General features: G+C 36.9%; 1 pseudogene across 1 annotated transcript; it reads left to right on the top strand.

Moving 5' to 3' along the window:
* Positions 1 to 20,429: 20,429 nt before the first annotated feature.
* Positions 20,430 to 46,487, top strand: Gm20901 (predicted gene, 20901; annotated as a pseudogene). The gene is made up of 8 exons (NR_164192.1): positions 20,430 to 20,463; positions 21,848 to 21,979; positions 27,285 to 27,351; positions 27,951 to 27,985; positions 42,802 to 42,919; positions 43,676 to 43,775; positions 45,807 to 45,903; positions 46,263 to 46,487. The product of NR_164192.1 is annotated as a predicted gene, 20901 (transcript).
* Positions 46,488 to 72,089: the final 25,602 nt, after the last annotated feature.

Genomic DNA, 72,089 nt, shown 5'->3' with positions numbered 1-72,089 from the left:
AGTATAAAATCATTGGCTGCTCTTGCAGAGGGTCTGGAATTCAATTCCCAGTGATTATCCTGTGTGTCACAGCCACATGTAAATCCTGTTCCAGGGGATCTGATGCAAGCTAACTTAGGACCTCCATGTAGTCCAGGAATGTTCACATCCAACAAATACACTCCTTCAGGTAAAAATGTTTATCCAATAAAAATAATGAAAAGTATGCTGTTTACCAATCGCCATGTAGAACTTGATTTCCAAATGAACACACATATTATCAAGAGAAGACTTTAAAGTATGCATGTAGGTCAACCATTGTGATATGTTTGGTACTTATTTTCTCTTTCTTTTCTGTTTTGCATCCCCTAGGACCTCGCATCCCTATGACTTGGAGGAAAGTAATCCAGAGTTCTTCCATAGTCTCTGCTTCAGTTTCTGCCTCTACTTACCAGCTCTGAATCAAGTTCTGTCCTGACTTTCCTAGGTCATGCAATTTACAAGCTGAGACTTGTAAACAGAAGGAAACCATTACCTCCTTTTGTAGTTTTGGGCCCCGATCTTTATCACATTGAAATCAAGACAGGCTTGCATACTTACACTTATGCTATCTGCCTGTGCTTAAACTACTGGTTACAAACAGCTTGTTCAGAACAGTGGAGTGACTGTTGAATGCCAGACAGTTACCTAGCAATTGTTGCCCTATGAATTTGGGTTACATCTCTCATTATACTGAAGATTCAAATTCAATCAAATGGTTTTAGTACAAGGTAGAGAGGCAACTTAATGTTCATAGAAAACCAATTCCACAGTAGATCAATTCTAAAACTAAACTAACCTGTATGTTATCTCAGCACTAATAAGTAGCAGTGGGACAATCAAAGGCATAGGAAGGTGCAGAGGCAGAGGTTCAGATACAGGCTGAGGTAGAGAATGTAGAGGCAGAAAAAGAAAGAGAGGCAGAGTCACAAGGACAGTCATAGGAAGATTCAGAATCAGAGAATGAGTCAGAATTTGTGGTGTGCATGTACCTGGTGTGTGTCTTTGTAATTCTTGGACATTTTAGGAAGTTACATTAATTCAAGTCCTGAGAGGTGGGGTGATTGGTTACGACAAAGCTATCAGATTGCAACAAGTATACCAAGACATGGTTTCTATCTAATTGGCCACGCAGACACAAGGAATACTTATAAAAGGAGAGATTCCAAGATAATGGCTTTCTTCCTACTGATAAGCCTGACTCCCCGAGTCTCAGCATAAACGTTAATTATGATTCATTAGAAAAGAGCACACACAAGACTGCAGAATCTCAGCCAACACTATTGAGAACACTTTTTTTTTTTTTAATCACAAAGCCCTCACACAACATTTTAAAAATCCTTTACTGGATTCTTCTTCTAAGTATACACTATATGTTATATTTAGTGTATCATAAAATACTAAAGAGGAGTATCTACTATGCACACTGAAAGTGTACTTCAAACAGAAAGCATTAGTACTGTTACTCCATAGATGAAACATGTTTATGAAGTAACACTAAGGGAGATTTACACACAATATTTGCATTTCATATGAGGTCCCCAGATGAAACTTAATTGCATCAAAACACATGGCAAAGCATGGAACAGGTATGACTAATATTAAAATAGTAAACAGCTGAATGCAGGAAGTATGGAATACAGAGTTACTAAGTTTGGTGGAATACTATATTTACATACAACATACATTAGTGAAAAACTCCTGCTGCATTAACTTTGCACAAGATTGAGTGTCAAAGCTAGTACTTTTTGTCTGGTGTTTGGTGGTTGGTTATGCAAGTTGCTTGTGGTGTTTTCGTAGCCATAGTTAAAGAAGAAGCACTAGGAAAAATAATTAGACTCAGAGACTTTCTAATTCCTCTCTCTACCCTTATTTCTGTCCTATCTAGTGTTTTGGGTTATAAAAAGAAGAACTTAGAAAATATCAAACACAAGCTATAAAAGTGAATCTTCCTTGCCCTCCACCAGAAATCATCAACTGTGAAGAAATACACTTCATCTTCTTTATCATAAATTTTAAAGGACTCTCTTCAATAGCTTCTTGACTGGACTGTTTCTTTTTACTTGTGTGTGTGTGTGTGTGTGTGTGTGTGTGTGCCTTGCTGTGCATAATTCCTTCCTGTGTTGCTATCCATTCATGTTTGTGGATTTACTCACAACAAAGCAGATACAGTGCATTGGAATATCTTTTGCTTTTTTTGCTTGTTTGTTTGTTTGTTTGTTTGTTTTTGTTTTGTTTTGTTTTGTTTTGTTTTGTTTTCTGGTGGTGGGGAGTGCATCTATGCTTTTTGTTGGGAGCTATTACTGCAACGCTATTGTCCTGATCTCTGAATTGGGTCTCTCCCACCCCACCCCCGATAAGAAAAGAGGGTCAAAAGCAGGCCACAGACACGCTGCTCCGAGAACAACAACAGATTGTTCCAACCCTAAATCAGTGCTGGATGTCCTGACCTCAAGATGTACCCTGATAACACCAGTTTCCTGCTTCCACCAGTAGTCGCCAAAAGAAAAATTTCCACTGCCCCTTCCTTCCTGCTGAGAGGTACTTCCTCTCCCCCCTCCCTACCACGCTGCCCCATCCCTCCTGCTGAGGTGCATTGCTTCTGCCCCATTCCTCCTGCTGAAAGGCACTTCCCTTTTTGCTTGTGCATTTAAACCTTGGTCATGGTAAATACATTGGGGTTCTGATGTAATTCAGAACGTTTCCATATCTTTGTTCGCACAATACCCTCATCTCTCTCTACCCCCCATGAATTTCTTAGGAGAAAGTCCTCTCGAGACCCTCGAATAACTGGACCTGCTGGACGGGTCAGCTTTTGAAGTTACAAATCAAATTCTACCATTGAGTGACAAATCTACCTTAGACATGGTTTTGAATACTTTAACAGAAAGTATTTCTCTCTTTATTACTAAGAAATTATAATCTTGTTTTTCTTGTACTCATGAACTGTTACAGAACTTTTAGTTCCATTTATACCAATTTTATGCAGACACTAAGCAATGTCAACCCATTGCTGACATTTTTTATTGATAATGCAATTTGATCAATACATGAGTTCTTGTTTCTGCCTTGTGTCAGATTGTGTTTTCTTGAAGACTTGTATCTCATGGGCTATAACAAAAACTTGGAATGCTTGTAATGTACAGTTGAGGAAGGTGGTCTGGAGACTCGGAGGGTATTTCTGTGTATAGAATGAATGACAAGTGCCTGGTGTTCTATCAGGGAAATGTTGCTCCTTAGGCTACATGCTCATTGTTTTGTCCTCATACATTTGGGGACAATATTTCTTAGTACCACAGAGCAAACATTACAGGTACTTACTTTTTAAACTGTCAGTAATCACTAAATCTGAAATTTGGGCCTTGGAACATGCTGTTCTCTCAAAGCTAGTCAGAAAATGCTTAGCCATATGAGCCCAATCCTTGCTTTTTATCCTGAGAGTGGAGGAAAACTGGTTTTTCCTGTAAGGGTTTTGCAATTAGAGATTCTGGTGTCAGCAGAGCTTACATGATCCCTATTGAGGTTGATCATTTGTAATAGCAAGGGAAAGGTGGGAGGATCAGTACCCTGATGGCTCAAAATAAGTCTAGAACACACTGCATTCTTCCCCCTTGTGGGTGCCATCCCTGTCACATTTTGAAGAGAAACAGTGCTCCTCCAGGAAGCTGGAGGAAATTGGCCTGTATTCCTTTGGATGCTGTTAGACCCAGCCTCCAGGTCTGGACTGACTATCATTAAGGCCCCTGTCCCTGCCCCTGCTGTTCTCTCAGTTCTCCACAAAACAAGAGACTCTCTTTAGCTTTTGTGCTGAGTGATGTCAGCCCTGCTTCTCATATACTGATTAACTAGGCTATTTGGGCCTTAGAAGAATGTCTTTTTCTCAACTATCTATTTACCAGGTAAACTGTCAGTGAGAATGGTGAGACATATATTCTTGGCAAGGTTACCATAATTAAGGGCAGGGAATATGAAGATAAGGCAGACTTATTAATATATTTCCAAAGTCTAGCTTTAATTGACACTCTAATGACTGGCACAAGAAACATGAGATTGTAGGTTGACTTCAAAGTGTAACATATGAGGTCCATATAGAAAATCAGGAGATGACTGTTGAGAACAGCACAGGGCTTTAAAGAATTTGTTCCACCATTTCTTTCCACTATGTCACCATCTTAGTAAGTACGTTGTGAAGGCAGGAGATGGTGTAAGAGTGTTCTCATCAGCATCTAGGTCCCCATGGATGCTTGTACACTCTGTCACTTCAAGATATCTGTGGCACAGTGGTACCTGATTAACAAAGAAGCCTTTGTAGTGCCACAGAGCAGCAAATAGTGGCCTAGGAGCAGGAAGTAGGAAGGTTGACCATGGCCCTCCTTTCAGGATTTACACTTTAAAGCCGAGACACACTGTAAAAACACACGTGGTTCGGACATTTATCCCATGGAATGTACAGAGAATATCTCGGTCGATTGGTGTGATGGTTTTAGACATGACTGAAAATGCTTTTATGTTAATCTGAGTGTGCTAGTAATCTTATGCCAACTTGTGAAAAACCTAGAGTCACCTACGAAGAGGGAACATCAAATAGGATCTTCCTACGTTAGATGGGTCTATAGGCATGCTTTTTGGATTAAATAAAAGTATATATTAATTTAATTTTTTCATGTAATATGGGTTGAACAAATTCTTTCCCTACTTTATATCCCTACCATTCAACTCAGAGACACTGTGAAACTTATAGAAGTCATGGACCAAATGGATTTAACAGATACATGTGGAACATCTCTCCCTAAAACAAGAACACACATGGTATGCACTCACTGTTATGTGGATATTAGACAAAGAACACAGAATACCCATGATATTATACAGTAAACATCTGCACCGAAGCAGTACCCATACTGTATTCATATCATCACGAATCAGTATGCACAGTTCTCAGTACTGTGCATCTCCTAAAGGAGAATTGCCAACCTCAGATTTAGCAAGGCCTCAACAAGAATTATATCACTGGTAACACCACAATTTGTGGCTTTTAGGCTATATTAGGAGCTGGAGGTCATCCTCCTCATCTCTGTTATTCCTGCAGCCTGAGGAAATTATGGGAGCATGCAGTAACAGCAAGGGTGGAAAACCAGAGACCAGCAAAGGGACTAAGACCGTCTATCAGAATAAAAACCAATCTCTTCTAATATTTGAAATATCTGCCTTTCTAGCCCTTCTAATAAACCTATTTCTCAAATCAGACCTAAAGCCAAAATGCATGGTAGAATGTCTTTAGAATGAAAATAGCAGTTGCCACCTTAAGCCTTTGTTTGCAGGGATGCACTCCCACTGCAGTCTGATTGGAGGATGTTGATTGACCTGCTTGAGAAAAAGAGACCCAGACAATGAGAAAGTAGCAATGCAAAGCTTCTTTAAGGGAAGTCCAGGTACTTTATTCAGTTGCAAATTGCAAAGCTCTGAGAGTAGCAGGAAAACAGCTTTTCTGGGAGGCTGAGTCCCCAACTAAATTCTATGCAAAAGAGGAATTTTAGTTCTCAGAGTGATACTTATAAGAAGATTCAGGATCTGTGTTCAGCTAACAAATTAATCTCTTGGGCAGCCTCTGTACTCCATCTTCTCGTGAAAAAACACAAACCGAGTACCTTCCCCAGATTAGAATCGGATCTGGACCCTTCCAATCCTTAGTTAGTGGGTCCTTTCATTTTATCAATGCATACGAATTAGTAGTAACTGGATGCCAGTGGTGATTTGCTGCAGACTGACCTTTAATATCAGTTTGCCAAAAATTTAGTTCAAATAAAGTAAAGGCAAGATGTGCCTTTGGTGACCTTGGGGGATATAACTGCCACTGTTTTGTCATAAAAGGCCAATTCTTTAAGGTGTGATGAGCACATTGAACTATTCCATTTGCCATGGGCTTATAAGGAATTCAAGTTTTATATTTGATTCCAAATTCCTTACAGAATGAAATAAAATTTTTACTAGAATAGGATGGCCCGTTATCTGTTTTGATATGTTTAGGAAATCTTATTGCATTAAATGCTTGTGGGCAATGATCAATTACCTTTTTAGAAACCTCTCCTTTATGCAGAGAAGCAGAAAAAGGCAAAAAAGAAATCCTGAACAAGTATCTATACAAACATGTTCATATTTTAGTTTTCCAAATTCTGCATAATGGGTTATATCCATTTGCCAAATATGATTAGACATAAGGCCTCTAGAATTGACTTATAAATGTGGCACTGGAGATAATGAAATACATTTAGGACATTGCTTTACAATCATTTCGCTTGTTCCTTAGTGATCTTATGTCTTGTGTGTGTGTGTGTGTGTGTGTGTGTGTGTGTGTGTGTGTGTGTGTATGTTTGTGGGTATGTTATTAAAATAAAAGTTAAAAAAAGCTTTGAAATTTTGTAAGAAGAAAAGCTGAGAAAACTGTGCTGAGAAAGCAATCCAATAAGCAGCCTTTCTCCATGTACCCTTCCTATACTCCTACATGTGTCCTGTCTTGATTTCACTCAGTGATGGAGTGCAATGTAGAAATATAATACAAACTAAGCCTTTTTTTCAAAGGGAAGGGAGGAGATGGTGGGTGGGATGGGGATTTGTTGAATGGAAAATGGGAAGGGAGCTATCATTTAAAATGTAAATAAATCCCAAAATTAATGAAAGAAAATATAAGTCCTGTGCAGAAATCAAAAGTGACAACATGAAACTGCTCACCTACAATCTCCTAAGCTCAAATGTGTAGGTCTTGGGCATGCATGACTTCCATCTGTGCCTGCAGGCCACTGAAATCTGCATCAACTATGTGGAGATCTACCCTGACTTCCTGGCACAGATGCTCCCCAAAATGAAGTGGGAAGTGATTGTGCTGGGAGCAGACACCTCAATCTTGGCTGAGGTACTTAAAGTTCCAACTGAAAGCTATTAACAGGATGAAACGTTTTTGAGGAAGATGTACCCACATGTGGCTTGAGATTGATGTATTGGATGGTACCCTGCAATACTCAGAATCTGGACATCTCTTCCCTATAAGCTGCAGGATCCCCAATATGGTGTTGAATGATGAGGATACAGAGATATAAACTTGCTAGCCACCACACTGTGAGGTGGGAATGGGTGCACAGGTGAAGGAACACCCTCGTGGAAGAAGGGGGACAGGGGATGTGATAGGGGGTTTCTGGAGGAGTGGGAAACTGGGAAAGAATACAACATTTGAAATGTAAGTTAAAATATATGTAATTAAAAAAAAAGACCAACCATATAATTCAAAGTGAGGGGCCCATCGCTGCCACCGAATATGTAGCAAATGATGGCCTAGTTGGACACAGTGAGAAAAGGGGATCCTGGTTCTGAAAGACTCTATACCCCAGTGTAAGGGAATGGCAGAACAGGGAAGCAGGAGTGCTTAGGTTGGTCAGTAGGAGGAGGAGGGGCATGTTAATGGGTTTTTAGAGGGGAAAACATGAAATGGGATAACATTTAAAATGTAAATATAGAAAATATCTAATAAAATAAAATAATAAAATAAACAACCTTGGGAACAATATTTTAATAGCAGAATAAAAAAAATCAGAGAAGCTGGGTGTGGTGTTGCAAGCCTTTATTCCCTTGACTTGGTAGGCAGAGGCAGGCAAATTTATGAGTTCAAGGCCAACCAGGTCTTCAGGATGAGTTCTACAACAGCCAGGCCTACACAGAGAAAACCTGCCTCGAAAAAAATTAAAAAATTAAAGAGAAAGAAAGAAAGAAAGAAAGAAAGAAAGAAAGAGAGAGAGAGAGAGAGAGAGAGAGAGAGAGAGAGAGAGAGAGAGAGAAAGAAAGAAAGAAAGAAAGAAAGAAAGAAAGAAAGAAAGAAAGAAAGAAAGAAAGAAAGAAAGAAAGAAAGAAAGAAAGAGCAAAGCACCAAAGCACTCATGTGCATGCAGAATAGCACTGGTTCCAAAGACAGCCCTGTCCAAATGATACAACAGCACATGTTTTCACAAAATGGATTCTGAACATGTCCTCAGATTGGTCCTTTGACTATACTATCTAGGTTATTCCCCTCATGGTCACAAGAAACAAAAGGAAGCAAGATAATAGTTTGAAGCAGATACCAGACTGATGCCAAGACGAGCCTATGACTCCATCATGTTTTCTGTTTTCAAGCATCCAGAGAGTGGTTCTCAACCTTTCTAATGCTACAGTTCCTTCATATATATTCTTCCTCATGCTTGGTGAGCCCCTACATAAAATTATTTTTTCCTACTTCATAACTGTAATTTCCTACTGTTATAAATCATAACATACATACCTGACATAAAGATAGTCTTAGACAACTCCCATGAAAGTGTCACAAGGACTTACAACTTGTAGGTTGCCATTCACAGTGCCAGGCAATACTAGTAAGACTAGCCAGCTCCTTGATATTTACACTTTCTGCCTTCCAGAACTGTACTACAATAGATGTGGTCTATTTAAGTTGTTTAATCATGTGATCATCTGTAAAACTACTTGGAAACACATACCCAAGTGGATGATGGAGTCTATTTTTCCTGTCTTGGAATCTTGGCAGGGATGAGTCAGCTCTAATGAAATAGATGAGAAAGGTTACTGGATGAATTCCTACTCAAAGTCATTGGAAACAACAGCAAATCTGTTTTGTCCGCATGGAGAATGGATGAGGATTTTTGTTCCATTAAAAAGGTCAATAAATTGACTAATTTGATTCCTGCCTGTATATTTGTGTGTGCTTTGTACTTTTTTCTGCTTTGTGTTGTGTTCTGTGTTCTTGATTATTAACTCTAGGGTCCTTACCATACTTGCAAAATGAAACTTTTCTCAGTTGGAAAAGCTTTCATTTTTGTCCTCTGTATAAAATATAATTCTTAAAAAAATCAGTTTTTGATTCCTTTGTACTAGTATTAAGATCAAAATTTCTGGGAAGAGACTTTTCATTTAAAATACAGCTTTTCATTCAATAGATTCAGATTACTGTCCCCCCAAATCCTTCTACAACCTCTCCACTTCTCGACCCACCCAAATTCACACTTTTTCTTTCTCCTTTATTAAAATACAAACAGGCATCTAAATAATAATGACACTATTAATGATACTAATAACAATAATAATGATTAAGATACAAAAAAAACACAAAAAAAACAAATGAACCAGAACAGAACAAAACAAACATAATAAAAAAGAGGCGAAGAAAAAGCACAAGAAATATACATGTAGACACAGAGACATATATGTTCACAAACACTCAGAAATCCCATAAAAACAAAAAAACTGCAAACCATAATATATAAACAAAGGACCCTTAAGGTATTCTTTAAAGAACCCTGCCAATACCTTATTATATAAAGGACCTCCAAGATTGTTATCCAGTTCGACTTTCATTTGCCAGGCAATGCTGAACTAGAGACTTAGATTTAAGCATGGTTTGCATACCCAGTGATACCCTAGTGGAAATTCGAATGTTTTCCTTTCCAAGCTACAAACTAGAAATAACTTCTGAGATAAAGATAGTGGCATGCATGTCCTTCCCTCTCATTGCGTGGGCTCTTTCTATCTCAGACCTTGCAGGCGCTGTGCATGCAGATACTGCTACAGACACTTTTAGTTCAATGCAACTCATATTAGAAGGCCTTGGGTGAGAGTTTTAACCACTTCGACCTATGGGAGTAATAGGATGATAAGAAATATCAATGGTTCATTTAAACTTTGATTGTTTCATTTTCTATACTCATGCTGGTTTGCAGCATGACCACCTTCATAGTCTCTGTGAGTTTTGACATGATGAATGAACAGGCAATCTTCAGAGGATGTAAAGAATTAAAGCTCAAGGAATGTATGAGGTGGCCCACTAGCCACTCAGGTAAGGTTACTAGCCACTCAAGACCGCGTGCCTGAACTTCATCTCTGAAATAATATACATGGTAGAAGAAGAGGATTGGCTCTTCCACACTGTCCTGCAATCTCTACACATGTGCAGTGGTTTGTGCACAGTTACACACATCTGTACTTAATCAAACACATGTACCCATAATGTAAGTACATTAAAATGTATAAAATCATATAAAAACAAGCAGACCTCCTACTGGAAGTTTCAGGGAGACTGCATTTATAGGATTTGGAGCTTGTTTGTTTCCTACAAACCTTCCATGCAGATGGGAGGTTTTACATCTACTTTCTCACGAGTAAGTCTTCGCTTGAAGCACTTGCCTGGGATTCCTGTAGAGTTGGTTTTTCTCACCACATATGAAGAATCCTCTGTGTATTCTGAGTGCCCTAGATGCTGCTGAATTGAAAAATGCACATGTAACACAGACTTCCCACAATTGCTGAAGGCAGTCCCTCCTTTCTTTCTTTTACTGTAGAAGTATCTTTTCCATTTTCTAAACAACAGACAGTAGTAGTTTCCTTCCTAACACAAATGTCTCTGGTTTAGTTAAATAGATTTATTAGCTTCAAATCAGACAATACAATGAAAGTTCATTTTCAGAAGGGTTAAGTGGAATTGAATTTGTGTTGTGTATTACTAACTGAGAGACCAATTTATAACCACAGAGCACTTTGAGGTGAGTGGAAAAAATTTTTACAATTATAAAATGCATAAAATTCCTTACCAAATTTTTATCAAACTTGCTTTATATGTAAGATCAACCAAAAATTAACAGACAACTACCAAACAGTTAAAGCATACAACATGCCAATAAATTAAAAGAAAATGCTTATTTAGAAGTGGGAAAAGATAAGCTTTTATGGAATCTGCTTAATTGTATAAGGAAGAGAAACATCACTTTTCTTCACATGCTCAGAATTTAAGAGGGGGAAATGATCCATGCGATAATCCAGTTCTATGTACACAAAATTAAGCAAGATCCTCATAATTAATGTGTTAGTACACAATGCCTGACTCAAATTCTATCATAGACGCTAAAGTCCTGTCACTGCAGGCTCATCAGTCTCACTGTATTTGTTATTATTATTATTATTATTATTATTATTATTATTATTATTATTATTATTATTAATTGCTGTTGTTTTTCTTTTTGTTGTAATTAAATAATTTAAATTTAAAATTTATTAAATTTCAGTAGGTGATGTTCAAGAAATGTATAAAACTTTTCATATTGACCAGGGACAAATGACTCTGCACTAAAAAACTAGATCTCATTACCCATATTATTATCTGGTAACAGTGTGCACAAGCAGACCTGAGACCTAACAAAGTTGTCCTTTAGTTCCTCATTTTGCTCACATCAGCATCGGTAAACCATTGCCAAGTTCAGAGGCAAAGAATCTGCATAGTATGTTTCACAGACCAAGTACTCATCGATGACAGAAACTGTGGCTATGTACTGTGTTTATACTTTATTTCTCACGATGAAGGAACAGCTGAAAGCAAGAAACTGATGCTCTAAAGGGCTTACCAAGAAACTTCCCTGGACAATATTGGTATGAATTAGTACAATTTGACTAAAAGAACACTTTGTCCACCAGGCTTGGAAGATGTAAAAAATGTAAAAATATTAAAGAGAAAAATGCAAAGCTGTACTTGTAATATAGTTAACAAAACACCCATGGAAGGAGTTACAGAGACAAAATTTGGAGCTGTGACGAAAAGATGGAGCATCTAGTGATTGCCATATCCAGGGATACATCCCATAATCAGCTTCCAAACGCTGACATCACTGCATACACTAGCAAGATTTTGCTGAAAGGACCCAGATATAGCTGTCTCTTGTGAGACTATGCTGAGGCCTAGCAAACACAGAAGTGGATGCTCACAGTTACCTATTGGAATGGGTCACACAGCCCCCAATGCAGGAGCTAGAGAAAGTGCCCAAGGAGCTAAAGGGAACTGCAACCCTGTAGGTGGAACAACAATATGAACTAACCAGTACCCCAGAGCTCTTGACTCTAGTTGCATATGTATCAAAAGATGGACTAGTGAGCCATCACTGGAAAGAGAGGCCCTTTGGACTTGCAAACTTTATATGCTCCAGTACAGGGAAACACCAGGGCCAAAAAGGGGGAGTGGGTGGGTAGGGGATTGGGGGGATGGGTATGGGCGAATTTTGGGATAGCATTGGAAATGAAACGAGGAAAATACCTAATTAAAAAAAAAAGAGAGATAAAAAAGAGTTTATGGTTAATGAGGGTACATTTTTGTTAAGATTTGTTCACATAGCCTGTCTTCCACTTAGCTCTATTTCCATAGCCAATGGGATGAAATTCTGCCAGGCCTGTCTATCATCAATATGAGTGGATGTGCAACTACAATAGCCAAAACTAGGAGTTATCATGGAAGATCTCTTTTCTGAAGAAAAATTGAGGAAGAGTGGATAGGGGTAGCAAGAGTGGATGAGAAGTCGGGGAGCAGAGAACAGAAGGAATACTAGTTTTGGGATGTTGATTGATTAACTAATTTAAAAAATCAGCTCCAGGACAGATTATTTTCTGGTTTTAGAGAAAACTCATCTCAACAATTATTATTAAGGAGAATTTTATTCTCTGTGATCCTAGAGTGAATTCGTATTGGTGTGTGTGTCTGTGTCGGTGTGTCTCGGTGTGTGAACCTACCATGTTGCTTAAAGTAGCTAGCACAATATAATTTGTCTTTCATGAACTCACAAGCCAGGATTCACTTCTCTGACTACATGGCCATCTTAAGAAGAATCCTCCTGGCCAAGCAGTTGTTATTTAAACATAAACCTGGGATTCAATCTACCCTGCTTCTAATTGGGACCAAAAGTATAAGCCACACGTGTTTCTCTGCCAGACTACTAGTGGATGAGACCCTCGAGTATCCCAGATGCATACCATGTTGGAGAGGGTACATAAGCTCCCATGCACTGACCTTATCAATAAATTAAATGCTCAAACTTTTCTATAGAGAAAACTGCTATACTCATTTAAAATTATGAAATCACAAGTTGTACATCCCTTTAGGCACAGGAGTAGTATGCAATCATTTAAAAATTCCAGTGTGTGTAATAAAAGCCAAAATAATCAAAGTCACTTTACTGCTCTCTTTTACTTCCACAGAGATGGATAACTAGTATGGACAGTGAGATCTGTAAGTGGACTTCAAATGCTTACAAGTTTCTTAGGTTTGTGCTGGCTTTCAGGTCTTCTTGTGTTCCCCAAGCTTCCTTGAAAATAGACAATGTCAAGGGAGAAACTGAGGTGACAACTACCATGCTTACACTGAAGGAAGACACAGTCTTATCATCTTGTTCATAAATTTACCTGAATCTTTGTTTTGGTATTCTATGACAGTCAACATTATAGCCACTGAAACTATGCCATGAATATTAATTCTTTCTGACTTCAAGGGCCCTAATAGCATTTTACATCTCTTCTGAGAAAAGTGAAGAATTAAATCATAGTCCATGGTACCTGAAACCAGAGGATAGTGTCTAAGAAAACATTGCTATGGACACAGATGTCTAACAAAAACATAGGTATGGATACAAATGTTAAACAAATACTCATTTCTTTTATTCCTAATACACAAAAAAATGTGTGGATAACACAGATAATGAAAGACAGTGGGAAACAACGTAGAATTCTATTGTATCTTTTTTTATGATATGAAACATAACTCTCCCAAATTTTCTAGATTTTAAACCTTCTTTACATTCTGTCCCTGCAATATGCTAATTTTCCTTAGCTTGGCAATTCTGTCTGAGTTTTCTGACTAAGTACATTCTGGTGTCTGAGAAGCCTTGATCATCTGTTAAACATTTTCTCACACAGGTTACATGTATAGGGATGGTCAGCAATGTGGGTCAGCTGGTGCTTAATGAGGTGACATTTTTGAAGGAATGGTCTCCCACATTCAATACAGTTAAACAGGATTCTCTCCTGTATAAAATCATTGATGTTCAACTAAATTTGTATTATGATTAAAGGTTTTCTGGCACCAGGAACACAGATGTAGTTTTATTTCTTAGTGAGTCAGATAATATATTTTAAAATCTGAACGATGTTTTTCTGTGTGTGAGGGTGCATGTGTGTGTGTGTGTGTGTGTGTGTGTGTGTGATATGTATTCAGGGTCCAAAGAGACCAGAAGACTTAGAGACACAAGTAGGTTTTTATTCTTGTTTTTTTGTTCTTTTGTTTTGTTTTGTTTTGTTTTGTTTTCTAGACAAAGTTTGTTTGTTTACCCCTGGCTTTCCAAAAACTCACTCTGTAGACCAAGGTGGCCTCAAACTCAGAAATTCGCCTGCCTATGCCCCCACCCCCCAAATGCTGGGATTGAAGACCTGTTCCCACACTGCCTGACATTAGACAGTTTTTTTGTTAAACTATATTTGATGCTATAAACAGAACGGGAAGTTTAACATGTACTGTTTAAGAATTGAGCCATCTCTTTCTTCACAATGCAAAGAATAACAAGAATGAATAAAGTAGAAAAATATTGTATAATAGATATGAGGGCTTATCTATAATTGTTTAAGAGTTAAATAATAACAACAAAAAGTCAAACAGCTCAGTCTGGACATATGTATACAAATTGCCAAGTAACTTTTAACAAAACACACAAGCAATTCAATGAAGAAAGGCTATAAATGTCAATAAATGATGGGGAGCCAATTGGACAATGTGATGAGTGTTCTTGGGTTTGAACTTTACTGCATCAAGAATTAATTAAAATCCAACTGACTGGGCAAGACCTTAAAGGATTTTTTTCTTAATAATTTGAAATGGCAAGATCCATTTTGAATCTGAATCTTTCAAGTGGGAAAAGTCACTTTAAACCTGGCACACACTTATATAAATGTTCTGCAACCTATATGAAAGACATGGAAGAAGAAAGTTTGTTTTCTTTGCCTGTTTGCCCTCATTGGGAAGCCCATTCCTTCACTGTCAATACAGGCCATTTTCAGTATTCCATAATACACTGGAGACTACCTGAGACAATCCACCTCATTGACTGAATAACTATGAGGTTCTTAGAATATCAGTTGGTAGACAGCTATTGTTGGATCACACCCTGTAATTCACTTTAAAGTATATTTAAACTACATTTAAAGTATATTATATAACAAAATATTATAAATGATAAAATATATTACATATAAAATAAATTATATATAATACATACACCATAGTTTTATAAAATTATGCATATATATAATTTGTGCTGTATGTTTTGTTTCACCCGAGAGCAGTGACACATAATAGGTAAAAGAGTCAGCCTCACACTCAATCTCAACTTCGTACTGTATGTAAAATAATTCAGAAGGGCATGTAAGAACAAAAAAGATTTAGGAAAATTGGAGTATATGTATGATTAAGAGAGTTAAGAGTTCTAGATTTCATGGAAGAAATATTCATTCTAAGAGAAATAATTGATCCTCACTAAAATTAAGAACTTTCACGCTGAGCTGGATGGTGGTGGTGTGTGTTTTAAACCCAGAACTTGGGAGACAAAGGCAGGTGAGTTTGTGGTAAACATGCTGTACAGATTGATCTTGAGGAGAGCCAGGGTTATGCAGAGAAATTGTATGTTAAAAAACAAAGAAAACAAACAACCCCAAAACAAAAAATAACATAGAAAATATTTTTTTTTCTGTAGCAGTTCCTGATTCAACAGTGAAGAAGCAATCTAAATCAATTATAACCCAAAAGGCAATATCTCCCAGAGTATATTTTTCACTGTTACAGTCCAGGTTACACAATGTATACACAAAGGAAAGGAGTTATAGTTAACCAGATAAACTAGTCAGGTGGTTAGCTTGTAGATGGCCAGCATTACAACACTGTAAAGTGTCTTCTTCCATGGGTTAGCATAGCCCATTCTTCCTTAGATAAATACATTTGTATATCGTCAAATATTAACATTCCTGAAGAAGAGAAAGGACTTGAATTTAATACTGAGGCAGAAGCAGTTGTTGTACCTGTCTGTGAATCATGGCAGGCTGCATACTGAGGAAATTATCAGTAACAAATTTAGGTGGAGAAACTGGGATAACCAGAGGTAGGCAAGTGGACCAGATAATTGGTTGTAAAATATCCAGTTTCCACTCTGATCCTGACAAGTCTAGTAGCCTGGAGATCAGTAAGGTTGAATGTACCAGAGAACACTAGTGGTCTTAGCAGCAGGAAAAATCAAAAATGAGACTGCCTGAATTCAAAAGGGAAATGTTAAAATAAAATAAAACAATAACAAAAAGCAATCTGACTTTCTCCAGCCCCTCTATGGTCCAGTAGCCTCCATGGCTATTTAACACCAACAAACCACTAGTAAACACTAGTGTTGGGCAGATTTGTGTGTTGCTATAAAGCTGCCTTGATCATTTGCTTTCTTGGGTGTTATCCTTCATGAAGTTATTTCTCTCTTTTCCTTCTCTGTAAAATATATAAGACTAAACTTAAAAGCATTTTCTGAAGTGATACATGAGTCCCACCCTCTCTATATAAGATCTGTTTACCATGAGTCAGCCAAAATAAACTCTGCCTGACATTCTTAGGTTGGATTCTGAAAGAGGTGGTTTCTGTTGTCACTGGGGTGTCACTTATTTCCCCATTCACTAGCAGCACCTAGAACATGGCACTAGGGTACAAAGGCCAGTGGAAGTCCTCCTCTCTCAACTCATGGATGTATTTTCATAAAAAAGATATTAATCCCAGCATCTATTCCACCTCTAGAGAACATGAATGCCAGCCTAGGCTCCTATACCTAACAAAACTCTCAATCACCATAGACGGAGAAAACAATATATACAAAGACAAAGCCAATTTTACACATAATCTTTCCTTAAATCCAGCTCTACAAAGAATAATAGGTGGAAAACAACAACACAAGGAGTGAAACTACACCATAGAAGAAACAAGAAAGTAATCTTACAACAAATCCACAAAAACATGCTTCCACCTCTAAGAATAAAACTAATAGAAAGTAACAATCACTTTACCTTAATATCTATTAATATGAAAATTAATATTACCATCATAACCTAATTGAATGAAATTCAAAAATATGAGGAATTAGAAATTGTCCGTTTTTCATTATGTTGTTCCTAATTTGGTAAATAGGATTAATAAGTCCAATATTGTATAATCCATATATTCTTTCTTCTTTTTTGTTCATAACACTGTATTGCTGTGTGCCACATAATGGTCTTGAAAACATGCTTCCCCTATCTCAGCCTCTGTATTAGTAGGATTGTTTATTTGATATTTTTACACTATACTATGGTTTTCAGAACAGCTTAAATTTTTCAAAACACTTTATAAACCAAAATAAATGTAGACAATTAATTTGGGAGGTGGCTTATAAGAGAACAGCAAAGAGTGAGACTAAACGCTTTGCTTGATATTTATTATTATTGTATAAATTCTGAAGAGGACTTTATAAGTTACTATTATTCTAAGATGAATGCTTTTGAAAAAACATCACATCCAATGAAACTGAATTCTATCATCAACTAACTTCTGTGACACTCTCCAAGCAGAACAATTCTTCATTGAAACAGTTGATCAATGACTTCATGGATAGACCATCTTAATAAACACCCATTCCTTAAGTGAATGTACCCTGTTACCTGTGGCCTGAGAATGACAACAATTACTCAAATCAAATAGCTTTGAACATAGCAGGAAATTAGTATCCAAAAATCATGCCTACAGTTCATTCCTTGCCACAGCAGATATGTCAACTCTACCCTTAGTACTATGAAGGTAAAATACTTTGGTGATGTGAGGGACATTCAAGTACAGCCTTATTACAATGAAATCCAGTGTCCATAAATTGTTCTTCTTTTTTTCTTTTTTTTTTTTTGTATCACAGTAAGCCAAGATTTTTTTTTTAATTTTACAATTATTATATACTTTCTTCGTATACATTCCAAAAGTCCCCTCCTGCCTCCCCCCTTACCTCTCCTTGATCCCCAACATACCTACTCCCACCTCCAGGCCCTAGCAGTACCCTGAGCTGAGGCATATAACCTTCACAAAACCATAGGCCTCTTCCCCCACAGATGGCCTACCAGGCCATCTCCTGCTACACATTCAACTAGAGACATGAGCTCTGGAGGTACTGGTTAGTTAATATTGTTGTTCTTATTTAGGGTTTCAAACCATCTCAGTTCCTTGGGTACTTTCTCTAGCTCGTCCATTGGGAGTCCTGTGTTCCATCCAATAGATGATTGTGAGCATCCACTTCTGTATTTGCCATTCACTGGACTATCCTCACACAAGACAACTTCAGGGTCCTGTTAGCATAATCTGTAAGTCAAGAATTTTAAGATCTCCTAAAAACACAACAAACAAACAAACAAACAAACAACAAACAAACCAAAAGACTATTTATGTTCACCAAAAAAACTAATAGTGATATATTATTTTAATATATCATACAGTTAATATATTTGGATTTATTTAAAATTTATGAGAAAAAAGTATTTTCAGTATTGCTGCAGACAAATATATAAATAAGACTAATCATTGATTGTTGTTTCTATCAAACAACATTTTTAATATTCATTTTTATTGTTACAATATTTTAGAAATATTAAGGAACATGATAAAAAATGGAAGGTTTGATAGGTTTTGAGTGGGCATCAGCTGGAGGAGTTGGGGTACAAAATAAAAAGAAGAATGTGATGTAAGTCTGTTTACTCAAAATATGTTTTTAGATGTTAACAAATTCAGATAAATTGAAATTATGTATATTTTCTTATCATAATGCAATAAAAATTAAATCAAAACATATTTCTAGAACTGGTGGGATTGCTCAGCAATTATGAGAACGGGCTATTATTTTACAGTTCCTGAGTTCAATTCCCAGCAACAACATGGTGGCTTACTACCATATATAAAGTGATCTGATGTCCCCTTCTTGCATGAAGGTGATCCCATAAGAAGAGGACTCATACATTTTAAAAATGATAGACTTAAACACATTAAAATGTTTCTATTATTATTATTATTATTATTATTATTATTATTATTATTATTATTATTATGAAAGTGTCTAACTACTTCCTTTCATTTCTTTCCACCAAACCAGCCTTGGAAATCTAATGCACAAGTAGGAAAACACTGCAAGTAAATGGGCAGAATGCTCTTGGATTCATGAAATACACACTAGACTAGTTGAAAAAATGGAAAAACTAGCTGTTAAGGGCAACTTTTGGTTGGGCAGTGGTGGTTCATGCCTTCAATCACAGCACTTGGGAGGCAGAGGACAAGGATTTTTGAGTTCAAAATCAGCCTGGTGTAAGTTCCAGGACAGACAGTGCTACACTGAGAAACCCTGTCTTGAAATTTAGTAATAATAATAATAATAATAATAATAATAATAATAATAATAATAGTAATAATAGCACCTATTCTATGCGGAGGACCAGGCACAAAGCACCCACATTGTGGCTCATAACATATGCACAATCACAGTTTCAGAGAAACAGTGCTCTCTTGCGGCCTCTGTAGGCAACAGAGGCATAAGTGAGAGAGAGGGGCTGCTCAGCCTAGCACATAAGTGAGAGAGGGGACCTGGGCAGCCTAGCATATAAGTGAGAGAGAGACCCTGCCCAGCCTAGCACATAAGTGAAAAAGAGGGCCTGCAAGGACTAACATCTAAGTGAGAGAGAGGTCCTGGGAAGCCTAGCACATAAGAGAGAGAAGGGCCCTGGGCAGTGTAGCACATAAGAGAGAGAGAGAGAACATGTGAAGCCTAGCACCTAAGAGAGAGAGAGAGAGAGAGAGAGAGAGAGAGAGAGAGAGAGAGAGAGAGAGAGAGAGAGAGAGAGAGAGGACCTGCCCAGCCTAACGCCTAAGTGAGAGAGAGGGCCTGAGCGGCCAAGCACATAGGTGAGAGAGAGAGGGCCTGCACTGCCTAGCACACTCTTCTATCAAGCTGAGGACTAGGAAAGTAGAGAGAGGAGAGTACCAGAGGTTGTAGGAAATCTGCATGTTCCCTTCTGAACTCTTAGGGCAGCATAGACTCTTCTGGTGTGCATGTGTACATGCAGAAGTCCACATTATTAAATGTTTATGCACATAAATAAATAAAAAACCAAAAATGCTTACAAGAGCCTCTACAGCTGAAATTAAGTAGAGCCATTTGCTGTATTTCATATGTTACATATTTGTTCTGGATTTTCAAGTTTGTAAGCACTTGTCAACCAACAAACTGGAAATCATTTGTCTTAAAGTCAGTAGATTACTCCCACCTTCTAAAATCTCCCTTCAAAGTACTTGGTATTCCGTGAACGCATGCGCAGGGTGTATTCAGCCAATCAGAACAGTTCTTTGGTGAGACCTATTTGCTCCAGCTGGCATCACAAAGGATCCTCTGAGGCTTCTGTCCGGGTGTGGCCCCTGACAACGGGTTTTTTTTTTTTTTTTTTTTTTTTTTTTTTTTTGCCATTGAGGAGCTAAGCACACACAGAAGGGTGCGGTTGGGAAGGTGTTCTCCTCTTAGATGAGCTGTAAGTGATAGTCTGCCCTGATCAGGGTTGTTGGACAGTTAATCGAGGTGTGACAGGGTGGGGAATCTCAGGCCCAGGAGGCCACTATGTGAGGAAAAGCCTCCTGATCGCCATTTTCTGTGGAATCTGAGGGTGAATAGAAGGTGGAGGACCGTATTCATGGAAGAGGATCGAACAGGTCAGGGCCATAGAGAATTGGGAACCCTTGGAAGAGAAAAGCTTGGGGCCTGGGGATAGGATCAGAGAACCAGCCACAGGACTGTGGGTCAGGGAACAGGGAGCCATTGGTGAGATGCCTTGGCGATTGTCCTGTGTGATGTTCAGGATCCCTTAGAAACACACTGAGGATTCCTCCCTCCTCATTGTCTTCTCTATGGTGTGTTCCTTTGGTATAGACTGTATGAACATTGCAGACAGTAGAATGGCATAGGAAGATGAATGAAAAGAAGAAGAGGAGATATTGTAAGAGATTCATAAGTCATTGGGGATGGATTCTGACCACAGATCGTTCTGTCTCAGTCTCCCATGTATTGGGATTAAAGACTTGCACCACCAAGTTCAGCTTTTTCTCTCAGTTTAGTTTCTGTAGGATGGGATCTATCTTTGTAGTTTCAGCTGGCCCGGCTTGGCCTGGCCTTGAACTTAGAATCTTCAGATGTTTGAAATCCTCGGCTTCCCCAAATCCCTAATTTCTCCAATATAAGGTCTTTCTGTGTGGGTGGTGGTGGTAGTTCATGTTTTTTTGTAGACTTAGTGGTGGATCTTTTTGATATGAATATACAGTTACCATGTTCTTTATCTTTCTGGATAGAACTGTGAGTTTACGTTACACTGAGATAAACTGGTAAACAGAATTGCTGATGTTTTGTTTAAAAATATTCTGTGGGAGATAGGACCAAAATTCAGATGCCTCAAAGGTTAAAGGATGTTGCTCATCATTTTTTTGGGAGGAGGGGAGGACTCATATGTTGAAGGTTGGCCAGTTTTTGTCTCTTTTTAAACTGAGAAATGGCAGATTGATAACTTAGGTTCTAAAGGAGGTTTTTAAAGAAGTGAGTTAAAGAAGTTTTTAAAACAAGTTGTGAGGGAGAGGGACATGATAAATGGGATACACGGAGGAAATGGTACGGGTAAGTGTATATATATATATGCATCACCATATTGAATATGTACACAGAACTCTCTGATAAAGGCAATTGATTAAAAATATACATGTTAAGTAAAAAAGAAATGATCTTTCATTGAGCTAAAATAATTATTTGATGTTTTGTTATTTTTAATTATTTAAATGATAATTTTTAATCAGGTAACTAAGTTCTTTTTTTTTCCTTTTTATTTTTATTGTTTTTTTTATTGTTTTTTTTCTTTTTTATTAACTAAGAAGACTACTGAGTTCTTATGAGAAGAATGGCTCTTAAGAAATTGAAGGTGATACCAAAGGAAGGTTACTTATTACTTTTGGACTTTGATGATGAGGATGATGACATAAAAGTTTCAGAGGAGGCTCTTTCGGAAGGTATAGCATTTCCAGTATTAATTGTGTCCTGCAGTTCATTAGACTTTACCTAGTCACCTGAAATGGAAGAAGTCTTTGTTAAGAGCTTACATATACTTCATTTCTAATTTTACCTATATCTCTCTATTCCTATATACAAGGTTTTGCAGCACATAAACCTACTCTTGGAACTATATCAGCATATGTTGAGAGAGAAGAACTTTCTTGATTTCACCTCAAGAAAAGACGTGAACATTGTTTGTATAATATGTTTGCCAAACATGAATTTATTTCATAAAACCTGCAAATAAATTATTTCCTTTCTTTTTCTATTATATATTTTCCTTATTTACATTTCAAATATTATCCCCGTTTCTAGTTTCCACTCCAAAAAATCTCCTGTCCTCTCCCCTCTCCCCCATCTCCCCAACACACCATCTACCAATTCCTAACCCAGGTATTTCCCCATACTGGGGCATAGGATCTTTACAGGAACAAGTGTCTCTCCTCCCATTGATGCCTGACTAGTCCATCCTCTGCTACATATGAAGCTGGAGTCATATGTCCCATTATTTGTTTTCATTGATTGGTGGTTTAATCCCATGGAATTGTGGGGTGCTTGTTAGTTCATGTTGTTTTTTCTTCTAGGGGCCTGCAAACTTCTTAAGCTCCTTAGGTATTTTCTCCAGCTCCATAATTGGGGACCCTGTGCTAAGTCCAAAGGATGTCTGTGAACATCCACTTTTTTATTTGTCAGGCATTAGCAGATCCTCTCAGGAGACAACTATATCATTCTCCTGCACCCAAGCCCTTGTTGGCATCTTCAGTAGTGTCTGGATTTGGTGGTTGTATATGGGATGGATCCCCAAGTGAGGCAGTCTCTGTATTCTTTTATTCTCAGCTCCAATCTTTGTCTCTGTAACTCCCTCCATGATTATTTGGTTCCCCATTCTAAGAAGGAATGGCATATCCACACTTTGGTCTTCTTTCTTCAGTTTCATGGGTTTTGCACATTTTACCTTGGTTATTCTGAGCTTCAGGGATAATATCCACTCATCAATGTGTGAATATCATGTGTGTTTTTTGTGATTGGGTGAACTCTCTTAGGAAGATATCATCCAGATCCATCCATTTGTATAAAAATTTCATGAATTCATTGTTTTTAATAGCTGTGTAGTAATTCATTAAGTAAATGTACCATATTTTCTATATACATTCCTCTAAAGAGAGTCATCTGTGTTCATTTCAGCTTCTTGTTATTATACATAAGGCTGCTATGGACAAAGTGAAGCATGTTTCCTTATTACAAGTTTGAACTTCTAGGTATAACCTTATCAATTTTATGAGGTCCCATTTGTCCATTTTTAATCTTATAGCACAAGACATTGGTGGTATTTTTTTTAAGAATATTCCCCCTTTGCCCATGTATTCCAGGCTATTCCCCACTTTCTCCTCTATAAGTTTCAGTGTCTCTGGTTTTATGTGCAGTCCCTTGATCGACTTAGACTTGAGCATTGCACAGGGGATGAGAATAGATCAATTTACATTCTACTACATGCTAACTGCCAATTGAACCAACACCATTTGTTGAAAATGCTGTCTCCTTTCCACTAGATGGTTTTAGCTCCTTTGTCAAAGATCAAGTGACTATAGGTTTATTTCTCTGACTTCAGTTCTATTTCATTTATCTACCTGTCTACCACTATACCTGTACCATGTAGTGTTTATCACAATTGCTTTGTAGTGCAGCTTGAGTTCAGGCATGGTGATTCCACAAGAGGTTCTTTTATTGTTGGGAATAGTTGTTCCTATACCAGGTTTTTTGTTGTTGTTGTTGTTGGTTTGTTTTTTGTTTGTTTGTTTGTTTGTTTGTTTTTATCAAATTCCAGGAGAATTTGTAAATTGCCCTTTCTAACTCAGTAAAGAATTGAGTTGGAATTTTGATGGGGATTGTATTGAATCTATAAACTACTTTTGGCAGAACAGCCATTTTTACTATATTAATCCTTCCAATCCATGAGCATGGGAGTTCATTCCATGTTCTGAGATCTTGTTTCATTTCTTTCTTCAGAGACATGAAGTTTTTATCATATATATCTTTCACTTTCTAAGTTAGAGTCACACCAAGCTATTTTATATTATTTGTGAGTATTGTGAAGGGTGATTTTTCCCTAATTTCTTTCTCATCCTCTTTTTCCTTTGAGTAGAGAAAGGTCACTGATATGTTTGAGTTAATTTTATATTCACCTACTGCACTGAAGTCATATATATGGTTACGATTTCTCTGGTACATTTTTGGGTCACTGATACATGCTATCATATATTCTGGAAATAGTGATATTTTGACTTTTTCCTTTCCAATTTGTATTCATTTGTTTTCCTTTTGTTGTCTAATTGCTCTGGTTAGGACTTCAACTACTATATTCAATAGGTATGAAGAAAGTGGGCAGCCTTGTCTAGTCCCTGATTTTAATGGGATTGTTTCATTTAGTTTAATGTTTCCTACTCGTTTGCTGTCTATTGTTTTTTTTTTTTATGTTTAGATATGGGCCTTGAATTCCTGACCTTTCCTGGACTTTTATTATGAATGGGTGTTGTGTTTTGTCAAATGTTTTCTCAGCATCTAATGAGGTGATCATGTTGTTTTCGTCTTTGAGTTTGTTTCTATAGTGGATTAAGTTGACAGATTTCCATATATTAAACCATCCCTGCATTACAGGGATGAAGCCTACTTGACCATGATGGATGATCGTTTTGATGTATTCTTTTATTTGATTTGCAGTGATTTTATTGAGTATTTTTGCTTCGAAATTCATAAGGGAAAATGGTCTGAAGTTTCCTTTCTTCATTGAGTTTTTGTATGGTTTGAATATAATTGTAATCTGGCTTCATAGAACAAATTCAATAGTGTTCCTTCTCTTTTGATTTTGCATAATAGTTTGAAGAGTTTTGGTATTAGGTCTCCATGTGTAAGACCCCGAAGATGGACCTCCTCTCAAGTCCAGTAAAGTCCCGGGATGAGCTGGCCAGCACCCCAATGACTTGAGAGAAATCCACACCTGATGCAAACTGCAAGAGGTTTTATTATCAGCTAGCTAAGGACAAACTCCTTCCACTGTGCAGGGCAGGGGCGTATGACTCTGAGATGTTACAGAAGAAGGTTTTTATTAGCTAGCTGAGGAATTGGGATGAGTTGGGAGGAGAGTTTGGAGGAGTTGGGAAGAGTTGGGAGGAGTGTTCTTCTCTGCCCGGATGTCCTTGGCAAAACTCCAATTTTCGAATCTCTAGCTGTAAGGCTCAGAAACCAAAAGGCTTTTTGGTGGCTGTAGATAACATAGAGTCTCTTTCTGGCTGTATTTTTATAAATCAGGGAAAACAATCTTGGAGAATATCCAGGTGCTTTACCTTCCAGGGAGAAACGCTCTAAGTTGTAGTCTCACATTTAACACTCCTTCTAGTACATAGTTCTGATCTTATAAGTTAGAAAATTAAACCTCTGGCCCAGCTGCCAAACAAAGCCAACATGAGGTCACAGCTTTAGGATATGTAAGATTGAGAACCTCAGAAGCCCCTTGAATGAGACAAAAGAGCCTCTTGCCAGTGGGAGGAGGGAGGGAGGGAGGTTCCTGTGCAGTGCCCACTGTGCGTGAGCAGTGCCAGGCCAGTGGGCCATGGCAGGCTGGATGCCAGAACTGGGCACATGCTGGAGGTGTGGCAGCAGGGCTTGTGGGAATCATCAGGGAGAGTCCTTTTGATCTGAGTTCAAGTTTGCCAGAATGGTGGCACCAGACCAGGACAGGTACTCCTGTTTGAAATTTATGTGGCACCAAGATGGTTTCTGGTTCGTATGTTTTTTGTTTTTGTGTTTTTGTTTTAGTTTTTTATTGTGTTTCAACATTTCCAAGGCATCTTTTCTGACCAGTTGTAGGTCCTTCAAGTGAGCTAGTGGGAGTTCTGAAAAAGAAACATGAGGGTCAAACATTCCCCCTGCTTCTGTTAAAGGGGGGGGGTCCCCAGTTGAGGAGTTCGAATGGTGTAAGTTTAAATTTCCCTGTGGTGTTCCATACTCAGAACAAGGTGAAGGGAAAAAGAGCTGCATAATCTTTTCTGCAGGTCTCTAAAACCAATTTAGTCAAGGTTTCTTTTAATGCTCTATTCATGTGTGTTTTTGAGCTTTACTAAAGTTTCTTTTATGAGTGTGGATGACATTGCATTTGGCGTATAAATGTTCAGAATTGGGAATTCATCTTGGCAAATTTTAACATTGATGAATATGAAGTGTCCCTCCTCTTTTTTTTTGATAACTTTGGGTTGAAAGTCGAATTTATTTGATATTAGAATGGCAACTCCAACTTGTTTCTTTGGAACATTTCCTTGGATAATTGTTTTCCAGCCTTTTACTCTAAGGTAATATCTGTATTTGTCCCTGAGATTTGTTTCTAGTATGCTTGGTCTTGCTTACACATCCTGTCCGTTATTCTATGTCTTTTTATTGGTGAATTGTGTCCGCTGATATTATGAGATATTAAGGAAAAGTAGTTGTTGCTTCCTGTTATTTTTGTTGTTAGAGTTGGAATGTGATTCATGTAGCTTTCTTCTTTTAGGTTTGCTTCAAGATCAATTTCTTGGTTTTTCTAGAGTGTAATTTCCCTCCTTATATTGGAGTTTTCCCATTATTACCCACTTGATGGGCTGGATTTGTTCGAGCATATTGTGTAGATATCGTTTTGTTTTCTCAATCTATTGTAAAATTTTTTGATGCGTCTAGTAGCCTTGTCTGGCATTTCTTTTCCCTTAGGGTCTGTATGACATCTGCCCTGGATATTATGGCTTTCATAATCTCTGGGGATAAGTTAGGTATAGTTTTGATAGGATTTCCTTTATAAGTCACTTGACCATTTTCCCTTAGTGCTTTTAATATTCTTCTTTTTCTTTTCTTTTTTTTTTATTATGCATTTGGAGTTTTGATTTCTATATGATGGAAGAAATTTCTCTTGTGGTCCAAACTATTTGGAGTTTTGTAGGCTACTTGTATATTCATAGGCAACTCTTTCTTTAGGTTAGGGAAGTTTTCTTCTATAATTTTGTTGAATATATTCACTGTCCCTAAATTTGAAAAACTTACTTGTCATTGATACCTATTATCCTTAAGTTTTGTCATCTCCTTGTGTCCTGGATTTTCTCGGTGTAAATATTTCCTTTCTAAAATCTCTTCCAAAAATTTACATGGAGAGTTTTTCCAGAGAAATTCAAATCGATAGTACTTTATTAACTATTACTTATATAGAATCCTTTCAAATGTTTCTGTTTTCTATTGTTAATACAGTAAAGAGCCCAGCGTTTGATAAAAATGAGAATATATCGCCTCAAGCAGAAGCAGATGAAGATATGGGGTAACATTTTCAATATTTTTTGCCAGCTCAATAGATTACTTCATAAGTAGTGTTTGTATTCCCTTCACTGGAGAAGTAGATTCAGGAAGATAGCAATACAAATCAGACACTGCTATATGTTGAGTTCAAGCCCAGCTTGAGGGCCTTCAGACCTTGTGATAACAAACACATAGCAACTAGTACAATATGACCACCTGCCTGAGATCTTCCAAGATATACACACAAAGAAAAGGAGAAAAATCATGAAAATAAGAGGGGGACCATCTGGCAAGAAGAAGGGTCTCAGCAAGAGTGGGAGACTAATGAATAAACTACTGTGGGTGTAAATGTATGAATTGGTAAAAGTAAAGGATACAAGATCACTTTGATACTCCACCATGTAATATATATATATATATATATATATATATATATATATATATATGTATATGTATATATATATATATATATATATATGACATTTGTTCTTAACCAAACATTATATATTTATTATAAATAATTAAAAGAAAGTTCTTTTTAAAGTTTTGTGTGGGTAAGAAAAATGTCCTACCAGTCCACTATATTTCTTGCATTAATTTTTTATTTTCCTTTCTTCACAGAGATGAAGTAGACAGTATGTTGGATAAATCTGAAGGTATGTGTTTTTGGAGGTATTTGCCTGTTTTTTAAAGAGGTCAGAAGAGGGCATCAGATTTCTAGACTGTATAGCAAAAGGGGACAATTTTAGGGTTCACAGTAATTGTAGTTTCCTTTAAAACACATATGAGATAACTTCTCAGCAAACATTCAGAATGCAAGATTAGCTGAAGATGTAGCTCAGTGGTAAATCACCATTTAAAAGTGATGAGTTTCATCTTCAGTGGCAAAAATAAACAAACAAAAACAAACAAAGAAACAAAACAAAACAATAACAATAAAAACCCCAAACAAACCAACAAATGCACCAAATTAACAAAAATCCTACCAAACAAGCAAAACACAGTTATAAGTCTTGCAAATGAAATGTTAGGTTGTCCAGTTTGCCAAATTAACTGCAAATTGTAAAATGAGCAAGAAAGCGAGTTTGCTCTTGTAAGGAAACAAGCAAAACCAGCAATAAGCATTTTAGGAGCCTAAACTTAGGCATGATTAGAGAAGAAAAAAAAATATACAGTGGCTACCACAAGAGAACAAACCTCTCAGAGGGGCTAGAGAGATGGCTGTTTTGGTAATGTGCTTTCCTTGAAAGTATATAAATTAAGGAGGGGGTCTTAAATCGGCTTTAAAAATGCAGGCTGCAACCCAGTGAAAAGTAGGTGGAGACAGCTTGCTGCTAGCCAGGCTAGTGGCATTGGTGAGCTGCACAATCAGAGAGAACCTGTCTCAAGTTTTAAGTTTGGGCAGTCAGAGGTGGTTCATGCCTTAATCCCAGCAGTTGGTAACCAGGGTGAGGTCCAGGACTACAACCCTGCCTTGAAAAAAAAAAAAAAAAAAAAAAAGGAAGTTGGAATGTGATTGAGAATGAAGCAAATGTCTATTTGTCGCCTTCTTATGCATACTTATACTGAAATGTATATGCATCAGATTTTTACAATACTCTTTATCTGATTTACACAATCCATTAAAATGATGGTTTTTGTCTTTTTGTTTTTTCTCTATGAGGAAATTGTCAATATTAAGAAAGTGTTATAATTTTGTAATCTCCACTGTATAGTACAAATAAACATGTTTCAAGAAAAATGATCAGCACACCTTAAAAGACACAAAGGACAGGGATGGAAAGATGGCTTAGAAATTAAGAGCACTTGTTTTTGGACAGAACCTAGTTTTAGTTCCTAGGACCCACACAATGGCTCAAACCCATTTTTAATTCTATATCCATGGGTTTTGGAATTCTCTTCTAGTTTCTATGTGCACCACACATGCATGTTTATAAATACAAACATGCAAAAACAAATTACTTAAATAAATAAAACAATTGAAAATTACAAACAACAGCACCTTCATCTGAAACAAAGTAGGAGAGTCTTGTTTGGGGTCCGTTTTATTTTAGCTTTCAAGTTAGTATTGTAAACTTGGAAAATGGAAAGCCTCTGGGTAGTAGTGGCAGCTAAAATACTACCTCCTTTTTGCTCTTCAATGACAGACGACTGATTGAGCCTTTCTCACCCTTAGTACACATGTGCAAACACTGCCAATCAGCAAGGGCCTTGGCTGAGATTGTTTTCCGCTATCCAAACCCTGTTACCCAGTATGCTTTGTGGTAGTCATCAAGCCGAGTTCTTGTGGAAGCAAGGTTCTTGAGGAAGCATGGTAGGGAGAAGTCTCAGTAGAGGTAGTCAATTGTCTGTTGAAAGATGATTAATCCTGTTTGAGCTGGGGGCCTGTGTGGGGAAGAAGGTGGAGGGGTGGAGGTGTTACTTTAGGAGTAAGGAGAGGAGGTGACCCTCACTGGACTCAGGAAGGTACTTCTTCCAGGCTCACAATCAACTTTTCCCACTTAGGTCTCTGCTGAGAAAAACAGAGAACTTCGCTAAGGGCAGGGGTTTGAACAGAATTATTTTCTAACAGAAAGCAGGAAGGCCAGGGAATTGGAGACCCTGGAAGTCTTCTTGGGGCTTGGGGAGGTGAGGAGTGAGTAAATTGGAAGTCAGTTAGTGGAGCCAACAGACTAAAACCTTCTTTTAGCTGCTGCTGCCTGCCAGGAATTCATTAAAAACGAACTGAAAACCAGTCTTCATTTACCTCTACCTGTTGTTAAAATGGCAGATTCCCGAAATTTCTATGTATAGGCTCCAATTGCCTCAAAATACAGAGGCTCCTCTCAGCCTCAGAAGTGCTGGGACTTCAGACATAATTCAGGCCAGGTTGTTGTTATTTATTTGTTGTTTTGTTTTAGGACAGTAAGCTCTAACTCTATATCTCAGGATTGTCTGAAACCTCACCTGCAACTTTGACTGGCCTTGAAACTGAAGTCCCCAGCCTTACAAATGTACCTGGGCCTGAGGAAATATGTGTTCTTTATTTTTTATATTTAAAATTTGTTTGTTTGTTTGTTTGTTTGTTTTTTATTCCATTTTTCCTTGTTGAAGATTGAAACCAGAGCTTCTTGCTGTAGCAGTAACATATTTGTCCAGCCAGAAAAACTTTATATTTTAGATCTGCTTTAGATTTGTATTATGATGAAAAAAATTGAGGAGCTTGGTTATGATAAAAGCAACCATGATTTCATTTGGAGATTGAGATGCAAACACATTTACTCTAATTTATCAAAACCCTAGCAACAATGGGACCAAAATTTAGATCATCGTGTGATTGCATATAAACCCACTTGAAGTCACAGTTAAAGCCATCATATTAGGTGTGTGTGTGTGTGTGTGTGTGTGTGTGTGTGTTTATTTACATTTCAAATATTAGTCATTTCCTGGTTTCACCCCAGAAATTCCCTTTACCATTCCACCCTCCCTCTGCTTCTATGAGCATGTTCCCCCACCCACCAACACCCATGTCCCTGCTCTAGTATTTGCCTACACTGGGACACCAAACTTCACATGACCAAGGACCTCTCCTCTCATTGATGTTTGACAAGGACATCCTCTGCTATGTATTTAGCTGGAGCCATGGGTCCCCCTCTTTGTTTGCTGGCTTCGTCCCTGAGTGCTCTGGGGTGGGGGGCGGTCTGCTTGGTTCATATTATTGTTCTTCCTGTAAGGTTACAAACCCCTTCAGCTCCTTCAGTCCTTCCTCTAACTCCTCCACTGTGGACCCCATAATCAGTCTGATTGTTCTCTGTGAGCATGAGCCTCTGTTTTTGCCAACCTCTGGCAGAGCCCCTAAGGACACAGCCATATTAGGCTCCTTTCAGCAATCATTTGTTGGTATCCACAATAGTGACAGGGTCTGGTGTTTATATACGGGATGGATCCACAGGTGGGGCAGATTCTGAATGGTCTTTCCTTCAGTCTCTGCCCTGCACTTTGTCTCCATATTTCCTCCCAGTAGTATTTTGTTCCCCATTCTGAGAAGGACGGAAACATGCACACTTTTTTCTTCCTTCTTAAGGTTTATGTGGTCTGTGAATTACATTTTGGGTATTCTGAACTTTTAGGATAATATCCACTTATCAGTGAGTGCATACCATATTTTTTCCTTTGGGATTGTGTTACCTCATACAGGATGATATACTTTAGACCTATCTGTTTGCGTGTGAACTTCCTGAAGTCATTTTTTCTTTATGGTCACTATACATTTTTATCACTATTTCTCTATAATACAGCTTGAGGTCAGGGATGATTCCCCCTGAAGTTCTTTTATTGTTGTGAATAGTTTTACAATATCCTGGATTTTCGTTATTCCAAATGATTTTGCATATTGCTCTTTCTATCTTTATAAAAAATTAAGTTTGAATATTGATGGAGAGGGCATGGAATCAGAGCTTACTTTTGGCAAGATAGACATTCTTATTAAATTATTTGGGACACCAATCTATGGCCATGGGAGATCTTTCCATCTTCTGAGAATTTCAATTTCTTTCTTCAGAGACATGAAGTTCTTGTCCTACAGAACTTTGACTTGCTTTTTTCGTGTCACACCAAGGTATGAGACTATTATGAAGAGTGTTGCTTCCATAACTTCCTTTTCAGCCTGTTTATCCTTTGAGTAGAGGAAAGCTACTGATCTATTTGAGTTAATTGTATATCCAATCACTTTGCTAAAGTTGTTTCTCAGGCTTAAGGGTACTTTAGTGGATTTTTTTGGGGTCACTAAATATACTATCTTATTACCTATTAAAAGTGATATTTTCATTTGTTCTTTTCCAATTTTTAACTTTTTGACCTCTTTTTGTTGTCTATTTAATCTGGCTAGAACTTCTAGTACTATAGTGAATAGGTAGGGAGAGAGTGGGAAGCCTTGCCATATATTAGTGGGATTGCATCAAGTTTCTCTCCATTTATTTTGATGTTGGATCCTGGTTTGCAACTATGTTTAGTTATGGGCCTTGCTTTCTGAATCTATCCAAGACTTTCATCATGAAGGTGTGTTGATTTTTTTTTAAATGATTCCTCAGTGTCTAATGAGATAATACTGTGTTTTTTTCCTTGAGATTCTTTACATATTGGATTACATTGATGGATTCCCATATATTGAACCATTCCTGTATCCCTGGGATGAAGCCGCTTGATCATGTAGGATGATCATTTTGATGTGTTCTTGGATTGTGTTTAACAGGATGTTATTGAGTATTTTTGCATCAATATTTATAAGTTAAATTGGTCTGAAGTATCCTGTCTTCATTGGGATTTTGTATGGTTTGGGTATAAGAGTAAATGTGGCTTCATAGAATAAATTAAGTAGTGTTCATTTTCTTTTGTTTTTGCATAATAGATTGAAGATTGTTGGTATTGGTGTTTCATTGAAAGTCTGATAGAAATCTGTACTAAACCCATCAGATACGGGGCTTTTTTTTTTTTTTTTGGAGGGGGGAGCTCTTAATGACTGCTTCTATTTCTTTGGGGGTTATGGGAGAGTTTACAGGGTTTATCTCAACCTGATTGAAATTTAGTACCTGACATCTGTCTAGATAATTGTCCAATTCATCCAGATTTTCCACTTTTGCTAAGTTACAGGCTTGTATAGTAGGATCTGATGATTTTTTTGGATTTACTAAGTATCTGTTGTTATGTCTCCCTTTTCATTACTGGTTTTGTTAATGTTGATACTTTCCCTGTGCCCTGTAATTAGTCTGGCTAATGTTTTATCTATCTTCTTGACTTTCTCAAAAGTCCAGCTCCTAGTTTGTTTGATTTTATGTTATAGTTCCTTTGTTTCCACTTGTTTGATTTCAGCCCTGAGTGTGATTATTTCCTGCCTTCAACTCCTCTTGGGTGAATTTCCTTCCTGTTATTCAAGGGGTTTTAGGTGTTCTGTCAACCTACTACTGTATCTTCTCTCCAGTTTCTATTTAGAGGCATTCAAAGCTATGAGATTCCCTTTAACACTGCTTTAGTTGTGTTCCACAACTTTCAGTATGTAGTAACTTCATTTTTTTTAAACTCTAAAAAGTCTTATATTTATTTTTTTTTATTTCTTCTCTACCTGATTTATCACTGACTGGATTTTTGTTCACCTTCTACGTGTACATGGGTTTTCAATTATTTATATTATTATTTCAGATCAGCCTTAGTCCTTGGAGATTAGATAGGATGTATGAGATTATTTGGATATTTTTATATCTGTTGAGGCATGTTTTGTGACTGATTATATTGTTAATTTTGGAGAAGGCGTCATGAGGTGCTGAGCAGAATGGACAATTTTTGTTCTAGAATAAAATGTTCTATAGATATCAACTAATGTATTTGTTTCATAACTTCTGTTAGTTTAACTGTGTCTTTTTTTAATTTTTCTTTCCAGGATCTTTCCATTGATGAGGGAGGGTTGTTGAAGTCTTCTGCTATTATTGTGTGTGGTGCAATGTGCATTTTGAGCTGTACTAAAGTTTCTTATATGAATATGGATGCCATTGCATTTGGACTATAAATGTTTAGAATTGAAAATTCATCTGGGTAAATTTTAACTTTGATGAATATGAAGTGTCACTCCTTGTCTTTTTTGATAACATTGGGTTGAAAGTCAAATTTATTTGATATTAGAATGGCTACTCCAAATTTGTTTCTTTGGAACATTTGCTTAGAAAATTGTTTTCCAGCCTTTTACTGTGAGGTAATGTCTGTCTTTGTTCCTGAGGTTCGTTTCTGGTATGCTGGGTCTTGCTTACACATCCAGGCGGCTAGTCTATTTCTTTCTAATTGGTGAATAGAATATGGCGATATTAAGAGATACTAAGACAAAGTCTTTGTTTCTTCCTGTTATTTTTGTTGGAACTTTGTTCATGTAGCTATCTTCTTTTAGGTTTACTTCAAGATTAATATCTTGTTTTTGCTAGCATGTGATTTCCCTCCTTATATTGGAGTTTTCCCTTTATTATCCCTTGAAGGGTTTGATTTGTTCAAAGATATTGTGTAAATATTGTTTTTTCACGGAATACCTTGTTTTCTCAATCTATGGTAAAATAGTTTTGCTGCATATTATAGCTTTGGCTCTTATTTCTGCTCTCTTAGTGTCTGTATGATATCTACCGTGGATCTTATGGCTTTCATAGTCTCTGGGGAGAAGTTAGGTGTAATTCTGATAGGAATTCCTGTATATGTTACTTGACCATTTTACCTTACTGCTTTTAATATTCTTTCTTTGTTTTGTGCATTTGGTGCTTTGATTAATATATGATGGCAGGGATTTTTGTTTTTGTTGTTGTTTTTCTGGTCCAAACTATTTGGAGTTCTGCATGCTTCTTGTATGTTCATGGACATCTCTTTCATTAGGTTAGGAAAGGTTTCTTTTATAGTTTTATTGAAGATATTCACTGACCCTATAATTTGGAAATCTTACTTCTCATCTATACCTGTTATCCTTATGTTTTTTCTTCTTCTTGTGTACTAGATTTCCTGGATGTACTTAATTTTACTTAGTTTTTAAAATCTGTTTCAAAAACTCAAAACGGGCAGTTTTTCCAAAGAAATTCAAATTGATAGTACTTTATTAACTATTACTAATATGGCATACTTTCAAATGTTTACATTTTCTATTGTCAATACAGTAAATAACCCAGCAATTGGTAAAGATGGATATATATCGCCTCAAGTAAAAGGAGATGAAGACATGGGGTAATATTTTCAATTCTTTTTCTTTTTTTCTTTTTTTTTTTTTTGACAGTTCAATAGAGTACTTCAAAAGTAGTGTTTGTGTTACCTTCACTGGAAAAGTAGATTCAGGAAGATCAGCATTTCAAGGTCAGATGCTGCTATATGTTAAGTTCAAGCCCAGCTTGGGATCCTTTAGACTTTGTGATCACAAACACATAGGAACTCATACAATAGGACCACCTGCATGTGATATTTGACACACTCAAAGAAAAGGAGAAACATCATAAAAATAAGTAGGGGACTATCTGGGAAAAAAAAGGGTCTCGGCAAGTGTGGGAGAGTTATGAATAAACTCCTTGTGGGGTGTAAACGTATGAATTGTTAAAAGTAAATAATCCAAGTTCAAGTTGGTAGTCCACCACATATTTTATATGCATATGACATTTGTTCCAAACCAAACATTATATATTTATTATAAAAAATTAAAGAAGGTTCTGTGTAAAGTTTTGTGTGTGGTAAAAAAAATGGCCTACCAGTCTACTATATTTCTTGCTTTAATTTTTTATTGTTCTAACTTCATAGACATGAAGTAGGCAGTATGTTGGATAAATCTGGAGGTATGTGTTTTAAAAATATTTCCCTGTTTCTTGAAGAGGCCAAACGAGGGAAACAGATCTCTATAGAACCTATAGCATAGGGGGATAATTGTAGGCTTCACAGAAATTATAGTTTTCTTTAAAAAATACACACAGATAACTTCTCATCCAACATTCAAAACTAAAGATTAACTAAAGATGTAGCTCAGTGGTAAAGCACCATTAAAAGTTATAAATTTCATCTTCAGTGGTGAAAACAAAAACAAAAACAAAAAACCAGCAAAAAAAAAAAAAAAAAAAACAAACCCAGCAAATTAACAAAAAAAAAAAAAAAAAAAGCACCAAAGAAACAAAACACAGCAATAAGCCTAGTAAATGAAATGTCAGTTCGTCCAGTGTGCCAAATTAACTGCAAATTGTAAAGTGAGCAAGAAAACCAATTTGCTGTTGTAAGGAAACAAGCAAAACCACCACTAAGCATTTTAGGAGCCTAAACTTAGGCATGATTAGAGAAATAGAAAAAGAAACCAAACAAACAAAAAACAAACAAACAAAAAATTGCAGTGTCTATAGCAACAGAACAAACCTTGAAGAGAGGCTAGAGAGATGGCTGTTTTAGTAAAATGTTTTCCTTGAAAATAAAAGTGGGGGCCTAGAATCCACTTCTAAAATGCAGGCTGCCAACCAGTGCTGAGTAGGTGGAGACAGCTTGTTGGCTAGCCGAGGTAGTGGCATTGGTTAGCTGCATATTCAGAGAGAACCTATCTCAAGTTTTAAGTTGGGTCAGTCAGTGGTGGCACATGCCTTAATCCCAGACGTTGGGAGGCAGAGGCAGGGAGATTTTTGATTTTGACGCCACCCTGGTATACAGGGTGAGTTCCAGGTTAACCAGAGCTTTTCAGATAAACCCTGACTTGAAAAAAAAAAAAAAGAGAAAATGAAAAAGAAATTTGGAATATAATTGAGAATAAAACAGATGTCTATATCTGGCCTCCTTATGCACCCATATACTGAAATGTATACACTCCATTTTTATCCTGAAACTTTTTATGATTTACACAATCCATTAAAATTATGTTTTTTTTTGTTGCTGTTTTGTTTGTTTGTTTGTTTGTTTTTCTGTTTCTGGAAATAGACAACATTAACAGAGTCATTTTTTATACTATCCATTATATAGTAAAATTAAACATCTATCGTTAGAAATGATCCAGCACACCTTAAAACACACACAGGATAGGAATGGAAAGATGGCTTAGAAATTAAGAACACTTGTTGCTTTTGTACAGAACCAAGGTTTAGTTCCTAGAACCCAGATAATTCTCAAAATCATTTTTAATTTTAGATCCAGGGATTTTGGCATCCTATTCTAGTTTCTAGGGGAACTAGTCATACATGTTATATAAATACAAACATGCAAAAACACTTTAGTTTAAAAAAAAACAAAAAAAAAAAACAAACAAAACAAAAAAAAAAACAATTTAGAGTTACACAGAACAGCCCCTTCATCTGAAACAAAGTAGGAGAGTCGTCTTTGGAGTTCATTTTATTTTAACTTTCAAGTTAGTATTGCAAACTTAGAAAATGGAAAGCCTCTGGGTAGTAGAGGAAGTTAAAATACTACCCGCTTTTTGAAGCTTTAATCACAGATGATTGAAAGAGCCTCTCTTACCCTTAGTACTCATGTGCAAACACAGCCAATCAGCAATGGGCTTGGCTGAGATTGTTTTCCCGCTGTTCAAACCCTGTTACCCAGTATGGTGGCTACAAAGAGTTCTTGAGGAAGCAAAATTCTTGAAGAATCATGGTAGGATGAAGTCTCAGTGGAGGTAGTCATTTGTCTGTTGGTTAATCCTGGTTCAGCTAGGGGTCTGGGTGGGGATGAAGGTGGAGTTTTGGAGGTGTTTCTTCAGGAGTAATGAGATTAGGTGACCCTCACTGGACTCAGGAAGTTGCTACTTCCAGGTTCACAATCGACCTTTCCCTCTTAGGCCTCTGCTGAGAAAAACTGAGAACTTCACTGTAAGTGCAAGAGTTTGAACAGACTAGCTCCTAGCAGAAATCAGGAAGGCCAAGGAAATGGAGACCCTGAAAGTATTCTTGGGGCCTGGGGATGTGAGGTGTGAGTAAACTGGACTTCACTTAGTGGATGAAACAGACAAGAACCTCTTCTGTGCAACTGCTTCCCACCAGGAATTTATTAAAATGAAACTGAAAACCAGTCTACATTTTAACGTGTTGTGAAAATGCCACATTGCCGAAATTTCTATATATAGGTTCCAAACTGCCTCAAATACTAGAGGCTTCTCTCTGCCTCAGAAGTGCTGGGAATTCAGACATAATTCAGACCAGGCTGTCTTTATTTATTTGTTGTTTTAGTTTAGGAAAGTAAGCTCTAGCTCTATATCTCAGGATTGTCTGAAACCTCAATTGCAGCCTGGACTGGCCTTGTACCTGAAGTCCTCAGCCTCAGAAATGTAATGGGGCCCGAGGAATCATGCCTTCTTTATTTTTTATATCTAAATTTTGGGGGTTTTTATTTTTCATTCCTGAAGATTGAAACCAGAGCTTCTTGCTGTAGCAGTAAAATATTTGTCCAGCCAGGAAGAATTTTATATTTAAGATTTGTCCTAGATTTGTATTGTGATGAAAAAGGTTGAGGAGCTTGGTTGTGATAAGAGCAACTATGATTTTATTTGGAGATTGAGATGCAGACACATTTACTCTAATTTATCAAAAAACTAGCAGGAATGGGAAAAATTTAGATCATCCTGTGATTAGATGTAAACCCACTTGAAGTCACAGTTAAAGCCATCAGAGTGTGTGTGTGTATGTGTGTGTGTGTGTGTGTGTGTGTGTGTGTGTGTATTTATTTACATTTCAAATATCAGCCATTTCCTGGTTTAACCCCAGGAAATCCCTATTCCATTTGACACTTGCTTTGTTTCTATGAGCCTGTTCCCTCACCCACATACTCCACCTCCCTACCCTGGCATTTGCCTACACTGGGGCATGGAGCTTTCACATGACAAAGGACCTCTCCTCCCACTGATGTCTGACAATACCATCCTCTGCTCTATATGCAGCTAGAGTCATGGGTGCCCCTCTTTGTTTGGTGGCTTAGTCCCTGAGTGCTCTGGACTGTCTGCCCGGTTCATATTGTTGTTCTTCCTGTAAGGTTGCAAACCCCTTCAGCTTCTTCAGTTCTTCCTCTAACTGCTCCCCTGGGGACCCCATGATCAGTCTGATTGTTGGCTGTGAGCATCAGCCTCTGTTCTTGCCAAGCCCTGGCAGAGCCTCTCAGGAGACAGTCAAATTAGGCTCCTATCAGCAAGCACTTGTTGGTATCCACAATAGTGACTGTGCCTGGTTTCAGTATATGGGATGGATCCAAAGGTTGGACAGAATCTGGATGGTCATTCCTTAAGTCTCTGCCCTGATCTCCACATTTCCTATCAGGAATATTATGTTCCCCATTCTAAGAAGGACTGAAACACCTACACTTTTGTCTTCCTTCTTCTTGAGCTTCATGTGGTCTGTGAATTACATTTTGGGTATTCTGAGCTTTTAGGATAATATCCACTTGTCAGTGAGTGCATACCATGTTTTTTTTTTCCTTTGAGATCACACAGGATGATATATTTAAATCTCTCCATTTCATGAAGGCATTGTCTCTGTACCATTACCGTACATTTTTTTAATCACTATTTCTGCATAATACAGCTTAAGTTCAGGGATGATTCCCCCTGAAGTTCTTTTATTGTTGAGAATAGTTTTGGGATATTCTGGAGTTTTGATATTCCGAATGGTTTTGCATATTGCTCTTTCTGTCTCTACGAATAATTGAGTTTAAATTTTGATGGAGAGTGCATGGAATCTGTAGATTGCTTTTGGGAAGACAGCCATTTTTACTAACTTAATCTATGACCATGGGAGACCTTTCCATCTTCTGAGATTTTTCAGTTTCTTTCTTCAGAGACTTGAAGTTCTTGTCATAGAAATCTTTCACCTGCTTGGTTTGAGTCACATCAAGGAACTATAATTTGTGACTTTTGAAAGGTGTTGTTTCCATAATTGCCTTTCAGCCTGTTTATCTTTTGAGTAGAAGAAAGGTACTGTTTTGTTTGAGTTAATTGTATATCTAGCCACTTTGCTGAAGTTGTTTTTCAGGTTTATGGGTTCTCTGATGGAATTTTTGTGGTCACTTAAGTATACTATTTTATTATCTGCTAATAGTGATATTTTGATTTATTCCTTTCCAATTTTTATTCCTTTGACCAATTTTTGTTTTCTAGTTGCTCTGTCTAGAACTTGTAGTACTATAGTGAATTGGTAGGGAAAGAGTAAGAAGCCTTGTCTAGTCCTGTCTTGTCTTATTTTAGTGGGATTGCATCAAGTTTCTCTCCATTTAATTTGATGTTGGCTTCTGGTTTGCTTCTATATTTAGGTATGTGCTTAAAATTCTTAATCTATCCAAGACTATTATCATGAAGGTTTGTTGATTTTTTTTTCAAATAATTTCTCTTCATCTAATGAGAACTGTGTGTGAATTTGCTTCAATATATGTGTGCGTGTTTCTTTGTGTGTGTCTGTGTGTGTGTGACAGATACATATATATGTATCTGATGAATCCGATTGTTTCATAACTTCTCATTAGTTTCACAGTGTCTCTTTTTCATTTCTTTTTTCCAGGACCTCTCCATTGCTCAGAGTGGGGTGTTGAAGTTTCTCACTATTATTATATGGGGTACAATATGTACTTTGAGTTCTAGTAAAATTTCTTTATGAATTTGGTTGCCCTTGTATTTGGAGCATAGATATTCCGAATTGTGAGTTCATCTTTGATGAATTATCCTTTGATAAGCATGAAGTAACATTACTTACCTTAAAAAACAAAAAAAAAGTACTTTGTGAACCTCCTCTTTTCACAGTAGGCCCTCTTGACTACTGAGGCGTTTTTGTAACAGCTTTGAAGGAATTTTAAAAGGAAAAAAAAAATAGATGTAAACAATTTCACAGTTCCATGTACTCATAGCTAAGTGATATGTATACAAAATTCTATACATGAAACATATTTTCATTGATCCAGTGCTAATTTTATATTAAGTCAGTTTCTTTTCTAGGAGTCTTCTGTGCTTCCTTCTTTATATGGCACAATGCAAAACTGAATTCTTTAATGTAACCCTTATAACTTATTTTTAAATTTTATGTTATGGTTATTGTTTTTTTTTTTCTTTCACGTGTGTATGTGCACAACTAGTGTGTCTTGTACCTGAGGAAGCCAGATGAAGGCATTGAATCCCCTGAAACTGAAGTTATAGGTAGTGAGCCACCTTGTGGGTTTTGGTACTCCAATCTCAGAAATCTGGAAGGGAACCAGTGCTCTTAACTGCTGAATCATCTCTCCAATCCCTTCATTGTTTTTTTTTTCTTTTTATGAAATGAATTATCTAACTGTAAGTGGAAGACAACTTACTAAACAATGAGAGAATGATACTCAGATTCTAAAGTATCTGTTTTAAATTATATGTAACTGAATGCTAAGTGAGCTTTCTCAGAAGACAGTAACTTGTCTTTGAGATATGGTGTCATTATGTAGTTCAGGCTGGCCTGCATTTTCCTATTTAACCTATGCAGTCTTTACACTGGAAATCTCCTGCTTAAGCTTCCAATACTAGGATCATACACAAAAAAAAATCTTACATGGCTTACTAAACAATGCTCCTAATACCTATTTTTGGACTTATTTATGTGTATTAGTGTTTTGCTTACAGTTATATATGTGCACCACATGTGTACCTGTTGTTCAGATATCAGTTGATTATTTCAGATACCTGGAACTGGAGTCAGATAGTTGTGAGCCACCATATGAGTGCTAGACACCAAACCTATGTCCTTTGCAAAGAACAGGAAGTACTCTTAACTGCTGAGCCATATCTCTACCCCCATGAAACAATATTATATTTTTAAAAAATAATATTTTGCTTCTTTCAAGTTACCCATTTTACCAAATTATTTTTTTTCAACTGAAGGATTTGCTCTATTTAGAGGAGGCAGAATAATCATTTAATAATCTGATTTTGTCTAGTACTATGTATGGTGAGAATATTAAACATGTATACCGAAATATAGCTTCATCCTAGTTACTGAAAGCTAACTGTGCATGCTAGAAAGGTACTGAACATTTTCTGAAGCATTACAATTTTCATGAACTGCAGCAGTTACTGATCAAAAGTTCCTACCATAATTTTCTTCAATTGTTTTTTTAAAGGATATGTTCTGAAATATAATTACCAATTCACTTTAGAAATAATTTTATTTTGATTAAAAAAAAAACTTGGAGATCATTGTTTTAAACATAGATTTTAACATTTTTATCTATTTTTATTTATATAGGTATTTTGCCTATAAGTATGTCTGTGAGTCATATACATATGTACCTGGTGCATGCAGAATTTAGAACAGGGCATCACATCCCCTGGAACTGGAGTTGGAGATATTTGTGCACATTATGTAGGTGCTAGGAATCAAATGCAGGTTTGATTCTGACAGGGTCTCATTTGTAGCTCTGACTGTCCTGGAACTCAGTATGTTGACCAGGTTAACCTGGAACACACAAATATCTCTCTGCCTTTTCCTCCAGAATACTAGGATTAACATGGGAACCAATATGCCCGGCTGCCCTCTTATTTTAATTGAATATTTTAAACAATGGGTCTAACAGTTCCACAGTCAAGTTTGTTCTTTCAGTTGCATCATCTTTTTTTAGATTTGGAAAAGAATTAGCCTTTATTAAAAGTGTTTCCCTATGAAGAATTAAGTATACTTTTGATCCTTTGTTTTGTGCATTTGTTCTTTTGAAAACTGTTCTTGAAGCTCAAAATTATTTTCCTTACAGAAATTAAAATTCAGATAAGATTAGATATTTCTTATCCAAAATACATGGACTGTTTTTTTCTATGTTGTGGAACATTTCTGTAGACTTTACAGGTTGAACATCCTTCATCTGAACATACCAAACCCTAAGTATTCTAAAGTATGAAGCATGTTTGTGATATCTATCATTTAATTTTAAGTTTCCATAGCATTATTGAATGAAATTTATCTATATCTATTTTTACTTGAATACATGGAATCATCTATTTTTTCTTCAAAATGACCCTTTATTTTTAATATAGATGACATTTATAAGACGCTTCACATAAAGAGAAAATGGATGGAAACTTATGTCAAAGAATCTTTCAAAGGCAGCAACCAGAAATTAGAAAGATTTTGCAAAACGAACGAACGAGAGAGGTAGAGTTGTTATATTTGTAGGGTCAAATGTGTATCATTTTAAAAATTATATGTGGCTGAAGTTTAAAAAAAATTATATCATGTCTGATTCTTTAGTAAAAATGTTTGGCTTTGATTTTGTCTAAACAGTTAACCCTATAACATCATGCCTTCAAGCAAACTAAATCTAATTCATAGAAATCTATGAAAATTTTATTTTCTGCTTTAAGTCAATGTTAATGAGATTTAAATTTTAATTTACATTCATTGTGGAAATACAGAAGTCTTGCACATAGTCTTAGGAATGTAATTTATGGATTATTATGTTTAACAATATTCAAAAGGAACAACTACAATTACATATGCAGACAATTTGTATATTTTAGTTGACATGTTTTGCACTGTCTTTACTAAGGCAATGTATGAAAAATAAATTAGAACTTATATTTGGTAGAAAATAATGAAAAAAAAACACATTGAAATATAATTAAATTTTGTACATGTATATATATGTGTGTGTGTATGTGTGTGTGTGTGTGTGTGTGTGTGTTAGGTGTGTGTTGTGTGTGTTTATATTTCTTTAATTTTGAAAAGCTAAAACGTAAATGAAAACCTCTCTGATAATATGTTAGGGGAAAAATCTATAATGATTTCCCATTAGATATTTTATACTGCTATTTTTCTTTTTATAGTATGAAATGTTCAATTGAATTTGTTTTGAGTGTTCTTTTTCATATTGGTATGAAATGTGCCTGCTTTTGTTACTGTGCTTTACAGGAAGAACATCAACAACAAATTTTGTGAGCAGTATATAACTACATTTCAGAAGTCTGATATGGATGTACAGAAATTCAATGAAGAAAAAGAAAAATCAGTGGTTGGTACCATAAAAAAACTTAATATTTAACCTAGTATTACTAAGTAGGAATGGAACAACTAGCCTTGAGTTCAGCATATGAAACTAAATTAAGTTCCATTATCTATCTATCCTTGCTTCTGTTCTAGTCTTACTGAGATATAAACTATTGATTGCATACTCTATCAATGAAAACGACTAGGCATTTTATGGTATACCAGATCATAAATTTTCAAGAGGCAGACATTTGCAGAAAGATCAAGAGATGATTACCAGTGACTACAAAAAAAAAAAAAAAAAAAAAAAACACAATATATCAGAGTTCAAAGAAGAGAGAAAGCTTATTTATTGGTTTCACCTGGACTCTGTTGTTTATATTAAAAAACCAACTCAATTTGGTAAATCAGTTCTTACAGTCCTAAATTTAGTAAAGATTTAGTAACAACAGAGGATGGAAACAAACAATCTCAACAGCCCTGGAAGAATTTTCCTGTGGAAGAATATCATATCAGCAAACAATTTTAGATCATGCCTCCATTACTCTACCAATCACTGTAGTCATCATATGGTTTCCAAGTAAGATCTGAGACAACGATAATCATATTAACTATTTTATTTTATTTACTGGTTAATAGTTTGGAAAGTATTCAATTTGAAAGGAACAGCAAATTCATTCTTGCCTCAGAAGGCATTGAGGAACCTGCCATTATGAGTCAGTTCTGGAAAGAGATAGGAACTAAAGATAAATAATAAATACTCCAATTGAAGACAGTTTTTAAACATTGGACTCTGGATGACATTTCAAGGGAAAGTGATCATCCCTGTAAATAAGGAGTCTAAAGACAGAACAGCAGGGTACTTCAAGATTTGTAATTCTGCATATGGCAGCTGGTGAGAGGGAGCCAGTAAAGGAAGAGAACCACTGGTAGAAAGAAAACTACCATGAGTGAAGGAAAGTTTTAAAGAAGAAAAGATCCCTAAATGTGTCATATGCTGCATGTGGGCCCAATAAGATTGATTTACAGGGCTGGAAGATGGTTTAGTTGGTAATCTTTCTCCCGTGTAGGCATGGAGACCCCAGCTTATATTCCCTGCATTGGGATGAATGCCCACACCACCACCAACAACAACAAAATAAACAACAACAAACTAGCAAAACTAAAAACAAACCACCACCACCACAACAAAAAAAAGTTGGTGTGGTTGTGAGCATTTTAAAACAACCAATCTCAGATTTAGTTCAGAGAAAAGAAGATCTCCAGATCTTTGTAGCCACCAGGTGTAGCATAAATGATGAGCTCTAGGTTTAGTGAGATTCTGTCTCTGAAACAGTACTGTGAAATCAAAGATGACACCCAATATTAACCCTTTGTCTCCAAATGTATGCAGGTGCACTTTTTTTAAAGATAAGCATTGCAAATTAGAGGTAATTTTACTTAATTATGATGATTTGAGTGCAAATGTGAGGTAAAAAATTGATCACAGTGAATAAAGGGCAAAACAGGATTGTAGTAGCCCAAGGTGAAAAGGTGTAAAGGGCTTGTCTTAATTTTTTTTTAAATGCAAATTATCATGGTTGTGTGCAACCCTAAAGAATACAATGAGAACTTTATGTTACTACTTCTATATGTTGCTTGAGATTGGAACCTAGAGAAAACCAATCTAAGCTTCCAAGACTAGGATTTTACCGAGTTCATGTATACATGGTGCATGCCTATAAACATAAGAACTTGAGAGGCTAAGGCCAGTCTGTGCATTATGAAAAACTCTTTCACATTAAAAAAAATTCCTACCCCACAATTGGTAGCATAATTTTATTTCATGTTATTGTAAAAATATACATATATTTAGTCAAAATAGTTGTTAAAATTTTAAATCAGTTGGAAAACTATTCCTTTTAACTTTCATATAGAATTATTTTTGCTCACATAAATGTTTTAGTATTAGATATACATTTAGTGTTTTATTGTTAGACTACCATGCATGTTGCATGGCAGTAACAACAAAAATAAACAGAATTGTTATACTAATGTTTTCCTTTTACATTTGTAGAATAGTTGTCAAAAAGAACAACAAGCATTGAAACTGTCCAAATGTAGTCAGAACCAGACCCTGGAAGCAGTTAAAGATGCATGAGAAGTCCATGGAGGTATGTTGCACATGGTCCATAAAATGACCTTAGGAATCTAAATATGTTTTAATAATCATAAAGTTTTAACTACTTATTATTTTGAATTATTTCTGACTGAAATGACTGCTATTATCCATAAAATCCTAATGGCTTTGTATGAATTATTAAAGATATGAAATGATAAAATGGGAATTTGACCTCAGATGTACCTCATACTTTAATAACACTATAATTATCCTGCTTTATTAAACATAACCCTAACACTAACCCTAATCCTAATCCTGACCTTAACCTTTACCCTATACATCATCTGCACAGAATCTTTCATATTTGTATCCTTGGGAATTTATTTAATAAGAGGTACTTTTCTGTTTTAGGTTTTGATGAACTTGGGGACCAAGAACTAAGATATGCTTTTTGGTGTAGATGGTGAACTGAGAAAAAAAAATGTCTATGTTTAAAAGAGCCATCATGGAGAATAATCTGAAGTACTCTTCTACTTTCCCATCTTCAGAAAAATGAAGCATGAAAAAATTTCACTTGCTGGTTATATATATATATATAAAACAAATAAAAAAATCTCTAACTTTTTTGTTTCCTATGAAACAGAGTTTTAAAGCTTCTTTAATCCTTGTTATTCTGATGATTCTGAGAAGGAAGTTAATCCCAGTGATGTGATTACAAAGTTAACTAGCAGTTATACCTTTAGAGTCAAAATAGAACTTCTTTATTTTTAAATATCTTTAATCATTTTCTTGTTTAAGTGTAAGTGCATCTTTATATTAACTTCCAAAGGAAATCTAAATGAATATGTGAATGGTATATAGTCCCGTGGACTGAAATTCCACACACTAATATAGTTGAATTATTTAAAATTTATTCTTATACTTTTTTTAAAGTCGAGATTTTATTCTTCTCCTAGTTCCCCCTCTTACTGTTCCACACCCCATATCTCCTGCCTATATGCCCCCATGCTCCCAGGGCCCCAAGCCCACAATCCCCATCTCCAAGAGTATGTCCCCACCATCCTGTCCCCTCTCCACCAGACCTCCCTGCTCCCTGGGGCCTGAAGTCCCTTGAGGATTAGATGGACCTCATCTGACTGAGTCCAGACCTGGCAGTCCTTTTCTGTATATGTGTTGGTGGCTTTATATCATCTGGTGTATGAAGCCTGGTTGCTGGCTCAGTGTCTGAGACATCCTGGGAGGTCCAGGTTATTTGAGATTGTTGGTCCTCCTACCGGGTAGACCTCTTCCTCAGCTTCTTCCAGCTTTTCCCCAATTCATCCACAGGGGTTCCCAGCTTCTGTCTATTGGTTGCATATAAATTTGAGCATCTGACTCTTTCACCTGCTGGCTTGGTCTTTCAGAGAGCAGTCATGATAAGCCCATTTTTTGTGAGCACAGAATAGCATCAGTAATAGTGTCAGGCCTTGATGCCTCTCCTTGAGCTTTATCACAATTTGGTCTTGTCACTGGATCTCCTTTTCTTTAGGCTTTTCTCCATGTTTTTTCCTTGCAGTTCTTTCAGACAGGAACAATTCTGGGTTAGAGCTTTTTACTGTGGGATGGTAACTCAATCTTTCCACTTGATGTCCTGTCCCTCCACTGGAGGAGGACTCTACAAGTTCCCTCTCCCCACTGTAGGGCATTTCTTCTAAGGTCCCTCCCTTTGAGTCCTTAGGGTCTCTCACCTCCCAGGTCTCTGATATAACCGAGGGTTTTCTCACCTCCTACCTCAAAAAGTTGCCTGTTTCCATTCTTTTTGCTTTTCCTCAGCACTTCAGTTATGTTCCCCACACACATAATACCTGATCATGTTCACCTTCTTGTCCCATTTCCCACCCAGGCTCTTTCCTCCCCATCACTGTAGTGATTTTTTTAACCTTCTTAACATTTAAAATTGTTTTCATTCATACAGATAATTGAAATTTATTTATTTTTTGATTCATTATCTTATTAGTTTCCAAAGGTAAGAGATACAAATAAAGAAGGTACATTGGGTTGATTTTATTTCACTTCATTTCATTTTTGAAATAGGCACATAGTATGTTGTGTATTGTCCAAGAAGTTCTAGAATGTGTAGGTTCCAGGTGATCTCAGCATTCCATGTAGGTATTATTACAGGTATGTGACAACATACCTGGCTTATATTGTTCTTAAGAAAGTAGTCCCACAAAAATTTCCTATAAACACTTTAAAATTAACATTGCTCTCAGAGATGAAAATATTTCCTGTTAACTTACAAAATTCATAGAAAGTATATTTCTTTCTTGAAAGAAACTAAACTGCTAACTTCAAGGCAGGATAAAAGGACTGATTAGCCCCCTCTCTCTGTTCTAGGCCCAACCTCTCTGTTCCCATTGTTCTTGTTTCTATAGCTCTGTCTCTCTCTTTGTTTTCAGCTAGCCCTCTATCTGTTCTTTGCCCCACATTTTTCTGACCTAATGGTTTTGTTTCTGCCTCTATGCCTCTATACCTCCCCCATTTCCTCACTCCTCTACCCTCTCCCAATCATTCCCTTTATACCAGGTCTGTTCCGTGGTGTAATTTCTGAAGGTCACAACATGCATGGGTCCAGCAAATGTATTCCCTTGCCATGTCATATTTCATAACACTAACACATTAAAAGCAACTGACAAAATCTATAAATATTAGTTTGAGACATGGATTTTTGTATTCCCAAAAAGGAATCAAAACAACATTTCATTTGGCTTGGCCTTCAGATAAATTCAGATAACCTAACCTTACCTAATCACTAAGAATGCTAAATTATGCACTTGTTTTTCTCCTTGCAACAATGTATGTCCATCAGTGCCCTTTGACACAAATAAATCCACAAACTTGCTCCATTGACAAGAGCATTGCTCATATAATCCTGTGATAACAAAAGCAGGTGCAGCAGGAGCAGCATCTGCCCTAGGTCCTCTCAGGAGCTCTTTCTTTTATTCACTCTCAAGAATCACTAGAATTTCAAACAAAAACTATCTGCAGCTGGGGACAGACATGAGATTAAAACAAAACAAAATAAAAAAAACTACACATATAACATTGCTGGGTTTTTATAGGAAGCAAAATTCTCATACATTTTTTCCTATAAGGAGGATGGAGGATCCTACAACTCAGAAGCAAATAAAACTTCCAAGTTTTAGGAAGCTCAGAAAGGGCTAGGTTTGCTGAGGCCCTCCCAAAGGCAAGAAAAGAGGAACACAATTGCTGGGGTGATGTTTCGCCTACCTCTTCCTGGTAAAGAGAATTCAACACAGTTGAATTCTTTTCAACAGCTTAAGAGCAGGAATGCCTCAATGCTACAGGAACCCCAGGAACCCAGGGAGGACTGCTTAAATACACCCCAGCACTGGGGAGGGCTATGCGTCCTGCTAGGGTTGGTCAGTCTGCAGACATGTTAATTTGCATGCACCCACTCAGGAGGGGTTGGTGCCAGATTTGGTCTAGCACCTGCTCAGTGGTGTTGTTTACTGCGATGGTGTACCGGAGACCAGCACCATTTTAGGACTATTTCAGTATTTGTTTAAAGATTCAGACAGACCAAGGATATCTACCTTTTCAATAAACTTCTTTATCACCTGTGAATACAGCCGCAAACCTAGTTACATTTTTTGGTTGGGAGATTATTAAGGTTTGCTTTTATAATCAGAAGATGCTAGAGTCACTTGTTAAGTGGAAAAAAGACCCAGAGGATTATTAGAACATTCAGAACATTGTGATGTATTCATCATTGCCTATGCTGAGATAGAAAGTTTCAGAGGTCCCTGGGCAGATTACAAAGGTTCTGGATTCCCTTGGCCAAATGGGAAAGTCTCTGCATCTCCTTGGTACAATGTTATTGTCTACCAAGTTTTGGAGGTCATGGTGGCAAAGTTCCTAGAGCTGATGAAGTAGACTGAGAAGATGTTACATCTGCTCTCACTGCAAGAACGCATCTAGGACACTCGGATCTTTCTGTAGTAAAGCTGTAATACATCTCGAGATATAGATGAACAGCTTCAGGACAGGAGACTTAGAAAGCAGAAAACTCCTCCCTTATATTGGCTGCGAAGTATGGTTAGAAGTAAGGTTGGGGATGTGCACCATGGGATTGGCTGCCCACTATCAGCCTGATGACGCCATGGGAGAGGCAGGGCTCAGGTAATGGAAAGATATTCTGACACCCGCGCGCACTCACCATGAGCAATGGTGACAATGGTGTTGTCAGCACCATATTGTAATGGCGACCATGAGGGCGGCTTTTCACAGTGGTAGAAGTAATTACAGGGTTTATCTGATCCTGATTTGAATTTGGTACCTGATATCTGTCTAGATAAGTGTCAATTTTATCCAGAATTTTCAGTTTTGTTGAGTACAGCCTTGTATAGTAGGATCTGATGATATTTCAAATTTACTAAATTCCTGTTGTTATTTCTCCCTTTTGATTTCTGGTTTTACTAAATTGGATACTGTTCTTGTGTTCTGTATTCATTCTGTCTAATGGTTTGTCTATCTTGTTGATTGTCTCAAAGAACAAGCTCCCAGTTTGTTTGATTATTTTTGTATTGTTCCTTTGTTTCCACTTGGTTGATTTTAGCACTGAATTTGATTACTTCCTGATTTCAACTGCTTTTGGGTGAATTTGCTTCCTTTTGTTTTATAGTGTTAAAGTGTGATATCAACCTACTCCTATATCCTCTCTCCAGTTTCTTTTTTAGAGTCATTCAGAGAGAGCTATGAGAGTCCATCTTAGGGCTATTTTCATTGTGTCCCATAACTTGCAGTATGTTGTAGCTACATTTTCATTAAACTCTAAAAAGTCTTTAATTTAGTTCTAGATTACTTCCTTGACTGTTTTGTCACTGACTAGATTTTTATACACATTCCACGTGTATGTGGGTTTTCAATTATTCATATTATTGTTGAAGATCAGCCTTAGTCTGTGGTGATCTGTTAGGAAGCATGACATTATTTCAATAATTTTATATCTGTTGAGGCATGTTTTGTGACTGAGTGTTTGGTCAATTTTGGAGAAGGCATTGTGAGGTGATGAGAAGAAGGGACATTCGTTTGTTTTAGGATAAAATGTTCTATAGATATGAACTAAATGTATTTGTTTCATAAATTCTGTGAGTTTCACCATGTATCTTTTTAGTTTTAGTTTCCAGGATCTGTCCATTAATGAAGGAGGGGTGTTGAAGTCTTCCAATATTATTGTGTGTGGTACAATGTGTGTTTTGAGTTTACTAAAGTTTCTTTTATCAATGTGGATGTCATTGCATTTGGAGTATAAATGTTTAGATTTGGGAGTCCATTTTGGTAAATATTAACTTTAATGAATATGAAGTTTCCTTCCTTGACTTTTTTTTATAACTTTGGGTTGAAAGTCAATTTTATTTGATATTAGAATGGCTGCTCCACCTTATTTCTTCGGATAATTTGCTTGGAAAGTTCTTTTCCAGCCTTTTAGTCTGAGGTAATGTCTGACTTTGTCCTTGGTGTTTGTTTCTGGTGTGCTGAATATTGCTAACACATCCATTTTGTTATTCTATGCCTTTTTACTGGTGAACTGAGTCCACTGATATTAAGAGATACTAAGGAAAAATTCTTGTTGCTTCCTGTTATTTTTGTTATTAGAGTTGGAATTTTGTTCATGTAGCTATCTTCTTTTAGGTTTCCTTCAAGTTTAATTTCTTGCTTTTTCTTGAGTGTAATTTCCCTCGTTATATTGGAATTGTCTCTTTATTATCGTTTGAAGTGCTGGATGCATTGGAAGATATTTTGTAAATATGGTTTTGTCACAGAATACCTTGTTGTCTCAAGCTATGTTAAAAGAGTTTTGCTTCATATAGTAGTCTTGGCTGGCATTTCTGCTCTCTTACATTCTGTATGACATCTGCCCTAGATTTTCTGGCTTTCTTAGTCTAAGGGAAAAGTTATGTGTAATCCTGATAGATCTTGCTTTATATATTACTTGACCATTTTCCCTTACTGCTTTTAATATTCTTTCTTTGTTTTGTGCATTTGGTGTTTTGACTATTATATGATGGCAAGATTTTTTTTTTTCTGGTTCAAATAATTTGGCGTTCTGTAGGCTTCTTGTATATTCATAAGCATATCTTTATTTAAGTTAGGGAGGTTTTTTTTTCTATAATATTGGTAAAGATATTCAATGGCCCTATAATTTGGAAAACTTACTTCTCATCTATACCTATACCGAATATCATGTATGTAATTACGTCATTTCTCAAAGCTGTTTAAAAAATTCACATGGGCAGTATTTCCTGAGAAATTCAAATCATTAAAACTTTATTCCCTTTTACTAATATAGCATATTATGTTTCCATTTTCTGTTGTCCATATAGTACAGAGCCCAGCATTTGACAAAGATGAGAATATATCACCTCAGGTAGAAACAGATGAAGATACAGTACAATATTTTCAATTTTTTCCCATTTCAATAGAGTACTTCAAAAGTGGTGTTTGTGATCTCTTGACTGGAGAAGTCGATTCAGGAAAAAGAGCAATTCAGGGTCAGATGCTCTTATATGTGTAGTTGAAGACCAGATTGTGGTCCTTTAGACTTTGTGATCACAAAAAAATAGCAACGAATACAATACAACCACCTTCATGAGATGTTTCCATATATACACACAAAGAAAAGGAGAACCATTATAAAAATAAGAGAGGGACCATTTGGGAAGAAGAAGGATCTCAGCAAGGGTAGTACAGTTATGAAGAAGTGCTGTGGGGTGTAAATGTATAAATTGTTTAAAGTAAATATTACAAGTTTTTTGGAATACTACCATGTATTTTATATGGATTTAACATTTGGTTCAAACCAAATATTATATATTTATTATAAATAATTGAAATAATTTTCTGTGTAAAGTTTTGTGTGTTGTAGAAAAAATATCCTACTGGGAGATTCTAACTTAAAGTATATCTCCCAGTAAGGTAAAGCCCCTAGTCATTCCCCAAGCTTGTTTTCCCTGATCTATTTAAATACAGCTAGGAAGAAGCTCTTTGTTCTCTATAGCCAGCAATAAAGCATTTTTTTTTATACTTTACAACCAGAGATGCCTGCCTTCCTTTGCCAAGGACAAGGAGATAAAAATTCAGAAAGAAGTCACTCCCCAGTTCTGAGGAAGTTCCAGGGATACCTGGAGATCTCCTATCAGGGTGCCAAGTGAGAGTGTGCTCACTCGGCTGTCTGTTTCTGTTACTGGGTGCCAAGTGAGTGTGTGCTCTCTCAGCCATCTTATTGGGGCCTGTTCTTGGTTATTGTAATCTTTTTGTGTGTATATATTGGTTTTTCCCCTGTATGTAACTCTGATTATGGGACCGACTATTAGCATGCCCCTTGGACTGACCCTAGTGCACAGTACTGAAATTAAGACTAAGACTCACATTTTCTCGGTGGATGTCTGAAATAGATTTTAGAGAACTTTGTGCTCTACGGAATGGCCAGCTTTGATGTTAGTTGGCCACTAGAGGGCACCCTTGGTTTGGTTCTGTTTTCAGCTCTTAAAGTTGTTTTACAGAGGGGACCAGGGTCTCAGCCAGATTGAGTGCCCTACATTCTCATCTAGAAAAAAATAGCACAGGATCCCCCCTCTCCTATCGTGTTTAAAGCCTTGGGTTCAAAAGAATAGTCCAGGCTCCCCAGTCCTGGCCCTCTGCCATCCAGAGAGGGAAAATAAAAAGTTAAATCTGGCACCGGTTAAACTGCAGCCATCGGTTTCTCCCAAGATCTATCCAGAGTTAGAAGAACCTCCAAAATGGCACTGCACCCCACCCGCATATTCCCAACTGGTCCCCCCAAGAACTCTCAACAGGGTGCCACTAGATATTTGGGGAGGGACCAGTTGCTAAAGCCCAAGACCAGCGAGCTCAAAGCCCAGAGGGACCAGACTCAACCATCGCACTGCCTTTGTGTACTTATGACCCTCATCCAGCGGACCCCAGACAACTGCAGCCCCTTCAGTAATGGCCTTTTTCCTCCTCTGATCTCTATAACTGGAAGGCAAATCACAATCCCCTTCGTTGAAAACCCCTCTAGCCTTGCTAATCTAAAGGAATCTCTCATATTCTCTCTTCAGCCTATTTGGGATGACTGTCAGCAGCTTTTACAGGTTCTTTCACCACAGAGGAGAAGGAGAGGATTCTGAGAGGAAAGAAAGAGCATACTGGGGGCCAATTGACTACTAATAAAACTTCTGAATGAAATAGATGCAGCCTTCCCTCTGACATGTCCTGATAGGACTGACCATATGGAGCAATTGACAATTTTCTGCTGGGCTCTGATAATAGGACTGAAAGGGGCTGGCAGGTGCCCCACCAATTTGACCAAGGTAAGAGAGATCCTACAAGAGAAAAAGGAGCCCCCAGCAGTGTTTTTAGAGTACCTCTTAAAGGTATAGAAGTGTTACACTACCTTTGACCCTACTTCAGTGTGCCAGCAGGTGACAGGTGTCATGGCTTCTATAGGGCAGTCCTCTTCTGAAATTAGGAAAAGGTTACTGGGTCTAGAGAGTCTGAAAACATTATCTTTACAACATCTGTTTAAGGAGGCAGAGAAAGTGTACCATAAGAGAGAGACTGACAAGCCAGCACAAGGGCACATTGGGCTCGGAGTCTGCAGACACCCCTAAGGTCCCCACAAGACCCTCAATAGGATCATAAGACCTCTGTTGAATGTAACACAACCTCTGCTCCAATCCAATCTCACAGGATCTGAGACTGCATTAATTAGGGAAGCAGAAAAACTGGCCTGACAATGGTCTCAAGTCCCTCTGATCTGTGCCAGCACCTGGGCAACATATTGGGCAGAGTCTGAGGACAGCCCCAAGGTCCTCACAAAAACATCCATGAGATCTTAAGACCTTTGGTGAGTGGAAAACAACTTCCGCTCCAATCCTATCATGCAGGACTTGTGACTGCATTCATTAGGGAAGCAGAGAAACCGGTATGATCAGGGTCACAAGTCCCTTACAGTCCATGACAGCATCGGGCACCTTGTGGGCAGAGTCTGTGGACACCCCAAAGGTCCCCACAGGACTCTCCATGGGAACTTAGTACCTCTAGTGAGTGGATCACAACATCTCCCAGGAGGAAGGTTCGAACACCAGATATCTGGGTCCCTTCTCTGCAAGTGGAGATCTTGCCTGCATAGAGTACTCTGAACACTGAAACTCAGGAGAAAACTAGTCTCCCAGGTCTACTGATAGAGGATTACATAATCATCTGAGGAACAAGATATAACCAGAGACAATTATAACAACTAACTCCAGAGATTACCAGATGATGAAAGGCAAACATAAGAATCTTACTAACAGAAACCAAGACCACTCACCATCATAAGAATTACAGCACTCCCACCTCATCCAGTCCTGGAAACGCAAAAACACCCGAAAAGGTAGTCCCATATTTAAAAGCATATCTCAGGTTGAAGGTAGAGGACATCAAGTAGGACTTTAAAAACTCACTTAAAGAAATACAGGAGAACACTGCTAAATAGGTAGAACCTTAAGAGGAAGCACAAAAAAAAAAAAAACTTAAAGAATTGAAGGAAAACACGACCAAACAGGTGATGGAATTGAGTAAAACCATCCAAGACCTAAAAAGTGAAGTAGACACAATAAAGAAAACCCAAAGTAAGGCAACACTGGAGATAGAATACCTAGGCAAGAAATCTGGAAGCATAGATGCGAGCATCAGCACCAGAATACAAGACATGGAAGAGAGAATGACAGATGCAGAAGATTCCATAGAGAATATTGGAACAACAATCAAATAAAATACAAAATGCAAAAGATGTTATCTCAAATATCCAGGAAATCCAGGACACAATGTGAAGTCCAAACCTACTGGTAATAGGAGTAGATGAGAATGAAGATTTTCAAGTTAAAGGGCCAGCACATATCTTCAAAAAAATTATAGAAGAAAACTTGTCAAACCTAAAGAAACACATGCCCATGAATATAAAAAAAGCCTACAGAATTCCATATAGACTGGACCAGAAAAGAAATTCCTCCTGACACATAATAATCAGAAGAAGAAATGCACTAAATAGAGATATACTGTTAAAAGTAGTAAGGGAAAAAGGTCAGGTAACATATAAAGGCAGGCCTATCAGAATTACACCAGACTTTTCACCAGAGACTATGAAAGACAGAATATCCTGGACAGATGTTATACAGATACTAAGAGAACACAAATGCCAGCCCAGGCTATTAAACCCAGCCAAACTCTCAATTACCACAGATGGAGAAACCAAAGTATTTCACGATAAAAAACAAATTCACACATTAACTTTCCATGAATCCAGCCTTTAAAAGAATAATAACAGAAAAAAAAAAAAACCAATACAACGACAGGAACAACGCCCTAGAAAAAGCAAGAAAGTAATCCCTCAACAAACCAAAAAGAAGACAGCCACAAGAACAGAATGCAAACTCTAACAACAAAAATAATCGAAGCAACAATTACATTTCCTTAATATCTCTTCATATCAATGGATTCAGTTCCCCAATAAAAAGATATAGACTGGCTATAAAAACAGGACCCAATAGTCTGCTGCTTACAGGAAACCCATCTCAGGGAAAAAGACAGACACTGTCTCAGAGTGAAAGGCTAGAAAATAATTTTACAAGCAAATGGTCTGAAGAAATCAGCTGGAGTAACCATTCAAATATCGATTAAAATTGATTTCCAACCTAAAGTTATCAAAAAAGACAAAGAAGGACACATACTCATCAAAGTTAAAATCTTCCAAGAGGAACTCTAAATTCTGAATATCTATGCTCCAAATGAAAAGGCAGTCCCATTCATTAAAGAAAGCTCAAAGCACACATTGCAGCTCACACAATAATAGTGGGAGACTTAAAAAACCACTTTTATCAATGGACATACCTTGGAAACAGAAACTAAACAGGGACACAGTGAAACTAAAAGAAGTTATTAAACAAATGGACTTAATAGATATCTACAGAACGTTTTATCCTGAAACAAAAGGATATAACTTTTTCTCAGCACATCATGGTACCTTCTCCAAAATTGACCATATAATTGATCATAAAACAGACCTCAACTGATAAAAAATATTGCAATTGTCCAAACATCCTATCAGACCACCAAAGACTAAGGATGATTGATCTTCAATAACAACATAAATAATGGAAAGCCAACGTTTACGTTGATAATGAACAATAGTCTTATCAGTGATACCTTGGTCAAGGAGGAATAAAGAAGGAAATTAAAGACATATTAGAGTTTAATGAAAATAAAGCCACAACATTCCCTAACTTATGAGACTCAATGAAATCATTACTAAGAGGGAAACTCACAGATTTGAGTGCCTCAAAAAGAAACCAGAGAGAGCACATACAAGCAGCTTGAAAACACATAAAAAATCTCCAGAATTAAGGAAGCAAATTCACTCAAGAGGAGAAGATGTAAGGAAATAATAAAACTCAGTGGTGAAATTAACCAAGTGGAAACAAGAACTACTTAAAGAATCAACCAAAGAGGAGCTGGTTCTTTGAGAAAATCAACAAGATAGATAAACCCTTAGCTAGCATCCCTTAAGGCACAGAGACAGCATCCTAATTAACAAAATCAGAATTGAAAAGAGAGACATAAAAACAGATCCTGAAGAAATCCAAAACACCATCAGATCCTTCTACCACTGGCTATACTCAACAGAACAGGATAACATGGACAAAATGGACAAATTTCTAGACAGATACCAGGTAACAAAGTTAAAACAGGATCAAGTTAACGATATATACAGTCCCATATACCCTAAAGAAATAGAAGGAGGAATTAATAGTCTCCCAATCAAAAAAAAAAAAAGCCCAGGAACAGATGGGTTTAATGCAGAGTTCTGTCAGACCTTCAAAGAATATTTAATTCCAGTTCTGCATGAACAATTCCACAAAATAGCAGTAGAAGATGCACTACCCAACTCATTCTATGAAACCACATTACTCTGATACCTAAACCACAGAAAGATCCAACAAAGATAAAGAACTTCAGAACAATGGCCCTTATGAATATCGAAACAAAAATACTCAGTAAAATTATCCCTAATCATATCCAAGAACACATTAAAAATTTCATTCATCCTTACCAAGTAGGTTTTATACCAGGGATACAGGGATGGTTTAATATATGGCAATCCATCAACATAATCCATTATATAAACAACCTCAAAGACAAAACCACATGATCATCTCATTAGATGCAAATAAATCATTTAAATATATCCAAAACCCGTTCATGATAAAAGTCTTGTAAGGATCAGGAATACAAGGTCCATACATAAACAGGATAAAAGCAATTTACAGTAAACCAGTACCCAACATCAAATGAAATGGTATGAAGCTGGAAGCAATCCCACTAAAATCAGTGACTAGACAAGGCTGCCCACTTTCTCCCTACCTATTCACCATTGTTCTTGAAGTCCTAGGCAGAGCAATTTGACAACGAAAGGAGTCCAAGGGGATACAAATTGGAAAAGAAGAAATCAAAATATCACTTTTTTGCAGATGATATGATAGTATATATAAATGAACCTAAACATTCCACCACAGAACTCCTAAACTTGAAAAACAACGTCAGTGAAATAGCTGGATATAAAATTAATCAAACATATCAATGACCTTTCTCTTCACAAAGAATAAACAGGCTGAAAATGAAATAAGAGAAGCATCACCCTTCTCAATAGTCACAAATAATATAAAATACTTTGGAGTGACTTTAACTAAGGAAGGGAAAGATCTCTATGATAAGAACTTCAAGTCTCTAAAGAAAGAAATTAGAGAATATCTCAGAAGATGGAAAGATCGTCCATTATCAGGGATTGGCAGTATCAACATTGTAAAAATGGCCATCTTGCGAAAAGAAATCTACAGATTCAATAAAATCTCCATTAAAATTCCAACTCAATTCTTCAATGAATTAGAAAGGGCAATCTGCAAATACATTGGGAATAAACAAAACCTAGGATAGCAAAAACTCTTCTCATGGATAAAAGAACCTCTGGTGCAATCACCATACCTGACCCAAACCTATACTACAAAGCAATTGTGATAAAAACTGCATGGTACTGATATAGTGACAGACAAGTAGACCAATGAAATATGATTGAAAACCCAGAAATGATCCAACACACCTATTGTCAATTGATCATCTACACGGGAGCTAAAACCATCTAGTGGAAAAAAGACTGCATTTTCAACAAATGGTGCTGGTACAATTGGTGATTATCATGTAGAAGAATGTGAATCAATCCATTCCTATCTCCTTGTACTAAGGTCAAATGTAAGTGGATCAAGGAGCTCCACATAAAATCATACTGAAACTTGTAGAGGAGAAAATGAGGAAAAGCCTCAAAGATATGGGAACAGGGGAAAAATTCCTGAATAAAAGACAAATGGCTTGTATTGTAAGATTTAGAATTGACAACTGGGACCTCATAAACCTGCAAATCTTTTGTAAGGCAAAAGACACCTTCAATAAGACAAAAAGGTCACCAACAGATTGTGAAAGGATCTTTCACTATCCTAAATTAGATAGGGGAGTAATATCAAATATATATAAAGAACTCAGAAGGTGGACTCCAGAAAATCAAATAACTCCATTTAAAAATGGGGCTCAGAGCTAAAGAAAGAATTCTCACCTGAGGAATACCAAATGGCTAAGAAGCACCTGAAACAATGTTCACCATCCTTAATCAGCAGTGAAATGTAAATCAAAACAACCCTGAGATTCCATCTCACACCAGACAGAATGGCTAAGATCAAATATTCAGATGACAGCAGATGCTGGCAAGGATGTGGAGAAAGCAGAAAACTCCTCCATTGTTGTTGGAATTGCAAGTTTTAAATCAACTCTGGAAATCAGAAAATTGGAAATTGTACTACCATAGGCTCACACAATACCTGTCCTGGGCATATATCCAGAAGCTGTTCCAACTAGTAAGACACATGCTCCACTATGTTCAGAGCAGCCTTATTTATAGTAGCCAGAAGCTGGAAAGAATCCAGATGCCTGTCAACAGAAAATGTTTACAAAATTGTGGTACATTTACACAATGGAGTACTACTACTAATAGTACAGCTATTGAAAAGAATGAGTTTATGAAATTTATAGGCAAATGGTTGGACCTGGAGAGCATCATCCTGAGTGAGGTAACTCAATCACAAAAGAATGCTAATGATATGTACTCACTAATAAGTGGATATTAGCCCTGAAACCTAGAATAACCCCAAGGTATAAGACACATTTTGCCAAATACATGAAACTCAAGAAGAACGAAAACCAAAGTGTGGACACTTGCCCCTTCTTAGAATTGGAAACAAAACACCCATGGAAGTAGTTACAGAGACAAAGTTTGGAGCATAGACAAAAGGATGGACCTTCTAGAGATTGCCATATGCAGGGATCCATCCACTAATCAGTCTCCAAACACTGACACCACTCCATACACTTGCAAGGTTTTGCTGAGTGGACCCTGATAGAGCTGTCTCTTGTGAGATTATGCAGAGGCCTAGCAAACAAAGAAGTGGATGCTCACATTAAGCTATTGGATGGATCACAGGGCCCCCAATGGAGGAGCTAGAGAAAATATCCAAGCAGCTAAAGGGATCTGCAATCCTCTAGGTAAAAAAACATTATGAACTAACCAGTACCCCAAAGCTCTTGACTGTAGCTGCATATGTATCAAAAGATTGCCTAGTAGGCCATCCCTGGAAAGAGAGCCCGATTGGGCATGCACACTAATTATGCCCCAGTACAGGGGAACGCCAGTGTCAAAAAGTGGTAGAGAGTGGGTAAGGGAGTGGGGGAGGGGGAGGGTATGCGAGACTTTTGGGATAGTGTTGGAAATTTAGATGAAAAAAATACCTAATAAAATATATTAAAAAGAGATTGAGACTGAAAGAGAAAAAAAGACAAATAAAAAAGAGAGAGGCTGAGGAAAGAGAAATTTGACGAGATAGAAGCCTTGAAAAAAATGTAACTAGGTTTGCGGCTGTATTCACAGGTGATAAAGAAGTTTATAGAAAAGGTAGATATCCTTGGTCTGTCTGATCTTCTGGGAGTCAAGTTGCCTTTGGGACCATGAAATCCTGGTGGGACCAAGATCCTGGGATCCTGAGATCCTCTGCACCTGGCCATGTTAGAACTCTGGGTGTTATGGGGCTGGCTGCTGAGTTTTCTTCCAAGGACTGTTCAGGGCCTTGGCCAAGACAGAATAGAAATAACCCATGCCACTTGTCCGGCACAGTTCCTGCATGCCTGGATCCTTCTGATTCCAGCTACTCCATGTGTTGATGACAGATGTTCATCCTCCTGTCTGATTATCTGATCCTTAGAATGTTGGAGTACCTTGGATTGAAGCAGCCTCTCAGTGTTGTGGGGCTGCCTTCAGAGTTTGCATGCATGGCCTGCTCAAGGCACTGGCTCCAGAAGTATTTTTAAATGATGCTTCTTGCAAACTTGCCTGTCTCCAAAAATATCTGACATATTTTTATAGGAATGGATTTAATCTTATAAATATATTAAGGAAAAATGACATCTTGATGATTTTAAAATATCCTAACAAGAAACAATAATGGACCTTCTCCACTAAGTCTAAAATAATTTTGAAGCCACGTGGTGGGGGCACACACATATTTCGAAGTTTTTGGAGGGAGAAGTAGGCAGATCTCAAATTGAGACCAGTCTAGTTTACAAAGTAATTTCCAGGACTAATAGATATACAAAAAAAAAATACTTATAATAAAAAACAAACAATACAAAACAAACAAACAAAACAAAAAACAAACAATCAAATAAAAAAGACAGTCCTGGAAAGTAATGATAATTTTATATTATGTGGTTGTTAGCCACATATCCCTGTGCACATATGTAAATACACTTATGTTTTTTTAAATTTTTTTTTAATTTTAGTAGTTATTTTCTCCATTTACATTTCAAATGCTATCATAACAGTCACCTTTAGCCTTTCCCCTCCCTTCCCCCTGCCCTGATCCCCTACCCACTCACTCCCATTTCTTTGTCCTGGAATTCCACTGTACTGGAGCATCAAGTACAATGGGAACAGAGAGTAGGGGCTGGTCCTGGGAAAGAGAAAGGGGCCAATCAGTCATTTTATCCTTCCTCTCAGGTAGCAGTTTATTTTGGTTCAAGAAACAAATATACTTTCTTTCAATGAATTTTATAAGTGAACAGGAAATATTTCCATCTCTCAGAACTGCCTGTGGAAATTTTATTGTGGTTATAGGAGTTTTTTTGGGTCTATTTTCCGAAGAACAATTAAAGCCAGGTATGTTTAAACATACCTGTATTAGCACCAACACGGAATGCTGAACCGCAACACTCTATCACTTCCTAGAGAATACATAACATACTAAGTGCCTACCTCAACACTAAAATGAAGTGAAATAAAATCAAACAAATGTACCTTCGATAATTGTATCTAGTGCATTGGGAAGTTTATAAGATAATGAATCAAAAAATTCAATTATCTTTATGATAAAAATAATTAGAAATGTTAAGAAGGTTAAACAATTACTACAAGAAGGGGGAGGGAGAGACCTGGGTGAGAAACCACACACGGAGGGGAAGAGATGAACTTGATCAAGTACTGTGGGGGGGTTGTGAAACAGGAGTGCATTGATGAAGATCAGCAAAAAGAATGGAAACAGGCAACTTTGTGAGGTAGGAGGTGAGAAAACCCTCTAGAATGTACCAGAGACCTGGGAGCTGAGAGACTCCCAGGACTCAAAGGGAGTGACCTTAGATGAAATGCCCTCCAGTTGGGAAAGGGGACTTGTAGAGTTCTCCCAGCAGTCCTCTTCTGTATGTGTATTGGAGGCCTCATATGAGCAGGTGAATTCTGTATCTTTGAAGGGTCAGAGTTTCAGACTTCATGGTTGAACAGTTTAAATGAGACTGTGGGTCTTCCTAGAGGGATACCCTTGTTTTTAACATTTTTTTAAACTTTGTTAATTCAACAACAAGCGTCAGATGCTCCAGTCCATTAGTTGGTTGCAAATATCTGCAGCTGAATCCTTCACCTGCTAGTTCCTAATGAGGTACATGTCTTAAACTTGTTGTAGTGTATGTACTAGATAATGAATCAAAATAATATCAAAAATATATTGCATATTGTAACTGAGAAATATAACGTTGGTTCTAAGGGACCTATTCACATTCAGTTCAAGATATAGGTAATAAACAGTGTTTCTCAATGTTTCTTAAAATGACTGTGGGTAACCTAAAGAAACAAAGCTAAACCAAACTAAACCAAAAGAAACACCCTCTTCTATACATTGTCTCATCTTCTTCCAATTGACCAGTTCTTAAAAGCCATGCTCTTGAGTGAAACTACACATTGGAAGTGCCCTTCCCCTACTCTGATTCAGAATATCACTTTACATGAGCTCAGATATCTTATTTTGTAATCTGAGTGAATGTGTGACTTTGATATTAGTTGGTTGTTAATAGAAAGCACAAATTGTGTAGGAATGTGAATGAATGTTACAGATGCCATTCCAATATCATTCCCATTGGAGGGAATAAGATAAAAGAATCATAATTCATAATAAGTATTAGAGAAGTAGAAATTGAGAGAGAGAGAGAGAGAGAGACAAACAGACAGACAGACATAGAGATAGAGACAGAGACACAGAGACACAGAGACAGAGAGAAAGAGAAATTTCATCACCTAGAATATAATATTGTAGAGCACTGATAGATATTTCAGTACTTTTATCATCTATTGCTTTTGCAGAATACCTTCTTGCAGTAAGCAACCTCTGCAGTTTTCTGAATTCACACATTTGTAATATTAATACTACCATGACTGTACTTCTTAAGAACTAACAAGTAGGTGAAACAATCAGATGAAGTTGTATGCAACCAACCAACGGACAGAATATGTTGAACCATTGGTTTAATTGGAGAAAAACTGAAGGAGACTGAGGAGGAGATCAACCCTGTAGAGCAGAGAGATCCCAAGATTTGATTGCTTTCTCTGTCCAAAGTATATATATGCGATTAAATTACAATTGCATAGTGTTTTTTATTACTCTGTGTTATTATCATTTCAAATCCTCTTATTTCTTGGCTGAGTTGCTAAATGATACCTTGTTCTGTGAACCAGCTGCCACTTTTGTTCTAAAGCGATTGGATGAATCTTTTCAGCTTTCCTAGTTCCATTTACTGAGAAAGGTAGCTTCCCTCTGAGGTTATGGTCTCAGAAGTTGTTGGATGTTTCAAACCCTTCCCTGGAATGTCTGGGACTCTGCAGAAAAGGAACGAAGACTTTTGAAACAAAAGCGAGAAACTACTTGGTGACTTCTTCTTGTCTTGTGAAAATTCTGAGATCCATTCTTGCAACTGGAAATATTCAAACACATTAAAATTATTCTACAATGAGAAAATCAACTGCATTATAATTCTGATACTTACTGACACATGAGTTATAAGGATGTTCTTTATTAAAAAAATCAATTAGTTCTTACACTCTTTATTTCGTTCTAGAACACATTTTCCCCCTTTTAACAGCTAAAAAAATCTATTTTAATTCAATTTCATTTTTAAAAATCCATATTATTTTAAAAACTTTAGTGGTAATTTTAATAAGTATCTATAAAGTGTTGCAGATGGATCATGTCCCCTCTTTCTGAGGCTAATGGAAGGTTATTAAAAAAAATTCTTTCTAATGAACATCTATTCTTGTTGTTGTTTTTGTTGTTGTTGTTATTGATGTTGTTAGAGGTTATTACTTGACTTCAGGAATGTTAAATGCTAATGAGGGTCTTATTGTTCTCCAGATGTCTCCTTTCACCCCCCAATATATTTGTAAAAATGTGGTGAGTCCTTGAATGCACAATATCAAATGTTTCTGATTCAACTTGTGCACAATGCAATCTAGATTCTGTCTTTTTACATTGGTTTTCCTTTGCAGGGAAATGAAATACCAAAGCCTATCTGAAATTAAGGATTTTTCAAAAGTCTCATTTCCTTGGGAATTCTAAATAAAAGTTTATATTCATTATGGAGAATGTATTATGAGCTTGTCAAGGGCATTTTAATATGAATTTCTTTCCTGTTATGTTTATTTTTCCTTGGTGATTTGAAGTCGAAGCTACTCAAATGAAAAAAAAAGAGGTATCTAAAACTACTTCTCATTATCTCACTTTCTTTAAATTGAGATTTCTGATGTTGAGGAGGAATGAAGTGAGTGTGCAGATTTTGTCCACATAATTCCTAAAAGAAAGAGCAATAGTCATGTTCCACAAACACCTGTATTCGACACCCCAATTAAATTGCATGGGTACTGGCTGAATCTAAAGTCCCTGTAAATGAATGTGTTTGTGTGTGTGTGTGTGTGTGTGTGTGTGTGTGTGTGTGTGTGTGTGTGTGTGTGTGTGTGTGTGAATATTTCCATGTGTGTGTGTCTGTGACTCAGTATATCTAGGTGAATATGTACATGTGTGTGTTAGGATTTTATTGCTGAAAACAGACACACTTATCAATGCATGTTTTATTAGAAAACCATTTAATTGGGGCTGGCTTACAGGTTCAGAAGTTCAGTCCATTATCATCAAGTTAAGAATATGTCAGGATCCAGGCAGGCATGGTTCATTTGGAGCTGAGAGTTCTACATCTTCATCTGATAGCTGCTTGGAAATGAATAGCTTCCTGGCAGTAGGCAGAGGGCATTAAAGTCTGTTCCCACTCAACATCAAATGTGTTTTTGAGTGTTTATGTGAGTATTAGTATGGGTTCTATTGACATGAAGTGTCACCAGGATCATAGTAAATTTTGAACACTTTGTAACTTCTTTTCAGATGTTTACTCCATTATTTTCATGGCTGGAAACATGGTTGCCTTCAGACAGACACAGTGTTGGAGAAGGAGATGAGTTTTAGGTCTTGATATACAGGAAGCAGATGGAGACTGTGTCAAACTGGAGATTGCTTAAGAACAGCAGACATCCAAGCCTACCACCAAATTGTTACATTTCTTCCAACAAGATCACACCAACTCAACAAAGACACATCTCCATCAGTGTCCCAACTACTCCACCAATGTCACACCTCATGAAACTATTCCACACCTCCTGAGAGTGCCACACCTATTGGCACTATTTATATGGGCCCATTAACATTATTCTTAAAACTGTTCAATGGACCTTTCATTAAAGGTAACTTTAATGAAAGAAATAAAGAATGTTTCAAAAAATAAACAGGAGTATGTATGTCTTGGTTACTGTTCTCTTGCTGTGAGAGACATCATGACCAAACCAACTTATAAGAGGAAACATTTAATTGTGGTCTTAGAGTTCCAGAGGGCAAGTCCAGGATATCATGGTAGACACCATGGCAACACAGAGGCAAAACATGTAGAGCAGTAGTTGAGAGCCAACAACTTATGATGGAGATGGCAGAGAGTAATGAAAGAGGGAGAGAGAGAGAGAGAGAGAGAGAGAGAGAGAGAGAGAGAGAGAGAGAGAGAGAGAGAGAGAGAGAGAGAGAGCCTGATGGGTTTTTGATATTTCAAGGCTCTGTGACAAGTCTCCTTTAATAATAAAACAAATTCTAATTCATTCTAAACAGCCCATCACCTGGAAAACTAACACATTTGAACGTGTGATCATCTGTGGCACACATTTATTCAAAAGAATAAAGGAATGAAAAAGAAAATGATATCAACTAATAAGTGGCCATGACACTTGGTAGTATAGTTTATATCATTACTTTTCATTTCTCACAGTTTAGGGTTATTTGCATAACATATTTCTGATCAGCCATCATTCTCAAATAATCCAAAGGCATCCTAACCCCACCCCACACCCACACACACATTTCTACTTGATTAACCATATTGGCATTACTTATTTTCATGGAAACATATCCCTTATTCCTGATTTAGTTCAAATCGTGAGAAATGTTGATGTATAATTAATTCCTATTCATAATGGGATAAAACAGAAGTCAACAGGATTGAATCCATTGTTCCTTGGAGCAGAAGATTTCCCATCGATTTAGTAAAATATTATAAATATGATTTTAAAAGAAGGCAACACCCTGAAAAAGTCTTATTTTCATATTTTCATTATTTACAGACCATTCTGTGGTATAAATAGGAATCTAGAGGAAGAAAAGTGTTTAAAGTCACTGACACACACACTTAACTGAGGTTTCCTTAGCACAGGAAGAAGATATATCAATCCTCTATATCTGGAGAGTTTCTCCAGGACCCTAATGATATAAAAGTCTTCAGGTCTCTAGGTTAAAACAACATTGCTTTGGCCTATAATTTATGCAAAGTAACCTCTTTTATACAGTAATCATATTGATGTGTGTATGCATACAGAAATATACAGGTAAGTGCAGAGGATAGGGAAGGGTATACTGTTTTCTGCTACTTCACTCCCTAATTTTCCCCTTGTGACAGGGTTTCTTGCTGAGCTAGGAGTGAGGCTGACATTCAGGAAGCCACAGTCATCCTTCTGTCTCTGCCACTCCAATTCCTAAGCACTGGTGTTGTAGGTGAATGTTTGACCAAACACTTGGCTTTACCCCTGGGACATCTCCCCAGATTCTTCTTTATTTTAAATAACCTCTGGATTTTTTTTGCCCTCAATGTAATGAAACTGCTGTATAAGAATTTGTTATTTAGAAGATGGACATATAAGTGGTCTGTGTGTGTTCAGTACAGACATGGTATATTAAGAACTACTTTCCTTAATTCCTTGAGAATTTCATACACTATATTTTGATGGAATTTACTTTCCAATTCTTTTAGTAACTCCTCCCAGAACAAAACCTGGCCCATTCCCACCTAACTCCTCCTGCCAACTTCATATCTCGTCTTCTCCCGTTTGTTACAACCCATTCAAATCATTTGTGTTTCCCATAAACTCTTGGACATCTGGCTTCCAGTAGAGAATGAACAATCTATCACCTTCAAAGTCAATACCTTTGATGAAAACTGACTATTCATCCTTCATCAACTGTCTATACCTTATCAGATAGTGATAAGTGATAGTGAGCCTTCCCGTTCAGTGATGGAAGACAGAATGGCCTGATTTTGTGCAGAAAGACACAGTTTTTCTCTTACCTCTGTGCCTTACAAGATTTTCATTCTCTTCCTTGATGATTTCTAAGATTCAGCTCCTCTATTTCTTGCCTCTTTCTGTGATTATTTGTGAATATGCTTGTGTGTCTATATTACAGATGTCTGAGTTTACATACAACTCAACTCAGAGTGGCATTTTGCAATTAACTGCTGGCACTATCTCACACTAGACTATATTCCTTAATGCAGACTTGGTGTGGGTAAGTACCAGAAAGGAACTGGAGATTGCTAGATATCTTCAGAGTTAGTTGTAGTATAGGTGAAGTTTAGACTTCTGACCTTACATTCTGGCTAGAACCTATGGGTTTAAGATGCATGGATAGGTGATCAATATCCTGAACTTGCATTGCATTTTTGTTCTTTTTGAACAAAACGGAGATATCCTTGAAGAGATAGATGGATCCTATCACTTTGTTTCAAATAAAGAATTCTGTGGTTAAATTGTTTTGAAATGTCAGTCATGGGTCTTTGATGAAGGCTTTGGTCAACAGTACAATGTTCATAGGTAGTACAATATGCTCTCTGAAAAGTGATTGGAACCTGAGGGCTTTAATCAATGAGTTAATCAATCAATGGATATGCATGGAATGGGTAAAAAACTTGTAAATGAACGTGGTCATTTGGACATGTCTTCAAAGATGTTTATTGTCTTTGTCCCTTCTTGTGTTAATGCTGACTAGCTGCCAATAAGTTGAACAATTTTGCTGCTTCATGCCCCTTTCATATTCATGTGATCATGGATCCTTCTTTCATTTGAGATAGTAACATGTCAGGTTCAGAGGAAACATGGCTTAATTCTTTAATTTTTTTTTCTAGAAACGGCATGCTAAGTGTAGAACCAATGTTACCTAGTTGTTGTAGTTGGAATATTCAGCCACGGTATCTGTTGTCATTGAGACTCAAGAACTTTGCTGCTACCCACACCACTGGTCTTTTTCTGAATTCACTATTGTATTTTAGTAGATTTCAATATCATATGAAGTACCAGAAAAATGAGTGAAAAATGACAGTGGTGAGATGTGTTTAGAATCATTAAATTACACACTTAAAAATAAATAAATCAATGGATTTATATAGTACATAAATAAAACTCCAATAAAACTTCTGAAAAGGCTTAACTAAATGTGATGCTTCTCATGTGAGTTGTTATTTGTCATAGCACCTGTGATTTAGCTGTTAATAGTAGTGGGTTTTATTACTTATGAATCAGACACCAATACATGATGAAGGGGTAACACTCCATTCCCTCAGGAGAAATAAATCAATTAAAAGTCATTGGATTAATTGATGAGAATTTTTTCTGGTTAAAGCTGACTTGGCAGGAAGTTGGACAGATTGGAGTGTCTCCCAGAAAGTGTAACACACATTAGAATGTAGGTGTTGTGAGGCTATAAGACATATTCACTACTTGTCACCTATTATTGAGTATTCTTGCTGTTGGAGGTACTTACCCTTCACTTCTGCCATGGAGGGAAGTGGGTCTATACCTAGTCAGAAGGAGGAGATTGGGATGAATAATGTTTGTGTGGGTTATGGAGCAGGATAAACCTTAATGTGCTGGGATTTTTTTTTATCTCCAACTTGACAATCTAGCGTCACCTTAGGAGAGAGAACAATTGAAGAATTGTCTCAATTCACTTGGTTTTTGGGTAAGTCTATGGGACATTTTCTTCCTTGATGGTCAATGTGTGAGGGTAGGCAACTCTGGGTAAGCTCATCAGTAGTCATTTATAAAAGGGAGGCTTTTACTCTGTATTTAAATAAAATATTTGATCAAGCCACATGATTTTTGGTGGTTTGAATAAGAATATCCCCTATAGATTCATATATATGGATATTTAGTCACCAGGGATTGGCAGTGTGTTTAAGGATTAGAAGGAATGAGAGAAGATGTGGCTTCATTGGAGGAAGTGGTAGTGTCAATAAGGGTGGTCTTTGAGTTTTCAAGAAACCAATGTAATGGCAGAATATCTGTCTCTGTCTAAGGATCAATAGTTCTATTGCTCCAGTGCTGCGGTCACTAACTTGATGTTGGACTAAACTTCTGTAAGTGTATTCAAGCCCCCAGTTAATGCTTTGTTTCATAATAGTTGTTTTATCCATGATGTCTCTTCACAGCAATAGAACAATGACTAAGATAGGGTCAAGCAATAAGCACTCTTTCCTGGTAATGCTTCAAGTTCCTGTTTTGCCTTCCTTGGTAATAGTCTGTAACATGTAAGCTAATAACCCTTATATTCCCAAGTTATGTTTGATGTTAGTATTCATCAGTGTGAGAAAGATGCAAACTAGAACAATTGCATGTCATTATATACATGAGAATATCTTACCTTTAAATTAAAATAAAACACCTACACATTATTTGTCCTTATAGGATAAGTGACAGTGGTACTATTAGATATTTTGTTTCTCTAAGAAATTGTCTTACTTAAAATTTCTATTGTTGTAAGGACATACCATGTCCAAAGAGCTATTTCCATAGCAAAAGTTTTATTCAGCTTATATTCCACATTGCTGTTCATCATCAAAGTAGTTGGGAAAGAAACTGAAACAACACAGGTTCTTGGATCCAGAAGCTCATGCATAGGCCATGGAGTGGTGATGCTTATTGACATGCTCCTTAAGTCTTGCTTCCATGAGGAGCACAAGACTACCACCACAAGGGTGTCACCACCCACAATGAACTGGGTCCTCTCCCACCAATTAAGAAAATTCCTAAAAGCTTGATCTTAAAGAGGCATTTTCTCAACTGAGGCTCCTCCTCTTTCAAGATTCTAGATCTTGTCAAGTTTCTATGAAACCAGTATGGCACTCTGAATGTAGTTGGACTACGAGGAGGTGTGGCCTTATAGGAGTAGGTGTAGCCTCTTTGGAGGAAGATTATAACTGTGAGGCTTTAAAGCTCTGCTCAGTGTGGAAGACAACATCCCTGCATGCAGAAGACTCTAAGCTTCCTCTCCACCATCACATATTCCCAGCCACTTGCATGTTTACTTCCTTGATGATAGTGGACTGAACCTTTGAAACTGCAATGAAATGTTGAAAAGCCCTAATGAAATGTTTCTAATGAGTTGCCTTAGTCATAGTGATTTTTCACAGCATTGGAACCCTAATTAAGACATCCAGCTAGCACAAAAACTCTCTTAAATACCAAAATTAATCAACAATAGAGAGTATTTTCAAGTCATTTGGCATTTAAACTTATTCTAGAGAAAAAACACAAATGATTGAGTCCATGACAAGCCTGACTAAAAACAAAACAAAAAAAAAAAAACAAAAAAAAAAATACAAAAACAAAACAAAAAAAAACAAAGAAAACAAAAACAAAAACAAAACTACAACAACAATAAAACCAAACAAACAAAAGAAACACTCAGAGTGCATATGGGACCCAGTAAGACCCCCATGAAGCACAGGGGCTACTCAGGAGTAGTAACCAACATATTAGGCAACCTCATAGAGTTTGAAACCCATGAGAACTGGCATAGAAAAGAGGTCAGCACATATGCATTGAGTACACCTTCACTGTTTTATGAGACTGAGGTCACACATAAATTTAAGACTGGAATTTCCAGGGAATAGACAGGCTGAAATGGTACATAGGTATGTTGGGAGTCAGATGTTTGGAGGAGAGCCAGGGGAACAGGCCATGGGGAACATTTTGATGGTCATCTGGGGCACTCCACAGAGACATCCAAAAGATCACAGGATTCATCCCAGGCAAAGAGTGCTCAGGGAAAGCACTCAGGATCCATGCCCCACCATATATTATCTCACCGTATACTCATTTTCTCTTTTAAATTACTATTTGACCTGATCGTCTGGCTATTTGTTAAGAAACCAAAGAACCTAATGTGGATATGTCCAATTTTAACTACTTGCAGAAAATTTCTATTCTTCCTGGGTCTCCTGCTTCACATTTTGAGAACTTCATCTTAGAATATTTTTGTTCCTCAGTGTCCTCTACACATTTGTGTGTCCTTTATTGTTTTTAAAGGTCACCATCAATTTAATCTTTCTTAACTTCTTCCTGGTCTCTTTTCTGCATGTTAATAT

Source organism: Mus musculus, chromosome Y (assembly GCF_000001635.26).
Source record: "Mus musculus strain C57BL/6J chromosome Y, GRCm38.p6 C57BL/6J".
NCBI lineage: Eukaryota > Metazoa > Chordata > Mammalia > Rodentia > Muridae > Mus > Mus musculus.
Note: the sequence above shows the minus strand (reverse complement) of the source record. Positions and strands in the feature narration are given on the sequence as shown.